At 39.3% G+C, this 62,648-nt stretch overlaps 1 protein-coding gene across 1 annotated transcript; it reads left to right on the forward strand.

The window, feature by feature from the left end:
* The first annotated feature begins 1,419 nt into the window (after positions 1–1,419).
* MMRN1 (multimerin 1) lies at positions 1,420–52,209 on the forward strand. The gene is made up of 8 exons (XM_013951841.2): positions 1,420–1,964; positions 18,933–19,052; positions 21,575–21,681; positions 27,178–27,273; positions 31,284–31,457; positions 36,419–38,401; positions 45,534–45,680; positions 46,870–52,209. Exons 1-8 carry the CDS (start codon positions 1,420–1,422, stop codon positions 47,289–47,291), a joined length of 3,594 nt encoding a protein of 1,197 aa, XP_013807295.2. The 3' UTR covers positions 47,292–52,209.
* Positions 52,210–62,648: the final 10,439 nt, after the last annotated feature.

Raw genomic sequence — 62,648 nt, forward strand, 5'->3', positions numbered from 1 at the left:
AGGCCCATATAGATGTCCCTCATATCTTGGGGATCTCAAACGACACTAGACACATCTAACTGAGCCCCTAGTCAAGATAGTCAATAAGCCAGTGAGTCTAACAAGCTGTTTAGATCATCCTAAAATAGACATCTCCATTTAGTCATCTGAAGAGCCCTCAGACTCCCGTGATTACATTTGTGTTGACTTCAGGGTTGCTTAGAAACCTACTTTATATGTAGACACCTACACATGGACATGTAAATGACAGTTTCTCTACCTGTGAAGGTTTCTCAACCTAATTCAACTAGGCAAAAGAGTCAAGAAGGACAGAGAGTATTATAATGTGTGGATGGGGTACACATGCTGTAGAGCAATCCAGCAAAATTACCAAAGGCGTCTCCAGTAAGTCTAGGGCCAACACAGATGCTGGCAGCTGAGCACAGGACTATCCTTCCTTGTGGTAAAGGTCCTTACTACTGCTAGCAATATAATCAATATCACGTGGATCCTTGACAACATTATCAATTAAAAATAGATAAATAGTCTCACCTAAAAACACTTCCTCTGCCAAAGACAGTTTTTTATTTTTAAACTGTACAATAGGAAATTATCTCTTCTTCCAGTTGGAAGGAGAGTAAAATTAATAGCTGAATAGGAAGTGAAGGCTCTGAACATACCACTGGAATGCAGCATTAGCTCAGGACTTGAGTCCAATATTTCTCAAGTAATAGCATTCAAAGTGTTTTGAACTTTCAGAGCAATGCTATAGGCATAAGCTGTAGCATAAAAAGCAGGTAGATATATATACATAAGTGAATACATTCAAAAGCATGAAGTATAATGATGAATAAAATGAGAATCTCTTCCTCAAGATTTCCCCACTTGTGGCAACAGTGTACTTAAGCAGTCAAAATAAAATAGGAGACACAGCAAACCTTGAACTTTATGTAGCACACCAGATTTGTCAGGTCATTTTTCAATAACAAGGTCATAAGCATGAACTATCCAAAGGTCACATGTGACAAGTCACTTCTGTTCTCTGTACACATATATATGAAAGGAAAATTACCTAATAATTTCAATTTTGATCCCTCAGGATTACTTCACTGTACATATTTTTCCACATTTCTATTGTGCCATTAATCTTTATCCTGTGGCTTCTGCAGAAACTCCCTTTTTCCTCCCACAAAGGCTGCCAGGTTCCTGCTCTCCAAGGGGTCACAGGTTGCAGAGAAATCCACAGAAACAGGAAACCCTGCTTCCTCATTCAGTTTTGAAACACCAAAACCTGTTTCCTTTCTAAAAAAATAAAACCCGGCAGGGCATTCTCTGGGTAGGCTCAGTGTGTGAGCAGCAGCTCAGGAGAAGGAAGAAGCAGCAGGGTCCTTGCTCTGGGAATACATGTGAGATATCTTGCAGCCTTTACAGACCAGCAGAATGAAGGAGGTAATATTACTGCTTCTATTACACTTACAGAGTGGCAGTGGAGGAGCTAATACTCCACGCAAGCTCTGGACCACAGCCCTGGTTGGTGAAACCCAGACAAGTCCCTCAGACTTGACTCCAGCTCCTACTGCAATGCATGGCTCTGTAAACCCAGTGACAATTGTGGGGTCTCCCCATTCTGAGATCCAAGCTGCCAAAGAAAGTATATTACAAGGATCCACTTTTGTGCCTTTGGGCAAGACTCTGGGACAGAAAGCAGTGAAGAAAACCTCCAGTCCTACAACCTCTACTCCTACAAGCCAGTCAAATGGACACAGTGACACTGACAAGGATAAGATCGGAAGCTCATCTAGCAGCAATGGAACATCTCTACAGAGCAATCCTAGAAAGGCCCCTCTCTTGCAAGAGGTCACTAGAAGTCAGGATTCAGCTGCAGGGAACAGATCTCTCAAGCAGTCAGCCCACAGCACTGATATCACCAGCACCCAGCAGGATGCCAGCTTCAAAGCATCTGGCTTTGAAACTACCAGAGGAAAGTAAGCAAAGTTACATATTTTCTCTCTTATATACAGCTTAGGAAGGCTATTGGTTATTTTCTTGTCCCAGTTAAATAATTGGCAAAACTCCTAGTAATTTCAGTAAAACTGGTTTCTGAGCTTAAGGAAGACCATCAAAAAAAACAAGCAAGGGACCAAACCTGCAAAACTCCTAGTAATTTCAGTAAAACTGGTTTCTGAGCTTAAGGAAGACCATCAAAGAAAAACAAGCAAGGGACCAAACCTGCAATATTTACTCATTCACAGCCATACAGTTGTAACAGAATAAAGGCTGAAATATTTAATTCCTCTCAGTAGTCATCTCAAAGTCAATGGGAAAGTCATTACCATGTATGAGTAGGAAAGGACTAGAAGAGATACCTCCTGTTTTATGCCCAATAAACTTTACTTTTCTTTCTTGTGGTAAAAGAAACTGCAAATACACAATTTCATTTGGAACCTATTAAAAATTGTAAAATTCCCATTAAACAGAAAAGTAAACAATTAAACACAAAGTATATCAATGTCTGACAATTAGAAACACTATTATTATTATCAAAAGGGGTGTTGCAGGATGGTGTGCATTCAGAATTGTATAACTTGATACCTAATAGCTGTGCTTAACAGGGAATATCAAGTTGTCCTGTCTAGTTTTATGGGTCTGGAATAGTCAGTTATCCTCTTTGTGCTCCTATGTCTTCACCTCTAAATGGGGATGTTAATACTTAATCACCTTGGAGATGTCGCAAAGTTCACTAATTGCTGATATCTATTTGGATACTGATATAAAATGGAAGACCCAAGGCTTTGGTATTTTTCCGCAGTATTTATGGTTAGGGGGCTTTCAGAACATAGATTTCTTGTTTTGATACAACTTGTCCAAATGCTAGCATCCAAAAGTTAGGAGAAACTTTTTCTTTTCCCTTCTTAAATTCACACACACAAAAAATAGAACATCCCCTAGAAATACTCCTACAATTATGTTGCTATTTCTGGGTATTAACTAATTCTCCTTCAAGTCAAAGAAAAGATTCCCATTGACATGAATGTGTTTTGAATCACGCTTAAGGTGAAGTGATGCCACAGAGACCCCAAGGACAGGAGTTCTTTGCCTCGGCTTAAAAGACATACCACAGAGTAAGCAGCTGTCTTTCCCAGACAGCTTTCCTGGAATACTTAAGAAATGAATGTTATTTGTGACAACACCTTACCATAGTGTTTGACTGGGTGTCTGAGGTAATCTAAATTAAATGGATTCTCTTTATTTGTGAGATCTTAAAACTGCATCTCTATTTAACTGAAAGTCTAACCCTAGAGTCTTCAGCTTTCTCAGCTTTTGCCATGAATAGTATTCCAGTCAAATTAGTCTTCAGAACAACTATGAATTGGTAGGTATTGTTTCTACCTTGTACATATGATATAACTATAGAAAGTGTGTGTGGCAGGGAAAACAGTCTTCGGTGAATAAGCTTTCATATTTTACTTATTGCAATACGATTTAGTTGTGATTGCAGAGAAAAAAAATAATCAGTTCTTGTATTGTTTAGCACCTTGTTTCTGAGTGGTTGAGGAATAACCTGCTGTGCAACATGCATAAGGGTCTTATTTTGCTCAAGTTCATGTAGCAAGTTTGAAATAAAGCTAGGATTAGATACTGAAGATAGTTATGCGTAGCAGCATGCAACCCCAGCGTAAAGCAATGCTGAATCCCCACGCTCTCTCAAACTGCTAGGCTGCATTGCCTCTCTGTAGCAAGTTTCTACAGTTCTTGTGCATTACAGATATAATCTTCCTACTGCATACAAGTGCTTTTGAAGTCATGTAAGGTGACTTGAGCTGTTCTTCCAGTTTTGCCACTGACCTAGACTAACTTAAGTAAGTCACTTTACTATTCTGTCTCTCTTTCTCTATGGACTAGGCCTGGATGAATAATAAAGTCTCATGTGACTCTTTTTCAGCAAAGTCATGAAAAAAAATGCCAAATCTGGTGTGCTCAATGTTATTGATCACTACTGCAGCACACCTGGAAAGTTACTGCCAAGAAACTCTGCATAAAAGCACATGTGTTTTTATTTATTATGCGCAGGTGTTATTGCCAACACACTAAATCCATTTCCAGGGAGTTTTCTGTTTTTAATTGTGCATCTTTATTGCAAATAGACTGAGAGTGATGCTATAAAACTTCCCATAAAGACACACAGCTTTCTTTGAGCTTTACTCATTTAATGCCCGAGAACAGATTTCATAGCTGTAAAGTGTACTACCTCTGAGGAAATTTGGAAGCACAATTTGCTTTTTGGTTTTACTTTGAATTGAGACAACTCTTTGGTTATAATCTGCATTTTAACCTGAATTTTCCAGTGACCTTGTAGGAACGGCATGACTCTAATTCTTTACGGCAACCCATTGTGCTACCATATGGGCAGAGATGCTGATATCAAAAGGTTCCGTATAGAAGGAACAATAGAGAGAGTTCAGGGACAGATGAGAGGGAGAGAAAGAAAAGAATGTGCTTTTTAAAAATATATTTAAAATTAAAAAAAAAAAAAGTAATACACATACTTTGGTGGAGAGAATAACTCTGTCTCCAGGGCTATCAAATTACCCACAAGGTAAAAATATGTGTCCATTGTACAAGCTTAATTACCCAAATACCCTCCTTCTGAAAGAGGTTGTGTGCCTTGCTAGGTTAATTACTAAGAGAATTCCCTCAGTTAGCTCTACCCTAGATTATCTAAGGACAATATTATGTATACATATCACATGGATACTAGGACTAAATTAAAAAAAGTTCTTCTGGATCTCTTTTTAAAATTCATTCTTTTTTGGCAAAATTCATGAGAAGATGTCATAAGAGTGTGATTTGGAAATATAGGTTTAGAGAATCTTTATCTGAAAAATATTTATTTTTAAAATAATTTTTTCTAACTTTTTAAAGTCAATTGCATTCACTCACTGTTAGCAATAATTTTAGTTGGATAGAGGTTCCACTCCAAAGCTATGTATGAAGACCAGTACAAGAACTGAATTAAAAACACATAGAATTAAAGAGAAAGTTTTCAAATAAATTGGTAAGAAAAGTTACCCATGATCCTATGCAGAAAACAAATTAAACACTGGATTGGTGGTTTTAAATACTCTTTTCAGGGCAGAGCAAGGGCTAGCTGCTCTCTAGTTGGGCCTCCCTGTGCTGGCAGGGCAGGTCCTCACCAGCCAGGGCCCATCCACCCCATCCACCCCCAGTGAGGGAGCAGGGCAGGCTAGGGGCAGCCCAGAGCCCCAAAGACCGGGTGCCCCTGTGATGATGGGGCAGGGCCAGGGTTGAGCTGGGAAGGCAGGCCAGCGAGTCAGGGTCTAGATCAGGTCCGTGAGAGTAGTCAGGGTCAGAGCAGACGCAGGCCCGTGATGGCCAGGCAGGTGTGTGGTGACACAGCAGGGCCAAGGCCAAGGCGAGGCTGGGCCACCAGCCCATGGGGCAGAGGTCTGGATCAGCAGGGCCTGTGACCAGGCACGGCTGCAGCATAGCTGGAACTGAAGACCTACACTCTTACGATGTAGCCTAGGCCTGAGCTTTAATGGGGCTCCTGGGCCGGGCAGGGGGTGTCCAGGCGAGGCTGGTCAGGGCAACTAAGGCCCATTAGGGCATTCGAGGCCCTGACAAATTTCTGTTTCACTTCACTGATACTGAAAGAAATGGGCTGATTATTGGAACTGTCAGAAGAAATTGATGGTTTTTTCCTACTGAAACAGAACCATTTTGCAAAAGATTATGCCTTTATTTTAAAAGCTTGTCTCAGGTTGGCTTTTCAGGTTTTAGGAGACCTTCTGGGGGCAGAGAGAGAAAGAGACATAGCGCAACAGGCAGCAGTCTGATGAGTGTATGTACTAGGGCTATAAGACTCTGGATTGAAGATTCTGCTGTAAATAAAGCAAAGCTTGGCTTTGAGCCCCTCCCATATCACATTCTGATTTCATATTTTAAGCACTATTAGGCATATCCATTTCTCTTAAAAACACTCAAGTCTTCTTTATTCTTCACTGGAATGAAAATGCAGTTTGAAATCTTGTTATTTTGCAGTAAATTAGAACAATTTTATAGTCAACCTTAGAATAGGTACATAAGGACATAAGTTATGGATTCTTTAACTGAGACATTCATTTTAATATTAATTTGTCGGCAACATAACATACATACTATGAAAACATCTCAGAAGAGTGGTCTCTCTGGTTAGGTATCCCATTTTCTGGGAGGGCCGGCACCCAAAGCTTCAGAAGGGTAAGAAGTTTCATAGTAAGCAAATCTGGGATAGCCTGAGCTGAAGAAAAACTCCTTTCTTCACTGCCAGTAATGAGTCTAACTTGAGCTCTGAAATGCAAGGATTATGTTTCTACAAACAAATCCACTTTTTAAGTATTTCTAGTTTGTCATCTCTAAATTTCCATGCTATCTATATCCTATATTCATACCTTATCACATTTTTTAAACCTCTGCTTCTGAGGAAAATCCTGAAACAGCAAGTTTCACTATCCATAGAGGAAAATTATTCCTTTATAGTACTTTCCAATTTCTGAATGTCCCCTAGAAGAAGAGATGCATGGAGAAGCCTCAGGCAGGAGTGAATTGAGTACTCTTTGGTTTTTCATTATTTTCTAGGTAGGTTCATTTTTTGTAGACCTTGTAAGGAAATACATTACTTCAGAGAAATCTATTAACTCCTAAAAAAGCTCCCCTGTCCTATTATAATGACTGACTACTTGACCACACCTGGAGGGGTGAGAGCCAGATTTAGCCTTTTAAATCAGAGGGTGTTCCTGTCAAGGGTATGAGCTAAAGCAATGCTGGATAACTGGAGTTGTGTTTCAGTAGCAGAGATAGAACCTAACTTGAGTTTTTCCTAAGGTCAGTAAATTTAGATGTGAGCACCACTTTGGTATCTTAGAAGAAAACTGATGCTACAAACTTTTCAATTGACTTTCTGTGAGATACGTACTTTTTTCAGTCTGTGGAGAAGAAAATATTGCAGTATTTTACCATATAAAGCAGCTCAAATAACAGTGGGACTGTGGAGCAAGTCTGAGGCTAAGTCCTGAGACTGGTACACGTATCCTTCCATTCTGAACCCAATTTTATTAATTGCTATTCAAGGCAGCTCCTGAATCCATGAGGCATTCATTTAGGTTGTAAATTAACCACACTATCTCCACATTATTGGATAGCTCTGCATTACTCTTTTCCTCTTAGTATATGCATATTCCAAATTTTCCAATTATCATGAATCCACTGAGGGTCTTCCTGGACTTCCCTTGCCATTACCTTGGGCAGTGGTGAGGTGATACTATTTTATTATGAAGCACAGAAGGGTTTAATAATCTCAGCACCAGGGACAGATTTGCTTAGCTGTCACATGCTGTGGGAGTGCTGAAATATTTCATTCTCATGACCAGACCTCTGGATTGCTCCCTGGAAATTGCTTCTGCCTTTATCAGCTTGGTAGAATTTCTAATGTACAGTTAAAATAAATTCAATGGCTAGGCTCGGCAGATGGTTCAAATGCACAAGACAGAGAGAAACCTGATTTAGCTGCCTGGTTAATTCCAGGTTCACAGTCTCTTTTGATCATGTCACTTTGTAATGGAGCAGAGAGGACAATTCTTGAATGGATTTCTGAAGATTTTGCACTGTTGTATATTTACAATAAATAAAAGTGATGCATGACATAGGTTTCTGCCTCACTAGTTATATTCACTAGAGCCGGGAAGGAAGAACCTCTTACACTAGTACTTAGGTTGCTTTGGTAGCTAAGCATCAGAAGTTTGACAAACAGTGTTTGCTTTCCCAGTGTTGTATTCCAGCCATGTGCAGAAGACCTTTGCAATGATACCCTCTTTTCCAGCAGTGTCAGGTTCTTGAAGTTTGGCTACTAGCCCACAATTTAACGTGTTGAACATAAGCTGAACACAGTGTTACTCCCATGGCAGTCCTAACGACCAAAGCAAATCATTTAGCCAGGTACTGGTATTCACTACTCCTATTGATACTTCATCTACAGAATGAAACGGGCAAAAGACATAACTGTGTAGTTCTATAATGATGCATGTAGTGTGATACCAAGATATAAGTGTCCAGAGAGAATTTTAAGGGAAGTATTTAAAGACTGGTGCTGTTTTCTGCTGAGCACAGACGTAAAACAGTTAATGGGCTACTAAGAGTGCTGGTGTGAAGTAGCAAAAGAACCAGGCTGCATTGTACAGATTAGGTACTACAGCACACTGAACAGCAATATTTGTATGGCGCAACAGCTGCACAGGGTCAGTACTATTCACAGAGGTTTCATTTATATCAGTGCTAATAGGCATTGAGGAAATCTCTGCCACCACTGAAGTCCCATGCACAGAATGAACTAAGGGTCCACTTGCTCCAACATGCTGTTCATATTACAAATGATTCCAGTACCTGGTTTTGAAGGAGTTGCAGCAGGAGATGGCATACCCAGCTTGCATGGCCTCCCAGAGAGATTCTTAGGATCTTTTATCTTTCAGGGAGAGAACAGTAAACAGATATCCATATAATTTTGAACTGCAGGTGAAAATAATAATAATAAAATCTGAAAACTAGACAAAAATTCAGGAAATAACAAAATCCAAAGTTCTGGCTTTCTGATACTCAACCTTTCAGGAATGATGGCTCTGCAGAGTCATGACAGACTATTTTCAATAGCATAGGAAACACAGCACTAGGGAAAAAAAAACAGGAACACATCTCCATCCAAACCACTTCTGAGATGCTAGCAAGGTACTTATCAATCTTCCAGCACCTTTTCTCTTAGCTTCCTTAGACTGTGATTATTTAATTTTCCTCTGATCAGATTCAGATAAGGCACCACTATGCTGACAATTTCTTTCCTAAATCCACAAAATTTTAATGAAAATAATAAAAGCTTTCATTCTTCTCATTACACTAACTACTGCATTACTATTATGCTTATCTTTGCTCTTGCTCTTTGTTGGTGCACCATGGGAGCAGCGAGGATTAAGAACAGATTGTTTTTCTTTCTTGTTAATGTCACAGAATCACAGAATCACAGAATGGTTGAGGTTGGAAGGGACCTCTGGAGATCATCTAGTCCAACCCCTCTGCTCAAGCAGGGTCACCTAGAGCACATTGCACAGGATTGCATCCAGGCGGGTTTTGAATATCTCCAGAGAAGGAGACTCCACAACCTCTCTGGGCAACCTGTTCCAGTGCTCTGTCACCATCACAGTGAAAAAGTTTTTCCTCATGTTCAGATGAAATTTCCTGTGTTGAAGGATGTCTCTCCATCCCATTGCATAGATTAGGATTACAATAACAAACTGGACACAGTGTTAGGATTTAGTTCCCAGCCACTGCAAACATTAAATTCTTTGCACCATTTTCTTTAGGGTACACCAGAAACATCTGCTCAAATTTGCATGCAGAATATGGATTCTCACAAATCTGAATATAATTAACACTTTAGAAAACTGACACACTAAATCCTAGAATAGATGGGGCAAGGAAAAGAACAGCAGCAAGGTGTCCCCATATGTTTTGCAAAGGCATTATCTATGTTGCTAACTAAAAATGCATGTGACTCAAAAGACAATTTTTCTACTGCCAAATTTGAAAGCATGTATTCTGTATTACACTTCTGGTAAGTAACTCCATAGGTGATGAGGAAAAACCTGCTGGGGGGTCTGGGAAAAATCACCTTGAATTTCACGGACTTTTGCTCAGATTCTTTTTGATCAAGAGCCCCATAGAAATCAATCAATGACAGAGTAAAGATACAGCTCTGCATGAGTAAGTGGCAAATCAGGTACAAAGCAACTGGCAAGGCAATTTAACCATTTAATGAAGCTAAATAAGAAAAGAGAAGCTGCCCAAAACAACACTATAAACAGGGATTGAAGAGGAGTGACATTCATCCCTGGAATTGGGGTGGGATTTTTTCTGACGTTGTCAGTATTTCCAAAAGTGGTAAGTCATTACTGCCACATTGCAATCTCCTTTTCAGTAGATTAGAAAAGGACTAACAAAACAGTGAAAACCTGTACCACTGAATGTCACCTGGGAAGCAGTGTCAGTAAACCAGAACAGGACTAGCTTAATGAATTTTATACTCTGAACCAATTAGATGATGGAAAATACATTTATATTCCAGAAGTAAAATCTTGAATTTAAGACCTTTTTAAAAAGCAGTCTGTTTGGGTTTTCAAATATGTTTTACTGGATGATTCTCAAACCAGACTAATGGATATCTTTTCAAAATTTAAATTCTATCTGTGAGAAATTCAGACTATTTTGAGAGGCTCTGTGAAATAAGGTCTGAAAGAGCTGATCTGGTATGAAACAAGACAGTTTTTTAATGCTAAAATAGACTGGTGAAATGCTAGATAAGTGGAAATTGTTAATTAATGTTGCAGGACAGGGCAGGACATGCAATTGGTCACAATAGTAAATAAAAATTTGGATGGGACAAAGAGGCCATTCACAGTCCAAAGTTCCAGCGCTGTACATACAAAAAAAAAAAAAGGAAATGAATGATGAGAATAGAATTTGTATTTTGGAATAGGCAGGACAAAGTGTCAGGACCCTGAATCCTGCAAAAACCCCACAATCCAAACAGTATAACTCCCCACACCTGATACTCCCATGTCAACAAGTCAGCTATTATCAGGGCTAAAAACACATCCTATAATACATTTTATCATCACATGCTACACTATATTTCAAGTCAAATACACTTTTCAGAGACTGTCCATTTTTTTTCATTCCATTCAGCATGGAAAACAGATTTCTCAATTTCACTTTTGTTCATGGTCAGTTCCTAGACAGTATTGGTTAATTTTTATTTCAGCTGAGATTAGTAGATTCATACATCTCAGATGAAAGGAAGCAGAGCAGTGAACATAGAAAATTAATCAATTTTGGTTCAGGTTTACAATTTCTGTTTGAACTAGAGCTTATATTTTAGAAAGATGTCTGATATTCATTTAAGGATACAGAAGCTACCATATTGCTAGTATCAAACAAGTGAGAAGTCTCCTTAGTGACCTATTGGAGTTCAAAAAGAGTTGTTGAAACCAAAATCTGGTCTCCCACGCAATAGCAAAAAAGTCGTAAGGGTGCTTTCTGTCCTTTTAATCTGTGTGTTTACATTATGCCAGTCAACATTATCTCTCCTCATCAAAACTTGGCAGGATTTTAAAGCAAACTGAAAATATATGTTTTCAAAGTAATCACAGCAATGTACTTTTATAGAACCTAAATTCAGGGCCTTACTCATTCTATGCTTATATGCTGTTCCTTGCATAACAGTCTTTCAGATTGGGAAGGATCCTAGCTTAAAAAAGTGGAACAATTTCTGGATTTTCACAGTTGTGGATTTCTGCCACACCACGTCAGTGTATGTTTTTATATAAGAATACACTTAAACTACTGTATTCAGAAGAAGAATTGTATCACCCAACAGAGATATATATAAGCAAAGATCAAAGGATCACAGAACCACAGGATCATTCAGGTTGGAAGGGACCTCGGGAGGTCTCTGCTCCAACCTCCTGCTCACAGCAGGGCCAGCTGTGAGATCAGACCAGGTTGCTCAGGGCTTCGTCCGGTCGTGTCTCCAAAACCTCCAAAGGCGGAGACTGCAGAGCCTCTCTGGGCCCCTTCCAAAGCCTGGCTGTCCTCACGGGGATACAGTGTTTCCTTACAGCAGGTCTGAACCTCTCCTGCTTCAATTTATGTCCGTTGTCTCTGGTGCTCTGCTGCGAAGAGCCTGGCTCCAGCTTCTCCAAAGCCTCCTCATAGGGACTGGGGGCTGCTGTGAGGTGCCCCCGAAGCCGACCTGCTCCCGGCTGAACGAGCCCAGTCGCTCAGCCTCTCCTCGCAGGGCTCCTGCTCCACATGCTTGTAACATCTTTCCACAGTCTCTTTGCCTGGGCATAAAGGACAACACTAAGAGAAAGCAAATGTAGAATCAGGTTTAATATTTCATAAACTATTCTATGAAATACCCATCGACTGCATATAATCTGAATGAGGCATGACCACCAAGTCGTGCGCTGGCTTTAACAAAAGCTCTAGCTCCAGGTCCTTTTGTATTCCTTTCGCTACACAGTAATGCCATATTCATGATTCAGTGATGTTCAGCTGTGCTGATTCAATATAATTTCTATTAAAAGCCAAGTGATCTAATTTACTCATGGATAAAAATAACCCATTTTCAGAGATAATGTAAGAAGGACAGAACAAAATCTATACCCTTTGTGTTTTGGCTGCCGCTGGTGTTCCTTTTGTATGGCTTTAGGACCGCTTACAAGGCTTGCTCGAAAGCACGGTTGGTGCTTACAAGCATATGGACGCGATCACGTATGGGCACTCTATAGGCTGTAGTTGGCAGTTTTGTGGATTTTTTTTTCTTGGCAATGTACTCCAAGAACTGCTTACAGTGGAAACCTGCTATGGGAGGGGTCACTGCAGTCTCAGAAACTTCCACTCACCGTCTCTCCCCAAGAAAACCATCACTTTTCAATGACAGTGTAAACTCTACTTTGCTTTTCATTAACATCAGATATCATAGTGATAAGGGGACTGGTTCAAAGCCTGTTGAAGTAAGTGGAAACATCTCCATTGACAGTAAGGTCTTCAGAGCAATCCAGTCATACGCCAGAGAGTTTTATCAGCAAGCTACTATATCCTTACGACACAATTTTGCAAAGCCAGAGCAGTTATTTTTACTTTAAAAAAAGGAATGAAGGACCTGCCTTTGAGAAAAAAAAAAAGGATAATGGGTAAAAGTCACAGCACCCCTTTTCTTCAGGCTTTGGAACTGAAAAGAAATTTATTGTGTTCTTTCCTTTTTTTTCCAGGCCCTTTACTCTCCCGAATAAATTCCTGGGAGTTTAGCAGAACTGTTCGCGTCAGTAAGCGGTGCGCAGTGATGCGGCTCTGCCCCGTGCTATACATGAATTTTAGGGAGCCGCAAAGCCCGTCCGACCCGGCCCCCCCGGGCTCCTGGCGCGAAAGCGGCTCCGCGGCGCGGCCGCTAGCCGGAAATGTCCCCCCGCGGCCCCGGTTACGCAGGCGCTGCGGCGCGCGCGGCGCCCTAACGGCCGCTAACGGCGGCTCCCCGCCTGTGCGGGGAAGGGCCGCCACCTGCCGGCCCTGCCGGGGAGCGCCGCGCCGCCGCCGCCGCCGCCGCCGCCGCCGCGGGGCCCCGCACGGCGCCCCACGGCGCCCCACGGCGCCCCGCAGCGCCCGCTCTAGGCCTACGTCCACTAGCTATGCATCGCAGGCAGACTTCAGCTGGCCACATGGTTTTATCCCACAGAAGAAGGTGCTTCTTTCCGGGAATCGCATCCTTCTGAAGGTGAAAAATGTGCACAGCTCACTGGATATACCATTATATCATGAAGTCAATGTAAATCACTTAAGACGAATCAGCTAAATACAGGGAAACACTCCAATAATTTGTCTTTTACTTTCAGAAATCAGTTTTTTCCAACTGAGGGAAATTTTTATTAGTACATGCTGGTGTAGACTGGGCAGTGGGTTTGTCACCATGCGGGATACGCAGCGTGGGCAGTCCTTGCTTACAGTTGCCCTGAAACTGCTTTCGTTTCACAGTTATATCCAAGCTGCATCCCTTCTATTTTCTCACCAACTACAGGAATAAAGAAATGCTCCACTGGAGTCTTTTCTCTGTGGAAAAGGAAAAAGGACTGGTGTAAGCAGAAGAGAAGAAAACTTGCATAGTAGAGCATTAACGCAAGATTTGAAAAAGCCATATAGGACATGTAGGCGCCTATAGCTATATAGAGGCTTAAAGGCTTCTTTTAGTGAAACCTCATTTAGGTTTCATTAATATTTTCCCAAATGCAGGCCCTTTGCTCCAGCCATGTGTGCAGACTCCGCAGCCTGTGAGCTACTCAAGACTTCAAAGTCGTAATGGCCGTACAACCCACAGGACTCTGGCCTGCTAATATGACAGCGTAGACGTACGTTTTAGTTGCAAGGGAAACTCATGCCGCTCTTTGCTCTCAGTGATTTTTCCTGGCCAATACATGCAAGAGAAGTATGAAATCTGTCACATGGGCTTTATGCCAATCAGGGACTTGCACTGCTTTCTCCGGGGTGGAGAAAGCTGTTGTAATGTTGTGAAGATTTTTTGTTTTGTTTTTAAATATAGCTTTCCTGATTGAAATCAGACTCAATGCAAAAGAAATAACAGGCTCCTGCAACTCTCAACAAAATCTACATGTTAGAAGCCTGTGTTGTTAATCTGGAATATATTATTCCATGAAAGGTAAAGAGGATTTTCAGGTTTAAATTCCTGTTATGCAAAACAGTTGTCTTGTATTCTGCCTTTACATTAACACAGCCTGTCATTGTCTTTCCACCACATTTCATCTTCTATTTTCAAATCTACATTTTTTCAGACAATTTGATTTCAAAATTATATTTACATTCATAACATCTTTTAATGAGCTTATTTCATTGGTAACATAAACCTAATTATGAATCACATCAGGGGCTCTTTTGCTGTGGATGTTTTCTCCAATTTAGTCTGATCAAAGGTTGCCGGCCCATGAGAGAACCACAGCTTCAGACATTGCACTGATGTAGCTTAAGAATGAGCTAACTACTTTAAATAGAAACAGTCTGTTCAATTTCAGTTAAATTTTTGGTGGAGATCAGAGACTGAGTTCAGACTATCTTCCAAAAACAACAGCAACCCTTAACTGGTATATTGGGGGTGCATTGTATTGCTTTTTTCCTTTGGAGCACATCTGCAAATGGGCAAGATCCTGTAGCTGTTACCTTGAAGTTAGCCACTCTCAATCATTATGATAATTAGTGAATTTACATGTTAAAAGTAGATTTTTTTAAAAAAACTCCCTGTATTCCAGGCCTTTCATGTATTTTACAACAGCATTTTATGTCTTTTTTTCTTTGTTTTATCTTTTCACTGATAACATTTGTTCAGATGTAAAATGAATCCTGTTATCAAAAATTATATCTAAACAATATGCAGCACAGAAAGGATCTGCACTGATAACATTGCTATATTTCCTTTGCTTTATCCCTTTCTTTGGTGAGGTGTAGGGCCCTACACATGAGGGTAGAGCACAGGTTAGGGAGCTAGGAGCTCAAGCCCTAACCACAGCACTGGCTCACTACAGTTTGGGATGAACCACTACTTCCGGATTTTGAAATCTGACTCCTATTTTGGGGACCTTGATTCACAGACATGTTAAGGAACTTAACTGCCCAAGGTGCTAGCTTTTAGTTCCTCATTTTCCAGACAGCTAACTTCCTACAGTACAAGAGGTGAGAGCACCACCTGCTTGAGGTGGTGTTATCACTTTGGACATCTTCTGATCAGACTTTCCATATTGTTGATTAATTCCTGAGAATTATTAAAAAATTTGGATTTTACATCCTCTGTACCAAGTTCAAATCATAAGCAAACTACCACCTTTACTCAGAGCTCCTCCTAAATAAACCACTGTCAGTCTGGCCCAGTATTCTGTATGTGTTAAGAGAAGATGTTTAGTACCATATTCATACACTGAGAGACTTTTTTTTCTTAACCTCTTTGCTGTGCTTCAGAGAAAAATAGTTTTTATTCTCAGGTGTGAATATGTAGAATCCTCACTACAGCTATGACACGGTGGAGGCCCGATGCCCATAGTGAGAAACAGACCTGGAGCCTCCCACACACACACACACACACACACACACACACACCCCGCTCAGGGGCTCTATTTAAACCCAGGCCTGGGCCTTTGCTTCCTGTGTGAGCTATGTTGTAGGGGTATCTGTCTTTAGCCTTGTTCCTGAGTTGTTGTTTGGCTTGCCTGGCTTGGGCCTGGCTTGTTGCCTGGCCTTTGCCTGATACTCACTGGGCTGTTAATAGGACCTGTTGTTGTTATCATGCTGCTCTGCTTGCATGGCTCTGGTGCTGTGGGACTGTGCCCTCTCAGTGAGGTTAGTACCTGGCTTATGTAGTAGCCACCACTGGCTTCCTGCTTGCCTTCCCTGAGGAGGTAAGCCCTGCCTTTGCTGCTCCCTGATGCTCAGCATGAAAGCCATCTGGAAGAGCTGAGCTCCTGGTCATGCTCCTAAAAACTAAGAGCCCAGCAGGTGCCTTACCATGTCCTGTTCTGAATGAATGCTGAGTGGGAGGAGGTACCTATATTCTCTGCAAAGATACACTGGAATGGATGAAACTACCTGCACTTTTTTCACTGTCATTTGATTTGTGTGCTGAGCTGTTGAAAATGCTTTACTGAAGGTATCATTATTGTTTAGTTACTACTATTACTAGTCTATGCTCTTGGCTTACCGGAGACTGTATTTGACCCATATGCCCCAACCACAGTGCTGCTCTAAGTAGCCTTATGATCTGCTTGTGAAACTCAAAAGGCATAAATCTCCTTTTGATTCTGCCTGTTTTATGGGTATGTAACACCATAAAGTGGCACAGAGTTCCTTCTGACTCTCACAGAGGTGGTGAGAAGAGAACCTAATCTTTAAGTTTGTGGTTTAGAGCTGAGTTTAATCTTTGGCAAACCTTTTTTTCATAGTTTCTAATCTATACACTTAGACAAAAGGCTGTAGCCAGGGGGGAGAGAATATAAAGAAAGCATCAAACAAAAGCATGGGCTCTTTATACCCAATTAAAAAAATATTATCCTAATGAAAACTCTCAAGGAAGTGGAGAGTCAGTGGGTGAGATCAGATCAAAGAGATTCAACAGCAACAAAAACTCTCACATGAACTGTATTATTCATCAATCACACAGTGTGGTGTGTAAGGGAGCACCACAATATGATATTAGAAGCAGAAATACTGAGAGGTTCAGTATAGTGGTTTCACTTAACATTTTACTTGCTAGGTTATCCTACTGTTTTCTTAGGAGTGGTTTTTCCAAGTAAAACACTACTGAATCTGATGCGGGTAGTGCACCAGTAGGACCTCTGAAGGCAAAAGCTATCACTTGGGGATAAACATTGCTCTCATTTTGCAGCAGTGTAAATCTGTAGTAATGCTAATTAAGTAAATGGAACTAATGTCTGAAACTATTTTGATTTCCACTGTGAGCAGCCCATAGCAAAATACTGATTTTTTTTTTTTTTTAGGGCCGGCTGGGTAATATGTGTGTGTATATATATTTCCTTACCTGATTATGAAATGCTTATGGAAGTACAACAACTGAAAGCAAGTAGTGTGATCAAAGCATGACAGTGGAAGGCAAGCTTTCAGTTCTCATACACAAGTACTGATGTAGAGTACTTGCAAGTTCGCCAGTCCTACAAATCTTGTCACTTAGTTGCCTAGTCAAAAACTAAGTACATGAAGAAGCATGAAGAAGGAAATTGTGTATAACCCTAAGAATAGCTAGACCAGTAGTGGTCTGTCAGTAGAAATCAGTAAATGGTTGGGGGAGAGGGAGAGATGAGGGGCAAATATGCAATAATACCTTCTTCAGTGTGCCCTCCAATCTGCAGCTGAGGGACTTAGTGAGAGCCAGAGATTATACCTATGTCTTTATGTTAAAGACCCCCAATGGCACTTTCTTTCATGAAATCAATTGCTCTTTTGTATCTATTTTGGCTTCCAAAACATCCAAATTTGGCACACAGTTGAAGTTTATGAAAAACATTTTTTCTTCTTTTTATTTTAGACCTGATTGTTTTGTTTTCGTGCCTCTTGGTCTTGTGTTATGGCAAACAGTGAATAATGACCTCCATGACTTCCCATTCCTCAAGCCTTCCAGGTTGAAGGAGTCAGGCACTGCTTAATAACTCCTCATAGAGAAGCTTTCTAGTACTTCAGTTTTCTTTTTCACCTGTCTCTATCTTTTCAATTTGAATCTTTTCCTCTTTTTAGGATACAGGGATGAAAACTGCATTCTGTATTCAAAATGTGAGCTAAACATAAGTTCTTGTAGAGAAACAAGGAATTAATGTAGTGAAACAATGATGGTTTCTGGTTTTTTTCCTAGTTCTTCCTTCATAACTCCAAGCAGTTGACTTTCTGATTTGACTAATGCAAAGTATCAAGTTGACACATTCAAAGAGATACTCACAATGGATCCAAAGCCTTTTTCCTGATTATAGTTGATCTAGGTGTTGTCATACTGCATGCACAAGGATGTCTTTTTGTGCACTGTTCTGCATTATATGACTTCCTTTTCTGCCATTTATTTAGTTGGAAGTTCAGTATCATGAGATTTCAGCAATTCTTTGTGATCAGTTTTAGGTTTACTACCCAAAAGGATTTTATATACAAAAAGCTATTCAACTACTTTCCACATATGTGGACTCATATGTGACTCCTCTTTTTGGGAGGAGGGAAAGGGGCAACTCCCAGGGACACAGACTGGCATGGAGCTGTGGCACATTCTGGCTGGGTCTGGCTTTGGCCTCAGAGTGCAATGCAAAATAGTCATGCAATCTACATGTACTCAGCCTTTCCTGGGAAAGGGAGGAAGAGTAGAAATGTTTATCCATAAAATAGAAGGATGGGTAGTTATGGGTGTGTGAAAACATTATTAAACCTTCCTTTGAATTGTGAAGAAACAGTTTCTGTGGTCTGAAATGTAGGTGTACTTTAAGACCTGTTATTACTGCAGTCTAGAAAGGCCTCTTTGTACTTGGTGCTCCACAAACACTTACAAAAAAAGATTTAGATTTGCAATATAAATATGCAGAGGTGGAGAAAATGATTGGCTGTTTTCTTTGTTAGTGGGTAGCTGAAGCAGAAAGACTAAATGTCTTGGGCAAGGCTACTATGGCAGTTTGAGGAAATTAACTTAATTTTCATAACTTTTCCTATCCCTTAATTATGGGATTAATCTTTCTGAGTATCATGTCTTCATCATGTTTTGGCAAATACTGTTTGTATATTTGATTATATTTACCTTCCATCTCCTACAGGAACTGGTGTGCTTATGTCCACAGCAGACTCTTACCTACAGTGGTAGTGGACAACCTGGAAACCTTCTCATCAGGCAGAGCGAAGCCTTGCACTTGGCTTACTGGATCCTGTGCTCAGAGGTGTGTAGAACTAGAAAGAAAGAACTTGCAAATATTTTAATTATCACCAGCTGGCAATTAATACAGCTGAGACTTCAAAAATGAAAACAAGAATGCATTTGAATTAATATACTCAAATGAAAAATACAGTTGTCTCTTCTACAGTCTCTATTCTGCTTATAGGACTAAGTTTAAAAAAATAAAAAAGTTGGGGTAGTTAAGTTGTATAATCTTCTGGTCTCCAGCCAGTTCCTACATCCAGAAAGTGGGCATGTGCATTCACCTAGCTTACCCAATCAGCCAGCTTGGAGCCTGCTGGAGCAAGTTTTGGATCCTGTTGTCCCCACACACCTACCTGGGTTTCCTTCCTGTGGAAACGAGAGTGCGGAGGAGAGGGGGAAGCACACTAGCCCGCTTCCAGGTCTCATCCTAACAAGTGGCTGAAGCAAATATAAAAGCTTAAGGCTGGGAAAGGTCGCTGAGCTCCACAGTAGGGACTTGGTGTGCCCTCACTGCAGCACCCTCTGGTTAGTACAAAGCCTTCAAATAGGCCCGCTGCCCACTTACCTCTTTTGAGGTTCTGCAAGGAAGGTGCGCATGTACAAAGCTTTAAAGCACATGTGGGGAAGAAAATCCCCTCTGTGCAGCTTCCCAGGTTGCTGTACTGTCAGAGCATAAGGCTTTCCCTGAACAGCATAAATATTTTTATTTATCTGCTGGGGTGTTTATCTCTGGCAGGACTTTGCTGGTGAGGCAATAAACCTAGGAGAGTAATGGGCCTGGACATAACTTGTAAATAAAGATTGTGCTAAGTATACTGATGTTGTCCTTTGTGGTTTGGGGGCCTCATTGGATTCTACATATGTACAGACCCCAGTAAATGAGGTTGGATTTAAATACATGAGACTAGAAAACAGCTTGGAACAACAACAGCAAAATAAAAATTGTAAAATATTTGTCCCTTGAAAATTTTCAGAAGCCTCTCACCAGTCAGTATGACTGTTCTGAGAACTGTCCTCTAGGTGGTATGGCAGAACATGCTTAAAACTTTCGTGTGAAACCTGGAATATAGTGTCCTTAGTATTTGAGGACTCTGAGATATAACCAACAGCATCCCACGATTGTGGCATGAGCCCTGCAGTTGCAATTTGGCCAGTTTTTTTTCCTAATTCAATCTTCAGAATAATTCTGATTTTGTAAGAAAATAAGTTCCTTGGGTTGCATCTGTAAATAAGTGTGTTATATACAGTTCTGGGGCTTGTCTACACAAAGAATTATTTTGGAATAGCTATTCCCGATTAAATCCTTTCATGGATACTTTTTGAGTGCTTTCAGGAATGGATTAGGCTAATGCAGAATATGGCACTCTTAGGAAATAAGAGCATCCATATAGCAAGAGAATCGGGAAGAGCTCTCTCACTTTCAGTTCACCTTATTCTTTATTGTGTTCTTGCTACTGAAAAAGCCTTTTCTCGGAGGTGAAGCTGACTGGGGATATGCAAAGCTCCTGCCAAGTACTGTAAAGTTAAAGATATAAGATTGCATCCCTTGTGGAAGGGTGACAAGGCTAACTGCAGTGTTAAACAAGGTGGTGTGTTTTTCTGTAATTCATTGGGAAGATTTTTTTTTTTGGTGTGACATAGTTGGCGTTAGTCTTCAAATTTGCCCTTTTTCTGCAGTGATTTAAATAGGAATTGTGTGTCCAGAGGTACTGTACCATTTATCTTCACATTTTCTGAGTTTTGAAATGTTGTTCTCCATAACAGCATTTAGCAACTGCCAGGACTGTTTGATACTCTCTTTATTCTAACTTTGTATTTAACTTATTAAAAGTGGCAAGCAGACTTGCTGTAGCTTTTTTTCCCTTGTATGCCCTGTTGCAGCAGGTTCATTCAAAACTGACTTCTCTTAAGTTAAGAAAGCTAGAAGAAGAAATGATATGGGTAGCCAGGGCACACAGTATGCTGGAACACAAAACCAAAATTGCTCCTGCCTCTGCAGTTACATATTTTAACAGTAATAACTGAAGTATCACAACTATTTAACTACATCCTTCAATTGACTTGCAGACTGGATATCTCCACATTTTGAGATTAGTGTGCGTAGAATCTCCTTTAAAATAATCAACCAACATGATGTAAAGTCATCTTGAAAGTCTGGCCCCACAGACAGCAGCAGAGGCTTTATCAGGAGCCAGGATTTCACAATGGTATTTTTTTGGCTCACTCTGTCCAGTTTAGTAGATACTATAATTAATATCTTCCATAACAGTTGGTAGTATTGAGCACTTCAGTAAGATATTTGGGGGAAAAGCCTGACAGTGCTGAATGGACATCAGGCTCCTTCAAGATATATCCAGATGATATGAAGGTTACAATTTTAAAACTCCAGTTGCTATTGAAACACCAAACCCTGATGAGGTTTTAGTTTCAACCAGTTAATGAAAGAATAAAGCTGACATATTAGAAAGTGAAAGTATTTATATATGTATCCTACAACTTTACGGTTACCTAAAATAGGCTTAAAATGTTCTTGTTTTGCAGGTCTCAGACAGCAACGCTCCAAGCCTACAGAATCAAACATAAAATAGTAACATCACTGGAGTGGAAGTGTTGTCCTGGGTACAGCGGACAAAACTGTCAGCCCGAAAGTGAGTTGTAGTGGTTTGAAACCTATTCACTTCCACAGAAGAAAACAATACAATCTGATTTGAGAGCAAATGGCTCTGCTGAAAATGAATACCACTCTTTGTTAATTCAAAGACAGGAAAAATGCAGAGTGGGCTAAAACAATTTGGGATGTTGACTGTTCACCCTGCATGAATTTCCAAATCAGATGAGTAGAGTTTCCTTTCCTCTCTTCACTCTAAATAAAATTCATAATCTTGAACCTGATTCTGTTTTGCTAAAATATGGAGTTTGCATTCAGTGCTTCACTACTTTTGTCCTTTTAGCTATTGAGTGTTGCAGTCTTGGTGATGTTAAATCCAGGTCCTCCATTGAATACTTGTTATAAAAACTCTGCAGCACTGTAATGCTTTTGGCTTTCAGATTCAGGCTCTGAGAATGTATTTTAGATGCGATAAAATAATCTGCCAACTTTCTCTCGGAACTGGGTAGAAATGTTGTTCAATTCAACAGTGACTGAATTTTACTTGGTGTTATACATGATCCATGCATAATTGTGCCTTTTTCAGACAGGATGGAGTGTTTTACCATTGCCCGGGTGTTCAAACATATGGCAATGTACTGTAGTTTAACATCTGTATAATAGCTATTTCTTTGCTCCTGGCCTTAAGCTGCCCTTGAAAAATAAGATATGGCATCAGTGTACACACTTTAAATGAATGAGTATTACAAGAAAGGCCATTAGATGTGGTAGAGAATTCAATCAGCAGTGGTAAAGTAGAGGCTGTGATTAAAAATTAATGTAGAGGAATGAAGAGAAATCACTCTTATTTACATCCAGGAGGGAAATATCAATGCTGAAGAGACAGACTCTCAGCAGGCACAGAATTCTCTTCTGTGCGACTAAGCATGGAGTCAGATATTAATGTGGGGCTCAGTCAGTGAGCAAGGCTGTCCAGTGAGTGTGGATCAAATGGTTTAAAGGTTTGCTTTAAAAAACCCACAAACATGAGCAAAAATAGATTTTAAAACTGCTAGAAAAGAAGGGGGAGAGTACAGTTGATACAACTGATGCAGCATCAAAACAACAGGGAAGCACTGATCAGGAAAGAATATATAACAACTTGTAGTGACATGGTGTAAAAATAAGAATAAAGGAATATATGTTGTCAAGTGTTACAGCAATGGGTTTGAAAATAGATCTCTTGGGTTCTATTCTCAAACCTCTTCTGACTTGCTGAATAACTTGGAAGTCACTTATAATCTGCATGCCCAAGTTTACCCATCTAGAAAATTGAGATGACACTTATCTCACAGGGGCACTGGGAGATTTAATTAATTAATGCTTGTAGAAGTGCTTAAAGAGATTGGGATGAAAGGTGTTATGTCAGAAATATTCCTCTTCCCTGCTTTTGGAATCCTCCCTCCCGGGAGGAGCAGACCACCAGCACAAGCCCTGCCTGCATTGTTCAATTCCCAGGAAGGGACTTCAGCTAATGAACTTGAGCAGCTGGGATCCCAGCAGCCCTGTCTTCAGGCGCTCTGTCTATACGGAGCGGCAGGGAGAGCTATTCTGTAAGCTCTGACTGTGCTCTGCAGAGTCCTCCCCTTGGTGTCTCTGCTCAGACAACAGAACTGATTTAACCATTTCCTCGCTAAGCGAACTGGGATATTCTGGCAGTATGCTTTAGATCCTGGGGAGGCACCATTACGGTGATATGGGCTGGTTGTGACAAACACTACTTTAGAAACTCCTTCTGGTTTAGCTTTTCTCTAAGTTATCATGCATAGTGATTTCAGTCTGACAGTCTAGGCAGGAAAAAAATTGTCACCATCTGATAGCTATTACTAGACATTTGTTAACCAGATCTGGTAGCCTTGTTACAATTGCTTGGTTACAGATATTTCTGCAGGTAACGTAGCAGTGAGTGAGATAAAAGAGCCTCTGGGAGGAGAAAGGTTCAGATCACTGTCTCCAGCTCTATTTGCCGTGTGGCAGCACATGACCAAATTGGGATATGACATGGATCCTAGTCCAGCGTGGACAATGCACCTTTACAAGGAAGTCTTGTTAAGCAAGGAACAGTGTGGACATAGATTGCTTATTAAAGTCTTACAAAACACCACCATACATAAACAGTTTAGTTTGAGACATTCCGGACCATTCAACAAAATCAAAATATTTTGACTCGGGAATATCAAATGCTTAAGTGGGAGTACAGTTGCTTCAATGAAAGTGTTTGTCAGTTCTGAGCTGCAATATTCATAACACTTCATTTTTACCAAGCGCAGCTTTCTATTTCAACCTCCAACCTTATTCCAGAGCAAATGTCTATTAGAATGTCTCGGGAAGGGTGAGAACTCTCAGTTCACTCCTGCACATATGGTCTATGTATACTATATAACGTGTCGCAAATGATTTCAAGAACCAGAAGATGCATCTTCACATGTAAGTCGTGCTGCGTTCAAATTCAGCTGTGCGAAGCTGAGGTGACTTAATGTTCATAGATTCCCTTCCATCTACCCTAGCTGTGGTTTAGAGCACACAGCTCTTCCTCAAAATTGCTGACAGTGTCATAACCATCGTTAGCGCTGAATTCTCTAACCTTGTAGCGATGCAATTTCTCCAGCAGGTGGCTCTAAAATGTTCTGCTCGGAAGCAAGCGCTGTCCTCTGCGTGGGGTGCGCTGCAGACACAAGGCAGCGGGTCACCTTTAAACACAGAAGCATTATAAGGCAAAACAGGAGGAAACTACCAAACTCCCACCAGTGTTTCCCCTTTAGCTACTCCTGCTTCATCAAAAATATATTGAGAGAAAAAGATCCAATTTCCATATTTTTAATATTCCCTGAAATCATTTTGCACATTATGTGTTTAAAAATACATGGGACAATAAATTATACATCTAGGCCAATATATTCAATGATAGGAGCCTAACATTGGATTTCTATGTGCATTATCTGATATTCAGAAGTGCTGAACACCCTGAAGCTCCTGGAGGAACAGGAAGAGCTCTTCATTGCTCAGCATTTCTAAAAATACAGCCTTTTTGTTCTCGCTTCCATATTGTAAATGGCACCTGTAAGATCTAGAAGTCTAATTTCAGTTTTATGTTTTCTTTTCTGAAGGTTTGGCTTAAACTGAGTGCAGCATATCCAAATTTTAACTGTTCTCAAATGTGAGCCATCCGTTTGCTATATCTAACCTAAGGAGTATGTGTTGGGGTTTCAGTCTGGTGCTCCCATCACATCTGCTGCTGTTTCCCATCCAGGATGGGGATCTCAGCTGCAGGACCAATACGCACATGACTTAATCACCACCTGAGGTGATTACCACTGTCTCAAGGTGGTTCATTTGGAAAAGGGCTGAGACACATTAGAAGAATGATGTAGGAGAAGCTATATTGCCATTGACTGCTCTGAATTTGTTTCGTAAATGGAGACACTGATTTTCTAAGGCTGCCCAAGAAATACTTTTGCCATATGGTTATGATATTCCGTAACTGTGCAGCATGGGGTTTTGTCTTTTGGCTTTTGTTTGCAGGGAGATGTGCGTGCGCATCCCTGGCTACAGTCCTTGCTTCTGTTAAAAGCAGGATAACGCATCAGTGGTGCAGCTGGTTTGCTCCAACAGGGTGATATCTATGCCTCTTGTCTTACAGAGATTAAATGATCTGAACAGTTTAAAGCATTAGTAAAACAAGCATGCAATGATAAATATATATCCCTGAAACTCTAAAAGTGAATAAAAATGACCCTTAGGGTTTGGGAATTCTGTAATATGAAGCTGTGAATGAGGCACTTGATTTAATAGGGAGGATTAAAGATAAGATGGATAGTATAAAAAATGTATATATATATGGTGTCTGTAGCAGTAACAGTGGTGGTAAGTAGGGGAGGGGGGAAGGACAGAGGGACAGAAAGACTGGTAAATGAAAGAATATAAGGACATCGATTAGCTGGTCTTTATCACAGGCAAGTAACTGACTCCCTTGTCATAGATTATATCATCATATCACCACTTGATAAATCCTGTATAATGAATTGGGCTGAATGCAAGTATTTAACTCCTGTCAACAGTCATGGCCACAGAAAGATGACAGAAGCTGTTGAAATTGTGTTTGAGAATTTTGGTTTTGTATTTTTTTAACCAGTTAACTCCAATAGATTCCATGAAAATTTCAGTCCATATGATAATTTAATCTGATGAATCCCTGTCCTAATAGCTACTTCTCCCATTAATTTACAACCTCAAACATATTATATTATCCTTAAATATAATTTATTGATCCTCATATACAGTGCCAAGAGGCTGATGATATGTAGTGAATTTCTTGATTCGGCATTTCATTCTGTTTCCTTGGAAACTCACATTAGGGCCAGATTTGATTTTTAGTGCTTGCACTGCAGAATAGTGTCCCCATACCAAGTTCACCTGCCTGTACTGTACTAAAGTTTAGAAATCATATCAGCTAAAGTGGCATCCCTTAGATATGCTCCTGCTAGAACAACATCCACTTTAAAATCCTTCATGAACTGAACAGGCATATAAAAATTGGTATGAACTTACACTAGCACATTTACAGCCTACTTTGTGCCTGTTTCATTTTGTTCAGCAATACTGAAATGAGAGACAGTTAAGCCTAATGGTTAGAGAAGGAAGTCAAAAAGGTGGAAATTTCATTTCAGTTCCCTGCTCCATCAGTCGTTCCTGATTTTTTTGTGGGTAAAGGCACTTCACTTTTCTGGGTCTCAGCTTCTCCAACTGCAACAATGACATAATGTTTGACTATCTCTTTGTGAAGTGCTTTGGGATCTTCGAGTTGAGGTATAAAATAAGCTCAGAAAATCTCATCTGCTGTGAACACAGAAAATATTTTTCAAACTTACCACCTTTCTGAAGGAAGGTACATTAATATATGTACCAATCAGTTGCAAATCTCCAATGACATTTCTTGGAATTTGATTGCATTTTGTAATTTTTTTTTAAGTGCTGCAAAGATGTAATGTCACCGCTGCCTTCAGTGAGCAGCTTTTGTGGTTGAGCATTTGTGTTATCCACAAAAAAAAAAAAAAAAAAAAATCATTTTCAAGAAATTTGGCCAATTTCATACGTATGAAAAACATCTAATCAATTTTAGAGCTGATAGTCTGTACATTGAATATATTTTAGTGCTGTTTTATATTGATCTAAAATCTCAAGGATTTTTAGCCTTGGAAATTTTCAAGTTCTGCTTGCTATAGGGCAAGCTTTGACCTTTGAGTATTAACACCAACCCCTGCAAATTGCAAGCAACTACAGTCTCAGGAAGGCACTTATAAAACCTTTCACTATCTTCATCAATGTGGTCCCACACTGTGTTATAGATGAACCAAGCAGATAACACAAAAATCACTGCAAATAATTAGGCTTTGGTGGAGTCGGAATAGAATAGAGAGAGAAGGCAGTTGTTGAATCTGGATTTCGTCATGTTCGGTGTTTCATTTGCTTTCCTTCCTTTTTTTCCTCCCTCTTTTAGCTCAACAGCAATTGCTTATACATAGCAACCAGGCTGAAAGCAGCAGAACTGTCAGTGAGAGAACACCAGGAGCTCCACAGGACCCCAGCGAGCCAGGTCAGCTGTTATAATTACTATCATCTTTAGCCTACTCACTGACCACATGACTCACTAAGATCACTGCAAAAATAATTAAAAAAAAAAATCCCTGTCTGCTGAAGAGACTTGAATGAATGATTAGAGTTTCTGGTAGTCATATTTCAGTGGCGCACTTCTCTGAGAAAGTTAGGGAGAAGAAACTGAATTTAAAGACACTGACAGTTTAGCAATTATGGGATGTCTATGGCTAAGCTAATAAAAATGGGGAAAGTCATTCTGCATAACAAGACTTAAACCGCTATATTACTGGGTAGAATAGATGAATTCACATAAACTAACCCAAATCTAGGAGTAGTAGTATAGACCAGCATTACATCATAAAAGAAAATGGGAGTTAATTATATTATCTGAAGACATCATTGCTATTATGTATCTTCTTACAAAATTTGATGCTATATTTGAAATCAGTACAGTACAGTGACTCTTCAAACTTTGGCGAGGGTGGCTTAAGTTTATTTTAAACTTCTCCATCTAGGATGATGAAATAACTAAGCAAGGTAGGGACAGTTTACAGTTTTATATCACAAAGGTTTATATGACCATTTCTTATTGCAGTATTCGCCTGTCCACTACTGTGTTTACTTCTATCTATCTAGACTATAAGGTTTTGGAGCATGTTGATCAGTGTTTTCTTGTGCGTGTATGTACGGAGCTCAGCATTGTCAGAGCTAGTCAGCAACAATAATGCTTTTATTCAAAGTTATTTCCACTGAGAAGTTACCTTAGGTGGCTGCTGCATGAAAAGCTGCTTCATCTCTTAGTCTCTTGAGGTGCTGGGTGTGCTTATTTCTCTTTATATTTATTTTCCATTACCATCTGTGTGATTTAAAGTTTACCAGCACAAATGTTGCAGAAAATTAATTTCATAGTTGTCTGCATAAGCATTCATAGGAACTGAATTTTATTCATGCCAGGCATGTTTGCACACTCACTGAACTGGGAGCAGAAACAATGACGTGATTTATCAGATCAGTCTAATTAACCAAGAATTCAAATATCAAGTGTTCACTATAAAGACACATGAAAAGACACCCATGAAATAGATGTATTCAAGTAACTGATAGACTATAATATATTCTAGTCTGTATCTCCTGAAGGTACATCTTCAAGGGTGCAGAGATGTTGGTAATGCAGAATGATTTAGAAATAGAAAGTCTTTGTACTCAGAGAACTGTTAAAAGCTGCTAATAATCAGCATATCATGTGATTAAATAACAACAAAAGAAATACATGAATTATGTTTGTATAAGGAAATTGTCTGAAAAAATTATTCTCTACTTGTGATATACTCATCTATAGCGAGTGACTCTGCATTTGTCAGGTAAAATTTTTTTGGCAAATTGTGTGCAAATTATTTGGCAGTGTTATCTACGTACTGCCAAATGAGCTTGTGTAGTTTACGTGGTGAGGGGCCAGAAGATGGACAAGAGGTGAAAGACATTGTAAAGTAAAGAAGGCAGGTTCCTTGAACTTTCTACCTTCCTTTTCTTCTGAACCCTTGGTGTTTCAATTACAGATGTCTTCACTAGGTTATTATGTAACCTCCACCCAGTTACAGTCTTTGTCCCTCACACAATTGGCACCTATCCTAAAACACTTTACAGAACCAAATAATAAGGCAAATTATCTTCTCGGGTCTGTATGTTCCATTTGTCAATATACTGCTTTCATGCTGGAATATTCATGCATGTAGGGGGGAAGACAGTGTCTGAATCCAGACTGCTACGTGGCTCTAAAGAGAGAGTACGTGTGTGTATGTTTATGGCCGTGTATGTGTTTTACTTTAATAATAGACAGAGAAAAAATTAGAAGGCATAGGTGGCAGAGGGAAAGACTGATGGGAATTAGAAAGGAGAAGGCTCTTGCACTTTGCTATGTGAACAACCAAGTTTCTCAGCACTGGAGGAAGTTGTCAAGATGTCAGAACCCATATGAAAAAGTGAGTCTAATCAGTATAGCATGAAAATAAACATGCCACCTCTCTTAGTACCAATTCTGCTCTGAAAAATAACTCTAAAATTGGCATCTCGGAGCTCTGTGTTAATTGCCTTTCAGTGATTTTTAAATCAAATGGGGTCAGATTAGAAGTACAGAGATACCTGTTCTGTTTGCCAGCCCTGCAAATGCGGCCTGAGGCCAGAACTATCTGACTACCTTGGTCTGTTGCTCCATTGACAGCTGTCAGGACTCTACGAGCCAGATTCTGTTTTCAACTCCTACTATGCAGCCATGCCAGCTATAAACCAGACCTTCAGGTTCATTTATGCAGCTTGTCTATACCCTTCAAGAGCTCACAGAAACATAACTGAGGAAAGTGTTGCACCCTGCAGATGGCAGTTAGTTATCAGTTTTGGTGACCATGCATGAGCCGGTAAAGAATTCAACTTGCTTTCTCATAGTAACAATTCAGCTAGGATCAGAAGTATCCAGACCTTCCTTCCTTCCTAATCAGAGAGTAGTGTTATGATTGAGAATATTCAGACAAAGAAAATACATCAGTTGCTTGTCTCCATGGGGACGCTGAGGAAAGCTGAGAATTGCCAGACTTTAAACCAGTCATAAACACAATCTTGCCTCTGTTGAAGCAGACACCCTGGATGGGCAGAGTGGACAGCTGGAGATCATCCTAACCCAAAACAGCTATATCCACCAGGCTCTGCCTATTAATAGTTTTACAACCAAGGTGCCTCTGTATGAGAGCGTTCTTGTGGGTGTTGGCACACTTATCTGCACGGACTTGGTGTATTTAATGGATTTTCTGTTTTTTCATGAATGCTTATGAGTTGATTATTTTTGTATTCTGCATACTAGAATTTTGAAGAATGAAAGTCTAGTCAGAAGATATGCCCTTTTACATGCAACTTGCTCTTTCTTTGTGTAGTCTTTAGGCTCCTGTGCTTCCACATCATTTCTGATTACAAACACATAGTGCCATGGGGAAGGACACTGATGTCATATTGCAAAGTGACATAAGACCAATGAGCATCATAAGAGCAATACTATAAATTTACACTAGTATATATTTGTATGTACTGTTAAAGAATATCTTGCATAGCAGTTTATTAAGTCATAGCATGGTTTGGGTCACGCAGGGTAGCATCATGTGTATAAGGTAGGCCATTTAGGCTGAATTGTTGAAAGAACCAAAGAGATTTTGTAGCTTAGTTAACAGGAATTAGAGCATTTAATTCTCTCAGCATCTTCTGAAAATCACAGGCTAAGTCTCATCCCTGTAAGCAGTGAAACTCAAATGGATGCCTGAAGTCATGTAGTTTCTCGATTTGCAGGATCAAGGCCTTCACCACTGCCTAACCAAAAAACATCCAGTCAGGTCTCCTTAAACCTAAGGAGACCACAAATGTCAGGAACAACTTATGCAGGTTTTAAAATAAACTGGACTTCACGGGTTGGACATTTTTTCTTAATGACAGACAATCATTCTGAAGTCATTTATTAGGTGTTTTTCTGGTATTTTTTCTGCCTTGCTGCTGTGTTGAACTAGTCTTTATTTTGACCCCAACACTGAAAAAATGATGTATTCCTTCAGACACAAGCATTGCAAATTCATGCAGTTGGTATGTTATAAATGGTAAGTAAAAATTATTGCTTTTGTGATTATATTAAAGGAGATAGAATAAATGAGAGCTAACTGAATCCCCTGTAGGGTGCTAGGTAGAGGAAGACTGGCATTATGCTGATTAAAATATGTTAACCATTCAAAGTACTCTTCTAGAATTATAAATACTTTATAATGGATACAGATGCTTCAGTAATTAGTTACTGCTGTGCTGCTGAATGTCACTAATACATGATACATGACAAAAATCAAGATGATTCACTCATGACTAATAATTCAGAAACTTTTCACTCCACTTTCAGCTAAAGTCTCTCAAGTCAATTATATTCCCCCACCCCCAATTTAATAATGCTATTTTTTTCCCCCTCTCTTGTTATGTTCTCTGACTAAGCACTTACTCAAAAAATGAATGAGAAGATTAGCAGCCAGGAGATGAAACTGACTTTTCTACAGAAGAAGGTTGACAACATTGCTGCTGCCATGAGTGATGTGAGCAAGATGCTTTCCTCTCTGGAAGGCAAAATCAATGAAGATAAGGGCAGAGACTTCCAGTCTTTTCTAAAAGGTAAGAAAAATAAATTAATGTAATCACTCACCCAGTTAAAGGTGCCAGAAAAAAAAATACTGTTAAAAATATTCATAGTGTCCTTCTATTGATCCACATTTGCAGGGAGAACTCTTTCTTAGCTTCATATCATAATAGAGGAATTTTTTTCTTTTAAACATTTCTTATGGTGTCTTTTATAGTGACAAAAATAAATTACATTGTACTGTATCGTTTATATCGTAACTTAAGTCGAGCCACTATTAAGGCATTTCCATTTACTTAGGGCTTCTGCAAATATTCTAATCTCTGTTTTTTGTTTACTTGACAGCTGCTAAAGGAGGTAGTATTTGCTTTGCTGCAAAGTCCAAGTAATATTCTTTAATACATAATGCACATTGCAGGGGAAACATTTAAGAGATTCTGTAGTTGTATTAATAATGTGGTGACCATTCTGCTGAATAATTTGGCTCTATGATAATAATAGGCTAACTTTGATAAACACCTGTGTTCATGAGTTAAAAAATCAAGTAAAAAACTATCCCTGGTCTGTTGGGTAGATGTGAAAGATATGGCTGGTGATGAGAAGGCTGGGCAGCAGAATCATGCATCCGTTTTTCGTGAATCCTGCAGTAAGAGCTATTTATTATCCAACTACAAAAGTTGTTTAACAAACAGATCAGGACTGAAGCTTTCATTTTCTCAATATGCAGTATTTTCCTCTTTTTTTTTTTTTGCAGGAATTTTCCCAAGCTGGAGCTCTTTACATTGAGCTCTTTACATTGAAATAAAACAAAACAATAAGTGCTTTTGTATCTCCCTCAAATTTATCAAATGTGGTACTATTTCTCGTATTTTCAGTTCTCCTCTGTCTCCTGAGTTGCCTGTGCTACATGCTAGATGGCTCTCTTGTACCCTGGATCACATTTATCCCATCTCTCTCTGTGACCTGCTTTCACCTCTCCACATATTGCTAGATGGCATTCTTGACCCTTGGGCATACATTTAATTTGTCTTAGAATATTTCCCATTTCCCTTCTGCTTTCTTTTCATTCTTTTTTATATTCTACTCATTCTAGCTGTCATTTTCATGCTCTTCCAAGAGGTGTTTTGCTGCATCCTTTGCCCCTGATTCTCCATTCCCCATCCACATTTTTGGGTCCAGATTCTAATTAAAATGCACAGTATGAGAAACATTGCTTCATGCTTGTCTGCAAATGTGTTTTAAGCCTTTATTGCTTTTATCTGCCATGTTCTATTTTATACCTGCTTAGATGAAATCTCCAGTTGCTAGTGCTTTTTTGATTTATGTTCTCAATCTATCTCCTAATCAAGTAGCTCTAATGAAAATGTTGCTATCAACTGCTTTCCTTCACTCTAACTATGGGCACTCCAATACAGGTTATTCTCGACTTGTGCATAAATAAACATTGGGAAGGAGGGGAGAGAGAACAAGGTCTGTTTCTCTCTTGGTTTGTATACATAATGTAAGGGGCCACTGTAGTTCCTGTCCACTGAGTATCACTCTGTCATACTTCGAGTGGGTAAAGAGCGTCCTAAAAGCAGGGGAGTTCAGATGTGCAGCATATTGCAGCACAGACATGTCAGACTTGCAAGACTTGCTTGCATGGAAGCTCCCCGGAAGGAAAGCACTTCACAGCTTTCCCCACCACTACTGCCAACCTGAAGCAGCGCACTTTCAAAGCATGATTAAGTCTGTAATGGCTCCATGCTGTTCAGTCTTCTTCCTGCTTCACTTCCTTTCCATTTTTTCCTATGATGCCCTGGTCCTTTACTCACATCCATTTTTCACCTTCTTATCACAGAATTTCTAATGGGTACTCAGCTTTGTATCGAGGCTCGTTAGGCCTGAGGTCTGTTCTGTGAACAAACAATACAATACTGTTTGCGAAGTCTTTATTTCTTGTTCTCATTTGCAGACAGACTTTGTTCCCATGTACATCATCTGTTGATACAGGGCCACAATCACTGTAGTAGTTGATATGCTCCTTTAATTTCATTAGCAAAACCTACTGTGCATTCAAAAAGGTTGTTTTCAGTAGTCAAGAGATTGGTCTCACTTTTCACTTATTTAGAGAAAATAATTTGGTGTTCTCCCTTTAATTTCTCACTCCGCTTATTATGTGTTATTTTCTTCCTTCCTTCCTTCACCCATGTCTAGCCTTTTTATGGACTCCTTTCCCCTTCATTATTAATATAACAATATACGCTGTTTTAAAAATGAACCTGACAATGGAGAATTAATCACTTCCAAGTCAGAAATGTCATTTACAACTGAATATATAACCTTAACTTAGTCGTCTGTGTACATACATTATTTTGCACATTATTCTTCAAATAATAGTTGAAACTGCAAAGGGAATATATGTTGACCCAATGTAATTACATACTTTGGATTTCAGCCAGGGAATTAGAATTAAAATTTATAATCTCATAAAAAGTGCAGGAGATCTTTAATGATCGCAAGTAGTTTGGACATTCCTATTTCAAAATGAGCAATAGAAAGATCAAGTTACATCCATGAGTGTACTTGTATGTATTCTTAGCTCAAGCTGAGATCATCCCCAATTGTCACCTACAGCAGAAATTCTCTTCAGGATTTTCCATGGAGAAGTGTGCTCCCACAGCTCCCAGTGAACTTTTAAATATTTCTTGCTTGCCAGGTATCTCGTTGTCCTAGCCAGCAAATAAGGGAGGGAAACAAAAATTGTCTGTTTTGTCAGTTTCTACCCCCTTCCTAACAAGAACGTCTGAAGAGCAGAAGCTGAGCTCCGCACAACACCCATGATTCAACTAAATAGAGTAGGAATGGGAGAGAGCAAGGCTGTTTTTTGGCTGTCGCAGAAGAAAAGGTCAGTATAGATCCTGTGCAAGACCTCTTGCTGCAGAATGCATATCATCAAGATTTGACACAGATGAAGAATTTTAATGAGCTCCTCAAAGAAGGCTTTGACTAACCTTGCTTCTTTCTGTCAGCATTAAACTTTTTTTCATAGTTCCTTATATCTCTTAAAACCACAGAACATTTTCCAGCAGCATAAAGTAACCTGACCAAATCATTAGTGTCAACAGGGGTTTTTTTGCATGTCAGTTATTTTGCTCTTCATTCATGTCTTGGTTCCTCTTCTCGGCTGCCAATATATCCTCATTCTCAGGTATCTTACTGTTTTTACTTCCCTAAAGTTCAATGACAAAGCTCTGTGGTGTGTGTGAGTGCACATCCATATGTTTGCATCTGTCTAGTCATTTACTTGCTGTTCTGGTAGTAGAAGTAAAAAAAATAGAGAAAATCTCAATGCTATCACTTTGCTGTTTTTTACACTTTGTGTAAAAATCACTGTAACATCTGTGACCACAGTTCACAGTAATTGAGTGTATTGCTTGGGAAACTTCATGCTATTTCTTAAGTGGCTTTTTTCAAGGCTATCAAACTTACTGCACCTACCTATTATATCCTGCCTTGAAAAAAACACTGAGCAAGTGACGATTTTCTCCCCTGAGCATTGGCAGTGTTTACTGTCCATTTTACCAGACACAATAAAGAATGAGACTCATTTTTAGTTCCTAAAAAGCAACTATTATCAATTACTCTAGCTCTGTTTCCAGCTGGAACTGCACAATTCAAAAGGATTTCCTGAATAGAAAAAGTACCGTACTGCTCTCTAGCTTGCTGAACGAAACCATTTTTATTTGGAATCCTCTGGATTTGGGGTCCCCTGGAGCCCAAATAATTTCCAGAAGTTGCATGGGCATTTACTACCACTGGGTTTCATGAATCTGATTTCCTACCATTTTACTGCTCTTGCTGAGAATGTACTTTCAAATATGGTTTAGAACTGGCTGTGCTGTTTTAGAGATGAAGCAATAAAATCCAGGTAATAGTAAAATGGGAGGAAAATGGAGGAAGTCAACAGGAGAATTTCTGCTCTTATCAAGACTGTTTTAATCAGAATTGATGGTCATCAAGGAATTATAGAGGTTAAAGGGTTTAACCATCATATGTTTAACTGTTATATGGCAAGCTGGCTGCAAGGGTGCATAGGGTTTGAAAAGAAACCTGCAAAGAGAGCTCCAGTCCTTTGACTTATGGGACATAGGGGCTACCTTTGGGGAACAAATTGAAGAAATCCTTCTAATCTTAAAGGAGCAGAATTACTGCTCTGATTAGCCCAAGTTTGTTATGCAACAGCCTTGATGGACACTTTTTTTGGCTGTTTTTACCCACTTAAGGCTACATGGGAGACATATTTTGGTGGTATTCACAGGACTGGAATTCCCCCACGTTCACCTCTATTTGCCTAGTACTTTTTACGATCAGTGCTCCTAGGAGCTATGTTAAGAGCTACAGTATGCAAAACTAACTAAAGCTGTATGTTTTAAAATGTCTGCCTTTTGCAGGAATTGTAATATACTAATTTTAGATATTCTATAGGCCTGTTCTTCCTATTTTATTTTTTCTCTCTATACCGTGTTATATGATCACTTGCCACATATGATACAATAGGAAGGTAGTAATAGTTTTCCTTTGTTTTTACTTCTTGACCAGAACATTGCTGAAGCAGGTGTTTGTTACTTACTTTCCAAATGAAGAAAGGACACATTTCTCCATTTTTTTCTGAGCAAGCCACAAAAGTACACAGATCTCTCCGTTTCTGTGCTCAGGAACAGATTAGCTAGGAGATCAAAGTTGATACCATATATGCAGGGTCTGAACTTGCCATTTCATGATCAACAGCAAAACTCCTATTGATTTCACTAGAAAGAGGGATGAGTCTTCAGACAGTATTAGTTGCCCTCTAAATATAGCTTTAAATATTGCTCCGTGGGTGGGTAAATCAGAGGGGACCATCCATTACATTTCAGTTCCATACTGCACTGCAAGCTTCCTCATGTTGTGAAAATAAGTTAATATTACTAACAAAATTGGTTTGATTGTTTCTATATTTCTTCTTTTCTCAAAGGTCTCAAATCCAGAACTATTAATGAATTAGTCAAAGACATTGTCAAAGAAAAGTTAAAAGTATTTCAAAATGAAATGCAAGAGAGCATGGCTCAAATTTTCAAGTCTGTGTCTAGTTTATCAGAAGATTTTGAAAGTACGAAAGAATTAGTCAAGCATTTGAATGAAACCCAAGAAAAACTTGCTCAGGAGAAAGACAGTGGGCCAACAAAGCTTGATATTCTGGAGCTAAAGAGCCATATGGTGCAGATAAAAGAGGAAATGACCCTCACTTGTGACAAGCCTGTGAAAGCTCTACAGGTAAAGCAGAAATCCTTGGAAGATAACTTGGAGCATCAGCGGTCAAGAAGCATCATTTACTATGAATCTCTAAATAAGACCCTTACTGAAATGAAAGATATGCACAAACAACTGCTATCAGCTGAACAGTCTTCGGGCCAAAACATCCCTTCAGCAGATAAAGTCGCAGAGTACAATGTTACAGAATACATGTTCACGCTGCATGAGAAACTAAAGAAACAGGGCCTGATGGTGCTGCAGATCTATGATGACTTAAGAGTCCAGGATAGCAAGATCAGCAATCTCAGTATCTCACTGGAAATTCAGAGAGACTCTGTTCTGGGAGTCTGTGATGACATGTTGTCAGTGTGCAGAAAGGATTTCCAAACACAGCTGGCAGCAACCCAAGAGAACGTTCTTGTCCTAAACAGAAGTTTTTCTGACCTGATCCTTCCATTGGACAATAAGATGGATAAAATGAATGAGCAGATCAATGATTTGTGCTATGATATGGAGATCCTGCAGCCCTTGATTGAACAAGGGACACCATTTAGTCTGACTCCAGAATATGAACAACAAATTGAAGCTGAAGCAATCAACAAGAAGCTCGAAAACCTGACGACTGTCATTAGCAGAATGAGTTCTGCGATTAAGGAACTTTCCAAAACGCAGGAAGGACTTAAAAATGAATCTCAGGCTTACCAGGAACTCTTTGAGAGTCGTATTAATGACTGCCTCATGGAACTAGAAGATGGATTAAACAAGACCATGATAGTTATAAACAGTGCTGTTGACTCTATTCAAGATAACTATGTATTGAAAGGTACACTAAGTGCTCTGAAAAATGAGACTGAGGTCTGCTGTGGCAGAGCTGAGAAGCTGGACAGCCTTCTGGCTTTCGTTCCCCAGTTCCAACAGTTGAATGAATCCCTCTGGATACTACTCACTGACAAGAAGAAGCATGAATTCATTTCACAAGTAGCTCAGTCTCTTTCCAGTCTTCCATATGAGGAGTCTGATAAAAGTATCCTCCATAATTTCAGAAAAGTTTACTATATTTTAAATGAAACTTCATCAAAAGTAGACAATCAACAAGAAGACATCAGCCGCCTGGAAGAAAAACTATTTGACTCTGTGGAGGAATCAAAGGACCACGAAGTTCGCCTCCAGAGCATGGAGTCAAAAATTTCCAAGTTTTTGGCAAATAACTGTATCTCACTGAAAAAAACCAAAGCTGCTTCAACAGAGAAAGATCAAATGGTCTCACTTCAGCTTCAGACGCTGAGTTCTAGGGTTAAGGCCCTGGAAGCCAAGTCGATCCGCTTCTCAAACAGCATGCCACTTCTGAACAAGACTGCTCACGAGGCCTGGGGGCTGTGTCAGGATACTGCCAGCAGCATCCAGAAAGTGAACGCAAGTATACCTGTGCTTATTAAACTTGCTCAGCCAGATATCCCCCTGCTGCAGAGAGGCTTCAAAGAGCTCATTGAATCTGTGCTTGAAATAAAAGCAGAGACTATCCTGGAGAACTTAACCCAGCAAGTTGACATATCGGTGGCAAGTGCAATGAACAACATCACCAAACTTCAGAAACAGGTGAAACCAGTAATAAAGAAACCAGCTCCAGGGAAAAAAGGCACAGCAAACTTCACCATGAGCCTGGCAGGCCGAAGCCAGAGAAACACAGATAATACTATAGATTCAGGTAATGCTTTTTACAATACCAATAATTGGGATATTTTACCTCATAATAAAGGCTTATGTAACCAATGTAATGACCTGAGTCAAAAGGGTAATCCTAATGGAGGTGGCAAAAGAATTTGACTGAAGGTGAATAAAAAGTCCAAAGAATGTCATAAAGAGTGTTCCAGAGGAACTAGAGATTACTCTAGTCTGAACTTACTCATGAGAGAATATATTTTTCTTATGAGGAGACTCTGCACAAAAGCATCCAGAAGCTCCATTTAATTTTCATGAGACAGCAATTTCAGTAAAAATGTGCAACCCAAGGAGAGAAATCTGGAGTTGCATTGGTACTTTGCAGTATCAGTGGGGATACAAAGCATCTAAAACCTGAAGCAAGTGGAATGATTGTCATGAGGCTTTTGCCAGCTCCTTCAGGACTTCGTTAAGGTTATTCAGTTACAATAGTAATTATGTGTTCTTGCAGGATCAGGGGTCCAGCCAATAAAGTAGGTTTAACTCTGAGTCTGTCCAGAGAACAGTTCAGCTGAGTTAAAACTGCCATTCTTAAGAAGAACATTTTGAGTATAATTGGCTTCCTAACTTAAATTCAAACATCATCGTATGAAATGAGTTCATATGGATGAATTCACAGAAATACAATCTCGGAGTTGTGCCTTTTGGCATCAGACTTGAGTAAAAATCAATAGCACAAACATGTTTTATGGAACTATCATTTCTGAGAAAATGTAGAAAATGAAAAGTGATTGCATGCCTAGAAATCCTCAGAGGACTCTAATTCACATTAAAATAAGTGAGGGAGAGACTCCTAAATGAGGTGGATTTCCAGATACTTTTGAAGACCTACACCTAAATCTTTTTTGTAAAGGATTCTTAAATTTATGAATTTTTTTTAAGCTGTGTTTGGTTCCTACTGTAAGCAGATGTAGGGCTAGTCAGAGCTATCTCTTGCTTGCCGTGAGCAATCTATCCCTCTCATTCCTCTCCTCCTGTCCTAGGTGCAACATTTTAAGTAGGCACTCCATGGCAGGAATACTCATTAAAGCCCCTACCTCACAAGTATTTTGGCTTCTCCTGAAATACATCCTCACTGAAGAATTTCAGTCCTTGGTTATCTTTTCAGTAGAGAGGACACGCAGCTATTCTGACAGGTGGTCACACTAAAAAATGCAATGAAATCCCTTACTACAAATAAAGTAATTAAATTATTTTGATGTTAGAAATGACAATCCTTTCTCAGCCATTTCTGTTTTCTGGCTGTTCCTGCCACTGCATGAGATGATAGAAATTCAAAACCCTTGATCACAATTAAAACTAAGGAAAAAAAAAATATTTGATATCTTTGATCCCTCCTGAATCTTCTGCTTTGTTGGAAACTGTCAGTAGTGACACCTGCCTGGAGCACAGGAAGCTGCCACCTGCTTCAAGGGTTCCCCCTCCCCCCACCATTCATGAATTAATATCTTTTCTATTTATTATTTATCTGTTGCTGAATTTTAACAAATAGCTTACTAGGTAACATTGGCTATGTGCTCGCTCTTATAGAAAATGGGAATCTTTGCAGATATAGTAAAGTCCTATTTTTAAGCAAGTCTTTACATAGCGATGTTTCTGTGAAGTTTTCCATCAGTAATGAGCTTTTGCACTCACTGAAATTTGATGCCTAGCAAAATCACGCACTTTATTTCTGTAAGTTAACAAAGTATGACTAACAAGTATCTGTTTTCTACCTGGATAGATTTTACTTCTGCAGCAAAGCTTTTACTCTCTCGGTTTCAAGAGACCATTCAGAGTTGTGTGTCAGCTCTACTAAAGTTTCTAGAGAAGATCCTAAGATACAAGTGGGTAATTATAAAATGTATTAGATCTTGAATGTTTTTTTTTTCTTTTCCATTCGCAAAGATTAGGATCAAATGCTGTAACCAGTACACAGGTGAATGACATAATTCTCAGCGATTCCAAAATGTTCAATATTTGATCCTACTTTAAAAATTTGGAATTTTTCATTGACTTTAATGTACTCAGGATGTAGCCATGAGGTAATACTTACTTGAATATCTTACTTTGAAATCAAGGGGAAACAATGTGAGCTTGTACAATGTACACAGGTAGATATGGGTTTGAAGAATTCTCATGTTGTAGAATGGACAAAACAAAAGATTTATGTCAGCTAGAGGCTAGAATACATTTATAGGGGAAGAAAAACCTATCACTTTGCTCAATACTAAGTGTAATGACAACGTGAGGTGAATAAAGAAGCAATTGTCGCAAGACAGCTTCAGGTAGCTAATATGGGGGAGATGACAGCCTTTAAAGAAAAAGTGTATAGTAAACTCTTCGTTAGCTTTGGTTATGGACTATGTATGGTCCTATTGCCCAATATGCTGTTCTTCTGCAAAAATGCATAATGCATAATGTAGACAGTTTAGCTCAGTTCCCATTTTGCCATTGCCGTTTAATGCCACAGACACTTAATGTCTGTTCTCTAGAGAATCTAGTGGCTGTCGTGGTTTTCAAAGGTGAATGTGCTTTCTTCTTACATATATTTTCTATTAGTTGTGGGTTTCCTTTATTCAGCTTATTCCACGCTCACATTATCATGAATAACTGAGAGTATAACTGTTATATTTATGTATTTAAAACAGTGCATCAGTGTGAGAGAAAGAAAGGGAGCGAAAAAAGAGAAAGGTCATTTCCTTTTCATCTGCTTTTATTTCCAGTCCTTCCATCTCAGTACACTCACATGGATATGACTAAGATCAGCCTTCTCAGTTTACTGGAGAATCAAGCATCCACAAAGTTAGTTTACTGATGTTTCAATAATAATTGTAATTTTCTATCTTCCTGCTTCTGACACAAACTCCCAAAAGCAAGGCAACCCACTGTACTGAAATAATGGCTAATACAGTATGTTCTTGTCTTTCAATAAGGTACACTTTGTCTTTTAATTTTAACACAAGCCCACATTTGTTTCATCCATGATGGCACACTCCAACTCAAGGCTAAGTCAAAAAGTTTACAGTTGTATCTGTGGAAATTGTTTTGGCTTTTTTTCCTGTCAGATTTTAGTTTCACATAATTTCTGACTCCTTCTAACAGAAATGCAAGCTTCCATTGTTGCTTTATCGTTCAAGCCTGCAGAGAAATAAGCCTTTTTGAATGTGCTTTGCATTTTGTTTTAATTGCCCAAGACTGATTATTCTAATTCAGCTTGGTGACATATACTTCAATTTTACATGTTTAGTAAGTTAGAATAACAGGTAGATGAAAGAGTTCCATTGTTTTTATTTTGGTGATCCTGAAAAACATCTCACTGGAAGTATTAGATACCTCTGTTTAAGAAAGAACTACTTCAACAGACTTGCCAGAGTCCAAGTCACCTGAGTGAGTCTTGACAACATGCCTCCACCCAAAACTGGAGAGCACAGCTACAGTGAGGCAAGGGGCCCCCAGGCTTTTCCTAAGTTGTGCTGGGCCATGGCTGGCACTGGTTACCATCACCAGCCTGCCCCACTCTCCTCTTCCAGGCACTGTGGGACTGCACTGCGGCAGCAAGGCCCCTGCCTTGCTTCACCCTCTGCTCCCAGCTGCCTGCCAGGCAGTTGTTGCACCCAGGCTACTGGGGGAACTTGTCGTTTTTATCACTCTCACGCTGAGAGAGCAAAGCCAGAAGTGATTAATAATTAGAGATGGACAACCAGTCCGAGCCTTCGCTACCAGAATAGTTTAGTAGATTCCTAGACTCTTCCAATCTCTCAGTGCTTCCAGGGAGACAGTTACTGATAACTAAATATAGAGACAATGTTGGTAAGTCACTTCCTATTCAGACGCTTCCAAATTGAATCACTGGAGTCACTTCTTTCCATAAGGAGACTATTAAATCACTAAATATTTGATTTGCTTCTAAACAACACCCCAGTAGATAGACAGAGCTTCATGATTTGTTTGAAGATTTGTTTGTACAGCGTTGTCAGTCTATTCCCTAAAAGAGCCTCTGGCTGCTTGCCTTCCCAAAGAGAGCAAAACTCTGCATTAACCAGCTATGCTCAGTCCCACCGTACTGTGTGTAAATAGCAACTGCATTTAGTTTACCCTCTGCTCTTAATATCTTCAGTTTAAGTCTTTCATTTAATTTATAGTCTCTCTTTTTTGCTCAGATATCCTACTAACTTGTGAACGCTTAAGTAAAAATAGAGTATGCACTATAGCTGGAAACCTATTTCTAATCTGAGGCTCTTGGCATCTTTACCCCAACCAAAGAATATCTGTAGCGTGGACATACTGTCTCAGGATGCCTGTCAACGAGGAAGAAGAAAAGGAAAAACGGCTGCGGGGAGAGTGGGGAGCAAACTGGGTCAGAAACTACAACAGGAACGTGCTGTTGTAAGACCACATGGAAAAGACATAGAGATATCACCTACTCGGCGGAGTTCTAGGGTATTTGCCTTATTCCAAAAATCCTAGCTTGACTCAGCCTCCTCACAGCTTTTTCTAGTTTATAGAAAGTGGAGTAGACTCCTAACTGTTGTTAAGCATTACTGATTCATTACAGTTAATTTATCCTAAGTAAAGCTATGCCTGAATTTGATTTAACTCTGAGATTAAATTCATGTAAAACCATCCCTCAGCAGACTGTTAAAACATAAGTCTTAATCTCACTGTGATTTCCTTTTTTGTGATCTTTTCGTGTTTCTTGGATATACTTGTTTGTGATGAGCAGAGGCCAATTAACAGAGAGGGTGATATGTGTTCTTACACAGAGCTATGGTATTTTGGGAATATGATATAGTCAGCACAATCAACTGTTTTGCTTATTTCCTGCTTTCCTTTCACACAACTTCTCAGCAGTTGTGGATGTGTGATAAACATGAGTGAAAAATAACTTCAATTAAGTCTACAGGCAAAACTGTTATCTGGGGAGAAACACATAATGTCCTCATGTCCAGTTGCCTGTGCTGTGACCCTGGTCATGGCAATTCTGAATTGCTTGTTTCAGGCATTACTGGATGGACAACATTTTCTGTGGAAAAAAAAATACTGTTTTGTGTTTAAGTCCATATGCTCCACCAGTCCAAATTCAAGTAGCATTATACAATGTGCTGTAGCTTTCTGCTCACTGAACTAAAATTTCTCACAGGAATAGTTTTCCTTAATGTCTACATAATGGTTGGCCTGGAATCTAGAGATAACTATGGGCATTACTGAAGTATCTGTGTGAAGATGGAGTTCAGCACTTCCCTAGCAATAAGCAGATCCTTTTATGAGACTCCCACCTACCAATTTTAGATTTATACCGTCATAGGACTATGTCTTATTTCTACTCTGGGATTCTCTTTCTAGATCTCTGTTGGTAGATCCTGGCAATGGAAAAGCTCATTTTCTAAAATGTCTGACTTGTATTTGACTAAAGCAAGAAAAAGGGAAAAATGTACAACTTCATGTCCTGAGAGTAATGTCTAAATCTATAGATGACTTGTGTATGCTTGATATTCAGTTTTTTTTCATAGCAATATTTAATTTTTATTGTAGCCTGAATGTTTTTCCTCCCAAAACTGTTGTAACAAAATGTTATATAACTGCACTCCATAGCTACTGCCTCAGAGCTCCGACGCTAACAGATTCCTCTATACCATCTGGGCATAATTTGGCCAGTTGAGACATACTCAGGAAGAGTGGCAAGGGCATTCTCACTGAGGGTGCTCTGTAAATCAACCTGTTTGGTATAACTTGTGTTGCTTGCAATGTGAGTGGATGAGTTACAGTCTCTGTAAAAATTCTACAGTGGTCTCAGGAGAAATCGTAGTAGAATTGAGTTATTTGTAGGTAAAGGCAATTTACTGGAAGCAGTTTGGATAGCACTGAAGATCTGTCAATTCCAGTAGCCACATTCTCCCCCAGTTATTGCAACACATCTGGGTGAGTCATGTCACAGACAGGACGGCCTAGCCTCAGCACTGGCAATACAAAAGCTGAGTTTTGGTACGCCCAAAACCAAGCTAACTCTGCCATGCAAGGGCAGCCTTCTATGCTTGCACCAAGGAAACCAAGCAAAAACACAAGCTTGTCTGAAGTAGCAGGAAAATAATTATTTCTTTTATTTCACCAGAAGAAGGAAATAAAATTGGATACAACAGCATTGCCTCTTCCAAGTTTTGCTGTTTGCTTCAAAAGGGCTCCTGTAGTATGGTCAGCTCCAAGCCTCTCAGCTTGTTCCCATTCTGGTAAAGATCAGCTAGCTCATTCAGCACGTTTCTTTAACCACGTGGTCATGGACTGCCTGATTTTCACATTTGTCTTGGTTTGCTCTGGTGTCTCAGAGCTATCATACACAAAGAGAGGAAGTGGGCTAAGCCAGCAGTGTAATGTTCAGCACAAAAAATCAGCTTCTAGTGTGGCCACCAGCTGGAAGAGGGAAGTGAGCAGCCGGTGCAGGGTGGGCTGCAGGTTTCTGTGTCAGGCTTTGACAAGAAGAGATGGATTCTCAGCAGCCACCGCTGTTTGCAAGGGAATAAGCATCCTCCAAACAGAATTTGGCCTGAGGACTACCTGTAGGGCCATCCTGCCTTAGATTATTATGATAAAGACTCCTCTTGGGAACAGCAGAAGGAGAATTTCCTAATGCTTTGTCTGTAACCAGCCAAACTCTGCTGGATTTAAACTTTTACTCAAGGGAGGTTTTTAAATTAAGGAGGAAAGAAGGGAAGAAATGAGCAAAGGTTGCTGTTTGTTGAAAGGGGGCACTTGGACTGTACAATTGCAGCTGTTCAGATACCCCAGTCTTTGGGTCTCGTAATGTTTGTCCAGCAAGCTGCTCCAAAGAAGGTGGATGTGTAATATCTTTCATATTATTACATGTATCAGACACTCCGAGACAAGCAGAACTCTGTATCTGTAGGTAATTCTGGGTATCTCAGATCCTAGTTGAGGTTATGCTGTGTCCAGGCAAAACAACCTGAACAGGATCTGAGGTTGGCCTTCACACGCAGCCTGCAGAGAATTTCCACTGGCTTTACGAATCAATAAAGAGGTTTTCCAAAGTACTAAAAACTCGGGGAATGTCACTATAATGAATGTTTGGGTATGTATATGCTATTTCAGCTGAGGTTGTTGGTTTTCCTTCCTCTTTACCACAGGACAGTATTCAGCCTGCGTCAGTTCCCCATGCCAGAATGGAGGAACCTGTATCAATGACAGACGGAGTTTTATCTGTGCTTGTCGCCACCCCTTTGGAGGAGCCAACTGCAGTATGAAGTTGGTGGATGACAATTCTCTGAGCGTAGGCAAGTAAAAAATTTAGTAGTGCAATATGCTAGCAGTATGGGCCTCTGCCCCAGGGTCTAATTAGACAGCATTTGCTGGTCAAAGGTCTCACATTTCACTTTAATGAATGCCAGCTCAAGTAGTAGTGTCCTGTGCTTTGGTGCTGAAGACATCAATCCCCACAGGTGACTCATGATCTCTTTCTCTAATATGACCAAACGATGGGATTAAATTGGACTGGGACCAACCATAATAGCCAGAAAGCTCCCTGCTGAATTGTGCAGGGGTTGCTGAGAAAAGGTATGCAATAGATATATTTGAACACAACATCATGGAATTCAAGGGGGGGAAATGAAATCACATCACTGGGGAATACTAGCTTCGGCACTGCAAGAAAAGCAATATAAATACCAATAGCTGCCGTAATATCTGGGACTATGGCCTCAAGGAGTCATTTTAGGCATGCACTGATTTTCACCAGAAAAGGACACAGCCCTTGAAAGATGTTTCAAAGAGGGAATGTGGAAACTATGCTTGTTCATTCTGGAAAACAAATAAATAATTTACATCCTGGCCACATGAAATGTGAATTTAATGCAGCTTTCAGCAGCTGTTTGGCTGATTCTCATTCATGACAACATATAAATAGTGAATAAAATCATTTTTGCAGTGCCAGGGATCTTAGTGTGTATGCTCAACTGTAATAGAAAAACATAGGCTTTTATTCCCCCATTTAATGTCAAGAGTGCTAAATCTCTCCAGTATTTGTCTAAGATTTGTGAGGAAAATTCTTGGCTTCAGCACACGCATACAAACACAGTATAAAGATTTGTGACACAGTGAAAGAGATCCTGGGGTAGGAACAGAGCGGGGCAGGAGGGGAATGGAGAGAAAGAAAAGAAAAATACCAGTTCTCTTAACAATAATATAGTGTAATCAAGCATAAAGTTCCCTTGCTGTTTCTAAAATCTGTCTTTTGTGGATATACCTGGCACTAATTGTGAAGAAAATTACTTTTTCTACAATACAGAAAAATTTATTTAGCTTTCATTTTAGTTGCTCAAGCTACTTGCAAATGTGATTTCAGAAAAGCTCTGTACACTTTCTGATCTTCAGGCCAGTCCAGGTTGCCTTTCTACAATGTAATATGAGGAATAGGAGGGAAAAATCAAGAATCTTATTTGAAATTGTTCTTTTTTTCCTTTCCAGATTTTTCAAAAGGATCATACAGATACGCGCCGATGGTGGCTTTTTTTGCCTCTCATACCTATGGGATGACAACACCAGGACCCATCAGATTTAACAATCTGGATGTCAACTACGGAGCATCATATGCCCCAGCAACCGGGAAGTTTCATGTTCCATATCTTGGGGTCTATGTTTTTGAATATACCATTGAATCATTTAGTCCACGTGCCTCTGGCTATCTGGTCATTGATGGAATAGACAAACTCACTTTTCAGGTTGAAAGTATTAATAGTAACAAGTATACTGACAGAATAACTACTGGAAATGCTTTATTAGAGTTAAATTATGGTCAGGAAGTCTGGCTTAGACTGGCAACTGGCTCTATCCCTGCCAAGTATCCACCAGTCACTACATTTAGTGGTTACTTGTTGTATCGTACCTAAATCACTCATAAATGTAAACAGCTACCATCATATGAAGAAAGTGGTATATGAATTTGTCTTTACCTTGAATACTTCCTGTCTTTCACAACAGTAGGTTTCTGAAAGTAATCAGATCAATGGCGTTTCAGGTGTCTATTGGGCAGATTCTCCAAGAAGTTCCTTGTATGTAACCATGTGCACATCTACAAAGAAAGTCCACAGGTTAGGGACGGGGGGAAAATAAGCATCCTTCTTGGACAAGTGTGAGTGGAAAGCACTAATCTAATTATGTTCTGCATTTACATTGCATAACATATACTTACACAAGGCAGATATATATATATATATTCCTTTTGGAAAAAATACTATTTTTCTTATTTTGCCTCACATTATTCAACAAATATCTTGATACGTTAACGTTTAATTGGTTCTCAATTTTGTATGTAAACAATATGATAGTGAACTGCTTTTTTATCTAGCAGAAAAAAAACATAATAAGAGGCAGTATTTGAAGCTGCATGTAGATAAGTTCAAACTAGAAATAAGGTGCACATTTTTTAAAGTGAATATAATTAGTCATGAGAAAAACATTACGATGGATTTGGTGGAGACTGTTGCTTGAAGCATTTAAAACAAAGCTGGATTTTCTTTAGGTGATATGCTTTTGAGCAAACATGGTTATATGGGCTTGATGCACATTTTAGTATGTAAATTTTGGCCTATAATGTACACAAGGTTAAATGAGGTAATCATAGTCCTTTTTAACTTTGAATTCTATAAATCCATCATCTAGTTTGTTTCTGCATCATATTTGCTAACTGCTACGGCAAGATGAAATGAACTCCAGTCTACATAAGCCAGGACATGATTTTCAAGAGTCAATCCAATAAAAACAGCATTTTCAGGTCACGCTATGAATGCCTGTATGCCTAAAATGGTAGCAGCTTAACCTTGTAGATAAAAATAAGATGACTGAATTTTATGTTCTTATACCAGCAAATGCTATGACTAATGTAAATGATGAGGGAGTGATGGCCTGGTCAAATTTTACAATCAGTTGGATCTTATTTTTTCATAAGGAACACCAGGCAGTGTGGTTCATGATCTCTAATTTTTTGCATTCTGGATTTATTAAATATTTTCAGTGCTGGATGGTGGGTCAGGTCTTCAGTTATTCTTAATCAGCATGTTCCAGTGAACTGTAGCGACTTAAACTGAAAATGTTTTGAAGCTCTCTGAATTATATTGTTTTCCACTGTCAGGAACTTCTCTTTAACATATATGTGAATCTTCAGCTTTGCTCTCAGTATTACTTTGTTATTGTACCTTATCAGATCTTAAGTAAGAAGATGAACGTCCAAGAAATGACTGAAAGACAATTCTTCCATGCTGTGTATATTGGGTATAATAATCCACAACATCTTTCATCAGCTGTGTAAAACTAAGTAGACTACACTGTTATTCAAAATTAAAATGCATGTTCTTCACCACAAAAATAATTTGTGTTGGCTTCTGAAGCTGCTCTGTGGGCATGTGCCAATATACATTGGCTACCTGAACTAAGGAAGCACACAGCGTTGACCACTATTCTCTCTGCCTCAGAGAGTGGCATCCTACCATGACCTGTGGTTTAGGACATCAATTTGAGCTTGAAACGGAGGCTTTTCTCTTACATAGGCAAGATGTTTCCCTTTGAAAGCCTCCTATGTTTGTGCTGAGCGTGAATAACCTTTCCGGGCCAAACCATACAAAGCTGCTCTGTCAAGGCATGGAGAGAAGTCTGTGGAATGAGACCTGCAAGCATGCATCATCTTCGAAGTGGACAGTATTAGGTGTGGCTGTACAGCTGGATATAGTATTACGTTATATTAAATCTGCCTTCACATCAGCATGTTTCTCTCAGTGGTAAAGGCTTGATTCACAGAAATCAAAATCCCACATTACACAGTATGCTTCAGCATAAATCGAGCGAGGGGTTGTTCAGCCTGTTGGGAGATGAAGTGACTCAAAGCATCCTGTGGCAGCAACCACACCAACAGAAGATCCTGCATAGCCTACCCTCAAAATTAAGGCTGCTCTTAAACGCTGGAAATCCCGAGGGAGGGCAGACAGTGTTATCAGCATCTGCTCTAATCTTGGGTTAATCCTGCTGCAGAAAAGGAAGCCTGTTTGGACTAGGGAATCTCATAAAGCCTACTATAGACCAATTTGTCCAATTGCATTTGTTTTTCCTCTGAATCCTGTGATCTGAAAGAAAGCCTCTTATCGTTTCTTTGCCCACATCATCCAGTTGGTTACACGACCGAGATTCATGCTCTGTTCTGAAAGGCTTATTGAGATTTCAAGGGAGGCAAAAATTTTGAATAAAAGCCTATTTTCTGAAGCCCTAAATCCACTAATAAGTTGTTAATGGGTCTTACAGCACATAAATAGTCATAAAAATATTGTGTTTCATTGAGCTCTCTGAAATAAACAGAGACACCACACTCGGTGTCAACTGCAAACCTTATTAACAGGTTGGGATATTTTGTTATTTTGTTTTTTAAGGCCAGAAATCCTTTCTTCTTTGTACCTAATGGATTCTCAATACACCATGAACCCTAAATGAGTGTGCTACAGACCCTTCTCCTGTGGCATTCCATATCTTTCTGTAAACACTTGAAATCCTTGATTTGGCACTAGCACAGCCTACCGTATCATTGAATTTTATCAAACCTAATGCCCGCATGCCCCAATCTCTCCTTGTATGACTTTGTCATTTTAATAATGCATTTAGTCCTCTTTATTCCTGCTGTGGCTATGGCTAAATGGCGTGAAAATTACCCTGCAGATGAAATTCAAATGACCCACCAGAGACTGCATCTCTGTTTTAATGCGACTTTCTTTGCCCTTACTGCCCTTGCTACTAAATTCTTCAAGCTAGGTCCTCCTCTTCATAGGCGCTAATTATTTTTCTCCCAACAGCCAGATACTTGCTGGGTCATTGTATTTATTTTCTTTCCTGTTTTCTCTTTTTCTTCTCTCACATAACTCTAAATTCATTAGCTATAGAATAAGAATTCTGATTAGAGCCAGGTCTGTAGGAGGAGCACACAGAAAATCATTTCCCTAATGCAGAGCAGGACTGCTCCTTATTCTTGTTATACTATTTCAAATAAATATAGAAGAAATGATCCTTTAAAAATATAACTGTGCAATGTTATATTTATACTGTGCAATAATTCATAATAATTTTTCCTGAAATGTATTAAAACTAAATAGACTGGGCTTTGTCTATTGTTAAAAACTAAAATGCAGATTTTTCACCATAAGTATACATTTGCATTGGCTACAGAAACTTATTTATAGGCATGGGACTATGTACATTGGCTACCTGAACTAATGAAGCATACAATATTGAAAATAACTGAGGATCAATAAAATCAGTCAGATTACCCATTATGCAGAGTAGACAATGATAAATCAATCAGTCTGAACTCCCACGAGATCTTTTTTAGGAATCATCCAGCAAAGGTGGCTCCCAAAGCACTTTGTCACCCTTCCACTTTCATTTTTACTCTCTGATTTGTGTCCCCTAATGATACCAGGCAGCAAATCTGAGTGTTTGTCCCTACCTGCGGCCCTTGTAAGGGACCACAAAGCTATCCGGAGCCTTTGTACTTTAGCGTGAGCAATGTTCTCTTTCTTTGGGTGACTCAATAACCATGGCAACATTTTATCTGGTTTGGCTTTGATGAGCCCATTCAATTTACTCTGGAGCTTTGCATTATCATTTCCTCACCTACACCAACCTGGTTATCACTGAATGCATTCCCTAACCCCTCATATACTTAGTATTCATGCTGAGACCAGCACTTTCTCTTCCTCACAACCCTTTTCTAGTTGAACAGCCAGCACAACTGTGCTTCTTTCCAGCTCATGCCAAACTCCTCCGTTAACAGATGCCTGACTGGTGCTAACTTAAGGGTATTACGTTCTGTTCACATATATGGGTTTTCTTCTTTTCATTCAATTTTTTCTCCTCTGGGATAGGAACATCTAAATTTGCAACAAGCAGGAAGAAAGGTGTTATTTCTGCACTCAGGCATTGAGCTGTAGGCATCTAGTAGAAGAAACACTGCAGCTAAACCCTGCCAAAATCTGTGGGAACCTGATGATTAAGTACTTTTGATGGTGGGATATCAAGTGCTTTGAGACATTTGGAAAAGTAAATCTTCCTAGCAGCTGAATTCAGACAGATGAACAGATGAGCTGAAAACAGAACAACAATAACAAAACCCACTTTTGACATTCCCAAAGAAACCATATAGAAAAAATGTGCCCAGAAAGGCCGTGGATTTATACATTTTTGTTATCAAGTTGTAACAACAAGCACAACATTGTATATGACACAAAATAAACATGGACATGTATTGCACAGATGAGTTTATAAAAAAAAAATTCTCTCGCTGACTGCTACTATCTGATTGCAGGAAGTATTGCCTGGTAGCTTCATGTATTTCATTAACCATTTTCGTCCATCAGAGGTATTACAATGGAGTTGACAAGGTGCGTGTTTCTTCATCCAATTTTAAATTGCTTCATTCACATCTCTTTATATGTTCAGCTTATTGTTAAAAGGCACAAGCCCCACACAATTGTTCCCATTCTAGAGTGTTATCAAAAGTAGAAGAAAGGAATCTCCTTGAGTCGTGTTGGAGGAAGTTTTTGTACTTAGTAAATCTTACTAGCCTAGTCATGTTTTCAGCAGATTTCAATATGAAATACAGGTATTTATCACCACTTTGTATTTAAAATGTACAAGAAAAGTCTAGTTCCCATTTTCTTTTTGCAAATTGTCATTCTTCTTGTATGATAGCAGTAATGGCAGGACAGGTGTCAAGAGTGAGATATAAAGAAATATTGTCTTTAAATGGGACTCCTGTCTCAAAAAGGATGCTTGGAAAGAAAACTTCATTAGCAAGCTGCTTCCTTATATTAAGGTTGATATAGATATGTTATGATGAACACACTGACTTGTAATGAACTTCACTGCCCTACTTCCCCACCCTTAGAATACTGTGGTGCCTGATAAATGAAAACTGTCTTCTGCATTCTCCTATTTCGTATAAACGAACTGAAGTGTTTGTGAAAATATTTGTTGTGGAAGTACTCTTATCTTAGAAAATGCAAGTTGCAAACAAAACAGAGCCAAGGACATGGCTGTTTACAAACAGCATACAACTGCTCCCAGAAAGCTTGCTATTCAGACCTGTGGGAGTTGGGAGATACTGTGCAAATGATAACTCTGAAGTGCACAGAAGTTCTTTGTAAGTATTGAGAGCTTTTTGAAAGCACTATGAAATGAAAATCAGTATATACCATATCCACATAGATTTAGTTTGATGAAAGCTTGATGTCTCGGGTGAAATCACACATCTGATGTTAAACAGCTGCTAGAGCATCCTTTCTTCTTATGCCAAAGTTAAGAATGATAGCAATTAAAAAAAAACTGACTAAAATGATGGACATGTTTAGTGAATTATCCTCAGCTCTACCTGAATTTTTTGACCCCTCTACAAATTGCCTTGCAAGGGGACAAAGAGTTCAACAATCCATTGCTGGAAGACTTATTGCTTTTTATCTTGAAGTGAAAACACACACGTGAGAAGCCTGTTTATGATTAGTGCCTGCCGAAGAAAGTGTCATTATCTGCTTATACAAGCAACAGACAGTTTTAAATCTCAGGATGTAGGTGCAGTTGAGAAAAACATGGTAGACCCGCAGTACAGTTTTCTTTAAAAATTCCTAGGGTCTAAGCTGAAATCTGCATGTTGATCACTGTTAACCTGTCCCCAGCAGCTGAACATTACCGTAACTTGTTAGTAGATACACACTATCATAACACATTTAATTCTGGAAAAACAGGAACTATGCTAACATCAAAAAGAGAAAGATCTCACTAAGAATTTAGAGAACAGCAAAGGAAAATCCTAGAACTGCTGTTAGTAATATATTAAACACACCCTGTTTGGCCAAAAAGCGTTAACGGGCAATAGCTTTTATGTAGGTATACGGAAAGAGGAGATGGATTAAAATTTAGAACCTCATCCCTTTCAGTGCTGACTTGTTTGTGTTAGCTAAATAGATATATGATGACAGCTATGAGGAACCACTACCTTTTAGAGTGGGAGAGTACAGATCCAGGTCTACCATTCAGTTTTTCCAGATGCTTATCTTGTTTATGAAGATCTGGACTTAACCTAACCAGCCCATATGGCCTTTTCACCTAATGAAAACTCAGGTGCTTAAAGTATTCTTGAAAAAGAGATACAGAGATGTAAATAAGTGGGAAAAATATAGGTACTGTTTGTATCTGATAAGCAGAAGACAAACTTCTATTCTCTTTTTTGGTTGATGTATCTTATACAGCAAATATCTAAAAAGCTACTGAGATAAATGCTTTAAAGAAAAGCAGTACACATACCTTCCTAAACAAGGATCAGAAAATCTAAAAGAAAAGAAAACTAAGGTATTGAAGTCAGCTTGACCTGTATCAGAGAGCACTTACCAACAAACAAGATACCAACCTGTCAGGCAGGCTTTTATAGGCTCCTCGCTAAAGCTGAAAGAGTAACCTATAGCAGCAATTGGAAAAGTGGGAACAGCTGGAGACAGTGCTGTCCTACAAAAGGCACAGAGACAGAATAAAAACTTTTTCCCTATTTGCCTGTGCTTTGGGTTTCTGGGTTTTTTTTTGAAGCCAGGAGTAAGCTGCTTGCATGCTATAGAGGGAATTCTGCTACTTCAGTGTTGTTTTCATTTATTTTGGAGTAATGTATTTGCTTGTCTTTTATATATGTGTGTGTATGTATATATGCACTTACTTAATATAGAAGCTGAAGCATTTAGACAGTAGAAGCAGCAGTCTAAGCTAGTAAAGCAAGGTGGTCTTTGCATGGAAAGGATGCAATTTTTAATAACTGTGGAATAGAAATAGGTTTTCTTTGTGGAATTGTTGTCTAGGAAACTAACTTCTGTTTTCTGTTATGTGAATTAGATTTTCTGCTGTGGCTTCATTTCTTTCGTGTAACATAAAGGTTATTCAGTGGATATGCAGTGCTACAGCATAGGTAATAAAGAGCCCCACTACAGACTTCAGTGAAGGCTGAGAGCTTGAACTATTGCTCCTGTGAAGTTCTGTGCCAAGTGAAGTTGACAAGTCTTGTCTTTTCCTTATATAGCAGATATCAGCGTGCATTTAGTAACTAAAATTTTTTGGTTTTGTGAATATGACTTTTCTTCTGAAAGGTACTTTGTCAGAGTAGCCTGACCTAGTCTGCTCCATAGCATCCAGGTTTTTCACCACTAGCGTCCCTTTGATATAGTTTTCGCCTGAGTCACAGCCCTTCCTTTTCTCAGTTTTTCCTGTCTTATACCTTGCATTTCTTTTTACTTTCTAGCTGATTTATGAGACCAATCAGACTTGACTGACTTTAGAAGTTGTTTGCAATGTAGTGTACTTGTTGTTTCAGATTGCTGCTGAGCTGTAAAATATCCCCAGCTTATATTCTTTCTTTCAATTTTGCTAATCCCTATGGTCACCCCAACTGAATATATCTCTTATGTATTGATCAGAAAAACTTCCTGTTCACTGAGGGCCAAAAATGAATGAAAAGCCTATAGATGTGTAGAGTGTGTTTTACATTTAAAGCATATAATTACAAGTAAAATCTTGCTGTCCGTTTAAAAGTAAAACCTAGCTACAGGATCAGGAGTTATGAGACTTCTGAAACTTGCAAAAGTATCAAAGGAAACAGGAGAAAGCGAAGCTGAGGCCATTTGAATGGTGTAAGATTTCCTTATGGGGAGGAAAATGATTAAGCTGTTCCAGATGCGGACACTAGGGCATCTCGGGCAATCTCGGCTCTTACTGTGTTACCTCTAACAGTACTGAATATTGGGGTATTACTGAGGTATAACTTACAAGGAGACATGTAACATGTAACTCCAACATGTACATTGATGTGTACAATACAGTGCTTCCCTTAGTTTATGAGTACTGATCAAAATAAAGTCATAAGTGAAATTATCAATTTCATTTCAAATAGCTGATGTCAGCTGTGTACAATTCTGAATACTGTTTTGCAATAACTTAAAATGAAAAATTCAGTCTCTATCTAAACGAGAACCATTGAGAGTTTAAGCAAAGGAGTAACTGTTACAAAAATAGTGAAGAAAATGAAATTACATTTTGTAGTAAAATCCCAGGTTAGACTTTAAAAATGATAGCAAGAAGGTCCAACAATTGTTCACTAGATATTGAGGGAAGTTAAGAGTGGGGAGGGGACTGGTTTTGTTGGTCTTTAGTTCCACTAACTGTAGTGAACACGTAGGTAGGGGGAAGGGTATTCTTCCTGCACACTGAGTCAGTGTGGTGAAGTCTTTAAAAATTCAAACTTGGTGGGTTACAGCAGTGGGTATGGGCAGGTACTTATGAATAAATATAGAACTGTATGTGTTTAGCTCTTTGTCTTAAAATAGAACTATAGAGAAGAACTCATACATGGCAGGTACTTTACTGCAATGACGTTGAAAAGACTGATGTTTGACAGAAGAAAACTAACATTTACAGCAGGCATATAGAAATTTGAAGTATCAGAAAATTAGAAGTATGTGAAGTGCTTGACAGTATTGACAGAGTCAGGTTCCTGTTCAAGTTAGTGTTATCTTTGGTGCATATTTCAGTAAGAAGTCTTTTTGCCAATCTCCAGTAATTTGTACCTTTCTAACTTCAGGCCACTATGAAATATAATCATGAGCCCCGTGTTCTGCAACCAATGTGCATACTACAAACAGCAATATCTGTTTGCTATCTATGAAGACAGTGATCTGAACTAATGAATTCTGGTAACTTACTCCTAAACTATTGAGTGTTAGTATGGATCAGTCTGATCTTCGGATGAAATGTTATCTATAACTAGTTTTGCTTCCATCTTTGTAAACTGGATAGCTCTTGCTTTTTCTCAGCTATTGAATAACATGACGTCCAGGGTACTGTCTTGGAGTAATCTTTCACCACCATCTAATTTGCTACTTTTCCTCCCACAATAATTTTTGAAAGTGCTGACAATAGCAACTGAAGGTACTTACCAGCTAACACCTTTAATGAGAATTTTTTGTTTGGGCTTTGATTTTCCCCCCCAGCATGATGATTATCCTTTGCAGAGCTACAGCACCAATCATGTTCACGCATACGCTTGTAACAGCATGCTGCAAGTGCTAACACTGTCGGACTTGTCTCTTGGACCTGGCAGAACTGATCAGAGGAGTTCACATCTCTAGCGTTCAATATTTCTGCAGCATTTCAATCTCTCAGTAAATCCCATACAATTCTGTGCTTTTAAGTTGACTTTTCCTGTCAGTTCACTCCAGATGTGCTGTGAAGTCTCATAAGGCTCAATTCTTACATCTATACTGCTCTGGTCTTCTACCTTTCTTTCAGGAACAGGCTGCCCACACTATAATTTCCAGCACCATTGTTATGCTGATGACTTACTGGTTTATTTATCAACTGCCTAGGGATGCAATTTCAAATCCTATTGCTTCTAGGAAGTCTTTTACCAAAAATTACCTTGTGAATGACATCTTTCTGCACCACCTCAGTGTAATTCTGCATTTGTTTTTAAAAAGTTTGTTATGTGATTTTTTGAGTCAGTTTGGTTTATGAACTTTAAAAACACCACTGAGTTTCTATGTGCCTGTTAAGGGCCTGGTCTGTAAATATATTGCTTTGTTCAGCCCTTAGTAAGTTGATTCATATGTACCTTAAGTAGTTAAACTGTCCTTTAAGGGTAACTTTCCCCTCAAAGCTATACCTGAATTGCTCTCTCTTCCCCACTTATGAAGGTACATTTCTTTTCTGACATGGTGACTGCATATAATTTCTATCTGACTTGCCAGTGCTTTCCTACACCAGGCTTTAGAGCTGTATAAGTAAGAACAGTTTCTAGACCATGGGTTTGACATGGAAGCAAAAAGCTGTCACCATCATTCTGCAAATACCGAGTGCAAAGGCAAGAGAGAAACTTCCAAAAAAAAAAAAGTTATCAACCAGTCTTCCTAGAATAAAAACTAATTTCAATGGAGATACATGTGGGGGTAACTAAAGAGAAGCTAGCTCCAAATCTGATATCATATTGTTTTAGACATTTTGATTGTGAAAATAACTTAAAACATAGTGAATGCTTGTTTTCCCCCTCTGGGAACCATTTTGATGTTTGATACTTTCTTGTGGGAATGGAAATGTTTGTCACAGCATTTTAAAAAGTTAGCTTGAAACTATGTCCTCTGGAGTCCTCAAAATATGTGAAGCTAAGCACTTTTAAAATTCAAAGAGACTTTGCTCAAACTCAGGTACAAAAATGCTTTCATGAAAACATTTGGAACCCTTAAATTCCCTCACTTTTGCACCCTCTTCCATTATAAGACATACTAATTCTTCCTGCAGCTTGCATGTCTAAATCGCACATTTTGAAGTCAGAGTTTTCTTGTATTCTACCAGGAATTCTGAACCCAATTTCTCTGCAAGATTGCAGACTGTTGAAGTGCTATAATCTTTCAGAAAATAACAAAATTTTGCTTTGGGAACTTATTGTAATTTACTCATGTTGCCAGTTTTACATGAATTACCAGATATTCTTGCAGATCAAAAATCCTCCAAATCCAATAAAGTCAGGCACATGCCTTCATGATCATTTTATTCTACCATGTGGAATGAGTTTTGCTTTTACAGTTGCTAATTTGATAATTATTATATTGTGCAGCTGTACAGAAGAGTAATAATTCAAGACTTAAAGAAAAACCTAATAAAACAGGAAAGCATCCTGCTGTGTATGGTATGTTCTTCCTTCATACCAGTACTATTTAAAACAGTTTTTCCAATTAAGATTGAAAGGAGCAGCTTGATTCTGAGGATAGCAATCATTTTCAGAGTGCTCTGGCAACTAACTACAACTGTCAGAGTTCACTTATGTTCCTGCAGTAGCCATGTGGTTCTGTTTCAGATTTTCAATTTCTCTCTTGCAGGATCTGTGTCCCTTAAATGGTTGTAACACTGCTATCAGCCTAATACATTTCTGTTCATGCAGAGCTGAGTTGCACACCACCTGCCCACCACTAACTTAGCATTAAGCGGATGAGTATGACATCCCATTCCCTCGAGATGCCTGCACTCTGCTTTGTAACAGGTGGCTGCACGGCAGGATCTGAGCCAAGGAACGTAACCAGAAAATGAAAGCAGGAGAGGGAGAAAGGAAGAAATGAGGCTGAAAATGTAAAGTATAAAAATTTAAAGCCTAGGTGGGAGATGCATCCTTATAAGGATGAAAGAAAGTGTCACTGGAGTGAGAACTCAGTGTTGAGGGAAACTCCTCATATGGAAAGGAGAGTGGCTGTGTTATAAGCTGAACACTGCAGAGCTGCTGGAGGAGAACATATGAAACCAGAAAGACAAAGCAATGTTTGGTGGGCAATACTGAAGCAGACGAGAAAAAGAGGGAAAGGAGGGGGCCGCAATATAGGAAAAGTGAGATTAAGAAAAGCAGGGAATACCAGGGGAAGCAGACACTGCAGACAGTGATTCATTTGCTAGCGTTCATGCGGTCTGGGAGATTTCCAAAAGGCTGAAGCTTGGCTCAAGGCGTACTTTGGGATTCAGGTCCTTTGAAGGAATGGGGAATGAGACTAACGGGAGCTCAAGCTAGAACAAAGAACAGAAGAAACACTTAGACAATAGTTTTGTCCTGCTGTTACAGGTAACCATAGGTACTCTGTATACCTATGTAGTCTATTACCTATTACTGCAGCACCTGAGGGATTTGCAACTTTGAATCAACAATTATCACGCTGCAAGCTGTGGGGTAATGAATTACATTATCCCCATTTATAGTTGGGAATAGAGGCACAGGGTAGCTGTGTAACTCTTATCTCTTGTTTTATTCAGTCTCACCAGCAAACCTAAGCTTTCTTTGAGCTCCCTAGTGTAGTTCCTATATTTTCTGTTAGTTTGCTTCCTTTTGGGAGGGGCAATAAGGATCCATCACTGATTCTTCATATGACTTGAGCGGTTCTTAAGCTAAGCTGTACTATTTTACCCAGTAAGAGCACTGGTTTGACCAAAATGAAGCATTTGTGTAAATGTTTGCCAGATTAATGCCATGATGGGAAGAACTGAAATCTCTTGATGAAGAGCAGAGCATGCTTTCCTACTTTTCTGAAAATTTTTTTTAAAGCCAGATGAATTCTTCCTTGTGCTAATATGTAGGACTCTATAATACAACTTGCTACTGCTTGATTACTTTTCCACAGATAGGTTACTATAGCTTGTGATACACAAAGCAGGATGGGGAGAGACAAAGTAAACTTGGGGGAGGCAGAAAAGAACGAGGCAATAATATCCTTTGCAGGTTAAACTTGAAAAAAGATGAAACAACATAGGGCCTGCAAAGACTGTTCTGAAAAACAAGTGTCTCAATCCAAACTGGGAAAACAGAAAGGATCAGATAGTCTGAGATTTCTCCCCTGCAATTTCCCACTTCCAGGGAAAGAATGGGCTAATCTTACCCTGTCTGCCTGTCTCTCTTCACTCTGACTTAATTTTGTAACTTGTTTTTGGCAGTGCTATGCCTGTCAACTACAAAATGAGTTTTTTCTGCAGTTCTCTTTAGAGCTCAGCAAAGTGTCTAAAGTATCAAATGGCCTAAATCAGGCACCATTCAATTGATTTCAAAAAATGTAAATGAAAGCTAGTCTGAGGCGCTAGTACAGGAGAGGGGTGGAAGGAAGGAAAACTTTCCCTTAATATTACAAACACAAAATAAATAGTGATGGATAAGATTTTTTTTCCCACCCTTTGACCAATGCTGTTGAATTGGAATGCATATTAGGAAAGCTTTCCATTTTCTAGTCTTCTGTGATATGATACTTTGTTTAATGAAAAATAACTTCTATGCTTTTCCAGCATCTCCTAGCAATTCATGCTATAATGCTTGTCATGCGGTAAAGGCTTCCCGATTCATTGGTTTTCTGTAGAAAAACACATCTCCTTTTCTTATTGTTTCGTAAGACAAACGCTTCCTTCCTGCAACTCCTTTGCAAGTGATACAGGATAACCCTGGGATTAAAGACTGAAGTAGAAGCAAAAACTCCTGTATTGATTGCCTGGATGTGCTGATGAAAGTCTGCTCGGACTCTTTATAAAGTGCACAGGCTGCAACAAGGTGCATCCTATGTACTTAGGTTTACCGCAGGCAGCACAAGAGTGGAGAGAAAATTGACTGATCTTACCAGGTTAAGCAAGAAGTAGAGGAAGACAAGAATCAGTTTGAAGTTAAGGGGAACCTACAAAGGCTTTTCTTGAGAAACAGTCTATTGAAAGCCACCAAACTAATCTTTCCCTGTGATTTGACTTGTTTCTGGAAATTGTTTTTTATTTAGGGTGTAAATAGGGTGCCAAGCAGCACCTGTGCCAAACTGGCCAGTCAGAGCTGAAAAATGCACTGGACTTGTATAAAAACCATGACCTTAAGCAATCTTTTTTTGGTTGGAATTTTATTTGCCTGATTTTCACTCTTAAGAATTTTTTTACCTGAAAAATTAAGGATAGAAATGCAGAGGAGGCTTTTAGTTTTAAGCAAATATTAAGATTTTAATTTCATTCATGATTAATTTCATTTCATGGCTTTATGTTCTGGACCTTCAAAAAAACAATGGACTAGGAGATTTGTGGAAAAATCATCAGCCAGGAAACTTAATGTTATGTGTACTTGTATGGGATGTCAGATTAGTGCGCCAAAAGGGCAGCAAGGTAAGCTGTGATCTGCACAACCATGGTGTGAATAGGGCGCTCTATCTTTTTCTTCTGAAACACCATTCATGAATGTTCTGTCGTACCGTTCAATGTAAATGCAACAATATCTATGAAGCTTCAGCTGAGTGATACAGCAATAACAAAATGCAAGGATCAGTAAGTGTGCATGTGCAAGTGATCATGTGATGCTTTTGTTACTGGATCTTAAGTATTCAAAGCCTAATATTGTATCTTGTCCCACTAACATTTTGCATTTAAATGTAACTTGCAGTAAGTGACAGATGCTGAAATAAATACACAAGTTGAGGGGGATGGTGTTAGCTTATACGCAGTCATTTATCTTCTGATAGCACGAGCAAAGCTTAAGTCAGACACAGTTAAATGAACTGAAGCTTTAACAGTGCCTTTTGAACTGGTTGAATTAACAAAATCAATCCTCATAAATTAAACTATCATTGATCTGTGATACAATTAAGTTCTATAATCCAAAAACGCTATCAGTGCGTGCAGTGTCACCGTACTTGTTCCAGCACTGAATTTTAACCACTGCTGGCTAACTGCTCCTGCCATGTTGTGTAAAACTCCCATCTGGCGTGTGAGACGCTAACATTATGATACAGTATTTCTTTTCCATTTTTCAATTTAGGCTGACATCTGCTGGTCTAAGCAAATGGCAGGCATCTCTGCTGAATGCAAACCAGTCCGAGGTGGCAGCTATTTCAGTTTTCCCTTTGTCATTTTAAAGGTTGGAACTGCAACCAAGCCACTTAATTACAAAGGAAATTCACACAGAATAATAACTCTGTAGAAGAAGAAAGGCAGGAACAATAGTGCGTAAAAGAAAATGAGTTTGACATGATAAATAATATGCATGCACGCCCAGTGTACTGTGTGAGTACTAAAAGGAGCCAATAGAAGCTACTATATATTGGCCAATTAGACCTACATAAAAAGGGTGCTATTTAAGGGCACCACACTGCGGGCCATAATGAGGAGTCTGTAGATACAGAGAGATAAAGCGATAGTTTTCTCTTTTACCCTGTCAATAACGCTAAAGAGAGGGGGAGCGGCACCATGTTGGGCAATCAACACGAGATGCTTGAACAGGCATATGGCAATTGTCACAAAGTGCTTCTCCCTCTTCAGGGGGGCGAGGGGTTTCTCCAGAGTTACTGGCAGCCCAGATGGAGAAGCTACACATCTGGCCAGAAGTAGCAATAGAAACGGGAGGCTGCTCTCCACTACAGTGATTTAATAAAATGAGGGAAACCTCCATGCTCCCAGCAGCTTCTCCTCTGACTAAAATTTCAGAAAAAACAGCAAATCTGCGTCTTATGTTGACTGCAGCACTCCTTGCCCAGTCAGCTAGCTTCAAGGCAATTCAAATCTATTTCCAGTTGTCCAGCCTTCAGCTGTATGGATTTTGGTGTTTTCTGTTTATTTTGAACAGTAAGACATTCAGAATTAGGCTGTACGTGGACTACTTTCCACTGCGGTCTGGAAATCCTGAGTAGAACTAGTCATATTTG

This window comes from Apteryx mantelli, chromosome 5, assembly GCF_036417845.1.
Source record: "Apteryx mantelli isolate bAptMan1 chromosome 5, bAptMan1.hap1, whole genome shotgun sequence".
Taxonomy (NCBI): domain Eukaryota; kingdom Metazoa; phylum Chordata; class Aves; order Apterygiformes; family Apterygidae; genus Apteryx; species Apteryx mantelli.

Coding starts and splice junctions, on each gene's coding strand:
- MMRN1 (XM_013951841.2), top strand. CDS start 1,420: ATGAAGGAGGTAATATTACTGCTTCTATTACACTTACAGAGTGGCAGT. Junction 1,965..18,932: donor TTTGAAACTACCAGAGGAAA/GTAAGCAAAGTT, acceptor CATCTCCTACAG/GAACTGGTGTGCTTATGTCC. Junction 27,274..31,283: donor ACAGGACCCCAGCGAGCCAG/GTCAGCTGTTAT, acceptor TCTCTGACTAAG/CACTTACTCAAAAAATGAAT.